At 40.0% G+C, this 72,089-nt stretch overlaps 3 protein-coding genes and 1 long non-coding RNA gene across 7 annotated transcripts in view; 3 read left to right on the top strand and 1 right to left on the bottom strand.

Moving 5' to 3' along the window:
* The first annotated feature begins 1,953 nt into the window (after positions 1–1,953).
* LOC124111746 (transmembrane emp24 domain-containing protein eca-like) lies at positions 1,954–13,758 on the top strand. 2 transcript variants are annotated; one of them, XM_046471546.2, is made up of 5 exons: positions 1,954–2,117; positions 3,690–3,805; positions 9,973–10,077; positions 10,986–11,132; positions 12,398–13,758. In XM_046471546.2, exons 1-5 carry the CDS (start codon positions 1,988–1,990, stop codon positions 12,545–12,547), a joined length of 648 nt encoding a protein of 215 aa, XP_046327502.1. In that variant the 5' UTR covers positions 1,954–1,987; the 3' UTR covers positions 12,548–13,758. The 2 variants fall into 2 exon arrangements, with proteins under 2 accessions (XP_046327502.1, XP_046327503.1); XM_046471547.2 differs by lacking the exon at positions 3,690–3,805 and adding an exon at positions 4,515–4,630.
* Positions 13,759–17,161: 3,403 nt separating this feature from the next.
* LOC124111744 (myosin regulatory light chain A, smooth adductor muscle-like) lies at positions 17,162–26,937 on the bottom strand. 2 transcript variants are annotated; one of them, XM_046471544.2, is made up of 8 exons: positions 26,799–26,937; positions 23,888–23,906; positions 21,306–21,404; positions 20,199–20,274; positions 19,796–19,897; positions 19,073–19,151; positions 18,673–18,721; positions 17,162–18,230 (listed from the first exon to the last, which is right to left on the bottom strand). In XM_046471544.2, exons 2-8 carry the CDS (start codon positions 23,897–23,899, stop codon positions 18,120–18,122), a joined length of 528 nt encoding a protein of 175 aa, XP_046327500.1. In that variant the 5' UTR covers positions 23,900–23,906; positions 26,799–26,937; the 3' UTR covers positions 17,162–18,119. The 2 variants fall into 2 exon arrangements, with proteins under 2 accessions (XP_046327500.1, XP_046327501.1); XM_046471545.2 differs by lacking the exon at positions 21,306–21,404 and adding an exon at positions 21,477–21,560.
* A 37-nt stretch (positions 26,938–26,974) lies between these two features.
* Positions 26,975–50,786, top strand: LOC124111745. The gene is made up of 5 exons (XR_006857532.2): positions 26,975–27,212; positions 27,487–27,578; positions 28,274–28,372; positions 28,957–29,016; positions 47,783–50,786. It is a non-coding gene; the product is annotated as an uncharacterized LOC124111745 (long non-coding RNA).
* An 11,896-nt stretch (positions 50,787–62,682) lies between these two features.
* Positions 62,683–72,089, top strand: part of LOC124111743 (myosin regulatory light chain, smooth muscle-like) — an 11,906-nt gene continuing 2,499 nt past the window's right edge. Inside the window, exons 1-6 of one of the 2 annotated variants that reach the window (XM_046471541.2) lie at positions 62,683–62,832; positions 66,559–66,614; positions 67,544–67,619; positions 69,842–69,943; positions 71,538–71,616; positions 71,930–71,978. In XM_046471541.2, the coding sequence (XP_046327497.1) occupies positions 66,570–66,614; positions 67,544–67,619; positions 69,842–69,943; positions 71,538–71,616; positions 71,930–71,978 (351 nt within the window). In that variant the 5' untranslated portion in view covers positions 62,683–62,832; positions 66,559–66,569. Of the gene's footprint in view, positions 62,833–66,120; positions 66,201–66,558; positions 66,615–67,543; positions 67,620–69,841; positions 69,944–71,537; positions 71,617–71,929; positions 71,979–72,089 lie in introns of those variants that run through there. The other variant, XM_046471543.2, reaches the window with a different exon arrangement.

The raw sequence follows: 72,089 nt of genomic DNA on the forward strand, positions 1-72,089 counted from the left end.
CGGGATCGGGTGGTCAGGCGCGCTGACCTGGTTGATACATGTCATCGATCCCAATTGCGTGGATCGATGCTCATGATGTCAATCACTGGATTGTCTGGTCCAGACTCGATTATTTTACAGACCGCCGTCATATAGCTGGAATATTGCCGAGTGCGGCGTTAAACAACAAACAAACAAACAAAACTACCCCTTCATGCAATTACACAGCCATCTGAGGGGATTATATTCAAAGATTAAACAAGATAATGACGAACACTTAAGAATAATACAATGAGGTTACCGTTACATATTACCGTTGTCGTCATTGTGTACGATGCATCAGTATTCGAGCACATGTATGTACGTTTTGGTTTCCGCTGCTTAATAGCAACATCAGTAACACTCAAGAAGTGTCATGGCGGAGAATTATACCTCATTATGGATGTAGCCATATGGGGAAACAAACCTGAGCCTACTACGGGGATAGCCAACCCTTTAACCACTTGGCCTCTGACCCTGTTACACCTATAGTAAGTAAGTGATTATTGTTTTACGCCGCTCAAGCAATATCACGGCGGGGGACACCAGAAATGGGCTTCACCCATGCGGGGAATCGAACCCGGTCTTCGGCGTGACGAGCGAAAGCTTTAACCGCTAGGCTACCCCAACGCCCCTGTTACATCTATAGATATTTAAACTTATTTCAAGAGAAGACAGCCCGTTCCTCTCCAAATAAAAGGCCGTGTTGGATTCTGTAAATGACAGGGATCTTTCACATGGTATATGGTGAGTGTGTGGTTATGGTTTTGCTCCGTTTCAAGCGATATTCCAGCAATATAACGGTGGACACCAGAATGGGCTCAACACACACATTGCAACCATGTAGGGAATGGAAACGGTTCCTTCAGTGACATGAGCGAACGCTTTAACCCCAAGGCTGTCCCTCCGCCCTAACGGAAAGCAGCGGCGTCTGCGGCCCTTCTTTGCTTTTCAAAATCCATTCAGTCTGTTAGGTGCAATCATAAAGAAACAAAACACAACATAGGTTAGTTATCGTCGTGGTGGATTTATTTTTTATTGCCAAATTAATTTGTAGATTTTATAAATAAACTATTTGAATCTGCAAATGAAGAGCTTAGAGCCATAAGGGCCATTGTCATGTAGAGTCTCTTTTGAGAAAAGTGATGAAAACACAAAATATCATGCATGTTAATTAACTTTTTATCTACCGATAAATTCCTAGACATTAAAGCATTCTGACAGCAGAGATATAAAATGTTGTTATAAAAAACATTCAAAAAAGGACATAAACTTACGTTTTTAATTTGTGTAAGGGTGGAAAGGGCCAATGTCTGTATTTTGGCCCTTTTTGACCCTCAGGCATTTGCATGGGATTTAACATGTGAGATTGATAAACTACTACTGAAAGTACAAACACATACTATTGAAATACTTTTAAATGATTTAAACTAATGTTGCCAACTTTGTTGTAATAGTTGAAATATAATAATAAGGTGTCCAAACTTTCAAAATCTCTCTCAGACAACCAGTCTCAACCACACACGGAAATGAGAGCTAAAATGGCAAAAATCTAGCAAAGTGACTTTGGCCCTTTTGGAACTTGACTTTGGCCCTTTTATAGATTTTTAAGTAGCTATATTTAAAAAACGCATCAATGTAAACATACAATATGTTTTCTACAGGTAGACAATAACTCATCGATGTTATTTATGCAATAATAAGCAAAAAGGGCCAAAGTGCATTTTTGCCCCTTTTAGCTCTAAGCTCTTGAAATAAGCTTTCGTTGAAGTTTCCTGAATGCCTCTATTTGTTATTTTACGAGCGCATCAATAGGCTGTGTTTGAGGGATGCTGTTTTCGCGCACCCGTTTAACCAGACTATCGTTAACAACATTAACTGTATAATCGATACTTCCGTTTCCAGAAAGCTACGTGGCAGGTGCGCGGCGCAGACTCAACCTCATTCAACTTCCGTTCCAAGTGGCAAGATGGCGTGCACGTCGTATTTTCTGGTTTCTCTTGCAACATTTTCAGTTGTTTCAGGCTTATATTTTCACATTGGTGAAACAGAAAAGAAATGTTTCATAGAAGAAATTCCGGATGAAACAATGGTTGTTGGTAAGTTTGTAAAAGGAGTCTGGTTTGAATTTGAACTCTTTCAGAAGTCGCCGGCTGTGACAGGAAGTCGTTTCCTAACTAAGGACACGTTACTATGCACAGTTCCACGTAGCCTTAAATTGCTGTCAGACAGATAACATATTGCGTATAACCATCACTGTTTTGTTTACAAATTCGGTTAAATTTAATACTTCGGTGATTATAAGTTTCGGAAAGCATAAACATGACGGACGTAGCATGGTCAGTAGCAACAGCATGCCTAGCAATGAATAGGCAACACAATATGTTCGAATAATGGATCTGGATCCACCATATGTGTTGACTAAGTACATTTTTAAATTATTACTGGTTCTGCTCAACAGATAACCGCTTAAAAATTGCACCTTTTCAAACAGTCCATCTTAATCTATCATGTTACAGACGGTTTGACAATATTGCTATGTTGATGCAATTTTATGGCTTCTATTAGTGCCGACAATAAACTATGATCTGTGCTTTCACGTACTAAATAGATTTCCAGAAACAATTTAAAGTGTTGTTTCTCTCTGTAGATAACAACAGAAATTGTTCATGACTTCAAGAGTTTGCGAAAAAAAGCATCAGAATTTGAGTTCAGTAACAAGTATAGGCATGACTAGAATCTCTTATCTCAATATGTAAAATTATAGAGATGTTAACTTAGAGAGAATTAAGTTGTGAAGACAAGAAAACATCATTGTGAGATTTTAAAAAGATGGAATTAATACTTCTGCTGGGTTTTTTAATTATAATGTTAATTTTGAATAACTTGTCATATCTAGAAATAGTGAATATGATCATGATATTTCAGAAGAAAAGTGGGGGCACGGATGGCCCAGTCGTCTAAGGTGCGGCGATTCACTGTGGTTTCAAATCCCGGTTCGCCCTGATTATGTTTCAGGGTTAGAAACTAACAGTTTTTATCCACTAGTCCTTATAATGATAACATATAGCAAAACCCTTAAAATGGGCTAATTTCTACTAGTCCTTAGGATACCTTTACTATTGGGCAGTTTGGTAAGGACTACAGGACTAGTGCCAATTTCTAACGCTGTGTTTCTAGATTTGTCAGCATCATTGCCGTGCTCGTGGGTTTCACCGAAGTGGTAAAGTTCTGAGACCTGCATCACTTCGGCTTTCCTCCCACATTAAGCTGGCACACTGTGATACAACTGGAATGATGTTAAAGCGAGGTTAACACAACTCACTCAAAAGAAAAGTAATACGGTGTATGTCTAAAATTGTAGTTCTGATCACCAAACTACCCCTTTTTGGGGCTCCTCCACTAAATTTTACACACATTTCTCATCTGTTTATCATGTTTAATTTACGTGTAAGATTTTGCCTAAATTACTTTTTGTAAAATAACCTTTATGTTTTGCTTTGAGATTATGAAAGTGATTGTATATGGACAGAATGAAACAAGTTTATGAACATATTCAAATTTATTTGAGATAACCAAAGAGAAAACGAGTGTTGAAAATTTCACACAATCAACAATATTTTCGAGCTGTGTTAATTGTGCATGTCTAATACTGCCAATTGATTTTTCAGGAAGGTACAAAGTTGAAATCTTTGATAGAAATGTAAATGACTATGTCCCGACAGTCTACGGCCTAGGGATGCATGTAGAAATTAGGGACCCGGAAGATAAAGTTGTCCTGTCAAGGGTAAGACTCTGATGTGTCGCCAGTGTCGTTCATCATGCATCATAATGTGTCTCCAACATAGCTGAGTCTGCATGGATGGGTCAGCTAGCTGTGCTCACTCCCTGATGTGCAGTGCATGTTATGATGTGTGTGTGTGATGTTGGTTCAAGGGAGAGGCAACCTGACTGGCGTTAGCATGTTGTTGAGATTTGACCTGCTTTTCATTTGGGTCAATTCATTACATTGACAATCTGATTTCTGCTAGACTGCTAACTTCTAAAGAAAACCCACAAGAGTTGGTAAAGTTATGTATCATTATTGATTTTTTTAATACAATTTTGGGTGCATTTATTACCACAATGGCTAAAATTGATATGGAAATATTTTTAAGGTTGCATAATTTTTTTAATTGTGAAAATATAAAATAGACAAAGACACTTCCACAGTAAACTTGATTAGAAATTACTGTCAGTCATAAGATCAACATGTATTGCAAACCAAATTCAGTGGAAAGAGAAATGTATTTTTTCAGGAGAGGTTACTGTGTTGCAGTGAAGTTCCAGTTTTGTGAATTTGCAATGCATTGTGGAAACTAACTTCTTGGGAAATTTATGTCTTCTTTCAAAGACCCAAGTCATAAACTCCAACATACTATGCTGTGAGGATTGCTTCTCCCATGTTCCTGTGTATAGTCTTGTGTGTGTTATGATTGTAATCCCTCTGTTTGCAGGCAAATACAAAGTTCAGGCTTTTGACCACAATGTAAAAGATTACATGCCGGTAGCGCCAGGTATTGGTATGCTAGTGGAGGTCAAGGACCCGGAGGGCAAAATAGTTCTCTCCAGGGTGAGTCCCCAGTCCTACATGATCCGAGGTGTCTTTTCTTAGTCCTGGTCCTAGAAACATTAGGTTGAGTTGCAGCACAGGCACAAGTTTGGGGAATTTACTTTAGCGAATGATGGTACTATACCAGGGGTTAATCAAAGTATTAGTAATGAGCAATAATCCAAAATTGTATGTTTCAAAAAAGAAAAGAATGGTACACACAGCGATTTTCTTCATCTGCAGGTACTTGAGGAGAATAATGTTGGGAGACAGTTGTTTTGTATTTAGACAGACTGACAGATTGAAATTAATTATTTATTTATTTTAATTATTAATACTAACTCAAATATCCAGCCTTTGCATATACATTGTGTATGTACCAGATTTGGATGTGTTAACATGTTGACAATAATTCTAATGTACCAGTGTTTACAGGAAGACGGTATCTTATGATCTTCAGCATGTTCAATGTCTTATCTGGTTTTGGGAGGTCTTGTCTTTTATCATGTCTAATAAACCATGACAACATAGAAGTATTGAAACTTATGCCTGTTGATGCAGCTATGCTAGATAGTGATGCCTTTTGTCCGTTCTCCTGTCTGGATCTCTGTCTTGACTGCAGATAGTTGGTGTTGTGGCTGTGGTTAGTCTACACAGTTTTGTGCTGGGAAATGTATGGTAGCTTGCTGTCACTAACAGAATCTAGATACTAGCACCTTCACGTCATAGCATAAAACATCTACTAATATAAAATTTATGACCAATAATTATGTCCTTGCCAATATAACCAGATTATGGACTTTATGAATGGCCAAACATACTTTAGTGGGTAAAAAGGTTTTCGTAAAAATACTTGTGTTTCCGCTAACCCAACCAACTGGTTATTTCACTTCCCGGCCTATATTTGTCAAACAAACCTTAATTGTTTGCTTGCAGCACTGACATTATTACTTGCAACACTGACTTATTTGCAACCCTGACTTTTCACGTGCAGTTATGACATTTTTACTTGCAACCCTGCCATGTTTTTATCTGTGTGGTTGGCACTACCCTAATCTGTGTCAAGGTCTTGTTACCATGGTTACCTGAAACACAAGTTTTTCATTTTAACCTAGGAGTTTTAGGCAGTGCTTGAAAAACAAGAATGCAGTTGTTAGCCTCAGCATGCACAAAATGAGGAACAGCTTTGGAAATACGAACATGATTGCGAGTAAACAACCATTAGAGTGTTGTGTACATCATGTACTGAATCAACGATGGTTTCCCAGCACAAGACTTCAGCATCCAGGATGATAACTTAATGGTCAGTGGCTTACATCTCATGATAAGCTGTCATTGAGGTAGCTGATGTTGGGTTTCCAGTGAGTTATTAAGGCAAATGCTGGTAAAGTTTCCCAAGTTGGAATGAACAAATTTGTAATTATGTTGATTAGTTTTGCTAAGGTTATTTGTATTTTTATGTCAACGGAACCAATACAGAGAAAGAAAGACGTTGATACTGAGTTTACATTTTTGCATTGAATGCGATGTTAAGAGGCCTCTAACTTTTAAAGGAAATGTGTTGCCATTTTTTGACAAAATGATAGTTTTCAGTTTGCCTGCGTAAGACGTTTAGCTTGAAGTCATTGATAACTCCCTGGCTTCAATTCATGGTAACCATGGTAACTACTCTCTTTCTGTCAGGCATTGTCAACAGATCCAGGCAATAGAGATTCAGACAGAGAACAGTAGTGGTGTTCCCCCTTCCTGACCCCCTTCCTGACCCCAAACTGCCCTCAGCAGAGTTTTGCTTACCTCTCAGATAGAGGTGCTGTGTTCTACCACGATGAATATTCATTTTGGTCCTTGCTCCACCCCTCCACTGATTCCTGTAGTGTCGGCCTTTTAATAAATACCAATGAAACATGTCGACTTCTGGAAACTGTGTCTGTGTTGCTCTGATGCAGTGGGCACACTTACTCACTCTACTGTAGAGCATTTAAAAGCACAGGTTTTCCAGTGGTCCAAGATGAGAGTTCTGTCCCTTAGCTGTCACAGGATAATGCTCCTTGGTTTCTCCAAAGACCAAAATGGTGTATGTTTTCGACCATCATCTCCTCTTCCTGCCACCTCAACTGGATGCTGTAATATAACAGTATTTCTACTTGTTGCCCAAAGAAGGTTATGGGGTGGGAGAAAGTAAATGATGCATCATTACTTACTTCTGGTCGGTGGAATAAAAACTGCTTATCTAAAAATAGTTTCATATTTTTTTATTTCTTCACATTTCAATTTTTTGGAGTCAGCTGATTTGTAAACCAAATTTGAAAAAATATCTGGCCTTACTGTCTATTGTGATCTCATTCATCATATGAATAATTGGCACTTATGTGTCACCATCTGCTGTAATGGCTGTCCACATCTGCTCTACCTCAACAATCAATAACCACATAGGCTGTTGAAAAGCACTTGTATTTAGATTTTTTGGTGATGGAAAACTGAGTTTATTTTTAACTGCTTTCAATATTTTTTCATGGAGCATATTTCCTGCATGATCAGCATGATCAGTGGTACAAAGAGGCTGTACTCTTCGTGACTTTTCACATTCAAAATTTTAAGGATTTGGGGAATTCTGTTCATTATTTTGAAACACCATGCAACCCATTGGCAATGTTGATTATGTGTCGTACTATAATGATTATGAACCAGTGTGTGAAATGTCCAGATATATTAAGATCGCCTCCATGGTCTGGTGCTAGAATGTCTGCCAACAGAAATGTTGACAACGGTTGCATTTTCTGTCTGCTTCATCCAGTTGCAATTTGTAGCAAAGCTGAAGCAATAGAAAAGTGGTACATAATTATAGCCCTCAAATGCTGCTAGTCAATGAAGACGACCATCATTGGACTTTTGCTTGTCCCAAGCTTACCATAGCATGACAAGCATGAACCTTGAAGCAGAATAGCCCTTCATGAATCAAGATTGCCACTTGTGCTAAGTTAGGATGTTCCTGGGTCTCAGAGGGTCGCGGGGGCGGTCGGGTAGCCTAGTGGTTACAGCGATCGCTCGTCACACCGAAGACCCGGGTTCGATTCCCGACATGGGTACAATGCGTGAAGCCCGCAGTGAAGCCCATTTCTGGTGTCCCCCGCCGTGATATTGCTGGAATATTGCTAAAAAGGGCGTAAAACCATACTCACTCACTCACTCACTCACTCAGAGGGTCGCTGCGGTTGTGTTTGAATCTGGGCACCCCTGAAAGTTTACCAGTTAGGTCAGTGAGGCGAACTCAGGTGTCATGCTTGATGTCATCTGTCGACATGGTTGGCGAGGTTTACCAATTTAACAACTGCCTAGTGTTGTAGTGCATGATACCTCCACACTGGTGTCACTGTTTCACTGGGGGCGGTCGGGTAGCCTAGTGGTTTAAGCGTTCGCTCGTCACGCCGAAGACCCGGGTTCGATTCCCGACATGGGTACAATGTGTGAAGCCCATTTCTGGTGTCCCCCGCCGTGATATTGCTGGAATATTGCTAAAAGCGGCGTAAAATCATACTCACTCACACACTGTTTCACTGGTCTCTTTCATTGAGTCATTAACAACCTGTGGACTACCATTGCTCCTGCATGTGTGTTTCTCATTTTCTTGTATTTTCCTTCATTTTTATTTTGCCTTTTATATTTCATGTTTTGTATTCCTGTTATTTGCATTTTGTCGAGCATGCTAAGATTTTGTTTAAATGTAGAAACATCACTGTTTACTTGACAAAGGTCCTCGTAGTTTGTCTATTCTTGTTATGGCAAAAGTTCATATGAGGGTATGTTGCATGGATCGATGCTCATGATGTCGATCACTGGATTGTCTGGTCCAGACTCGATTATTTACAAACTGCCGTCATATTGCTGAGTGCGGCGTTAAGTAACAAACAAACAAACTTGTACGATGTTATATGAATCAATCTGGGGGCGGTGTGGTAGCCTAGTGGTTAAAGTGTTCGCTTGTCACGCCAAAGGCCCGGGTTCAATTCCCCACATGGGTCCAATGTGTGAAGCCCATTTCTGGTGTCCCCTGTCGTGATTTTGATGGAATATTGCTAAAAGCGGCGTAAAGCCATACTCACTCACTCACTATAAATCAATCTAGACATTGATCATGTGGATATTAACTGCAACTTGACCTCTGACAACATCAATTGTTTCTGGTGTTCCCGGCAATGGGACAATTGCTCCTGGCGTATCAAGCTTGAATAGTGTCAAAATCAGCTTGGAAACATACTCAGGTCACAGGTCCCCAATACAAGCAGTACTCAGTTTCTCACAGACCATGGAGATTGGGTAGTCACACTGGCTGTTATTTGGACGAACAACCACCTTTTTGACAATCCGTCTGCTGTGCTTTTTGCGTTGATGTACCAGAATTGATGCTGGCACAATTGACCACTTGGTTGAACCTCAGTTACTTCACTGGTTGCCATGATGTAGCTGAAAAAAACATGGGGATGCCAGGTTAGAATATCACCCCAGCAGCCTGTGCTGGTCATAAGAGGTCATCTAATGGATCAGGGGGCGGTCGGGTACCCTAGTGGTTAAAGCGTTTGACCGTCACGCCGAAGACCCGGGTTCGATTCCCGACATGGGTACAATGTGTGAAGCCCATTTCTGGTGTCCCCCGCCGTGATATTGCTGGAATATTGCTAAAAAGGGCGTAAAACCATACTCACTCACTCACTCACTCACTCACTCACTCACTCACTCACTCAGAGGGTCGCTGCGGTGGTCAGACTCCGTTGTTTAGTGACCCGTGAAGATCCGAGGTAGAATAGGTCTTCAGCAACCCATTCTTGCCGTAAGAGGCGACTATGCTTGTCGTAAGAGGCGACTAACGGGATTGGGTGGTAAGACTTGCTGACTTGGTTGATGCATGTCATCATATCCCAAATTTGTGGATTGATGCTCATGATGTCAGTCACTGGATTGTCTGGTCCAGACTCGATTATTTACAGACCACCGTCATAGAGCTGGAATATTGCTGAGTGTGGCGTGAAACAACAGACAAATCAGTTGTTTAGTTGACTGCAGGTCATCATCCCGACAGCATGGTCGTTGTTTGCAATATCATCCACTCGATTATCTGGTCGAAGCTCGATTATTTTTTTTACCTGCCCTCTTTATGGCTGGAGTATTGCTGAGTTCATGGCGTTAGATGAGATGCACACACACACACACACACACACACATAGCTTAAAAATGGCTGAAGTTGAAAAGAAAAAAACACAATGATATGTGAAGTTAAACTTTTTGTATACCATCAGTAACCATTGATTCAGTGTGTATGTTCCCCTGGTTACATGCAAGCCTATATATCTACGTACCTTTCATTTCAGACATATGCTGCTGAGGGTCGGTTCACCTTCACCTCACACTCAGCAGGGGAGCACGTGGTTTGTCTCCACTCCAACTCTACAGCCTGGTTCTCTGCTGGACAACTGGTGAGTTCCCCATTGAGCTGATCCTTTGTGTCGGTACCATCATCCTTTCACCATTGATATTTCGTCTTTTGGTTAACAGTGGTATTACACTACATTTCTTTACCTATTTCAGAACTTGTCAAGTGTAGTCCACATCCAGCATCCACTTGTTGTACATTTATGTATGTTCTGTCAACATTATGCATTACCTTTCAAGACCCGTGAAGATCCGGTGTAGAATAGGTCTTTAGCAATCCATGCTTGCCGTAAGAGGCGACTATGCATATCGTAAGAGGCGACTAACGGAATCGGGTGGTCAGGCTGGCTGACTTGGTTGATGGATGTCATCGTATTTCATTTATGTAGATTGATGCTCATAACATCAGTCACAGGATTGTCTGGTCCAGACTCGATTATTTACAGACCGTCATCATATAGCTGGAATATTGCTGAGGACAACAAACAAACAAAACAAACATGACCTTTCAAGATGCTGAATCAGATAATGAAATCGGGAATTCAGCTGATCAAAAGATACAAGGCAGGGATGGAAAAGGCCTCAGCACTAGCCGGGCAAAAGGTTACTAGTCCATAAAGATCAGGGAACTTGGAAATGTGAATTGTCAGACAATGCCAGAAAGACTTAAGAACGTTGTGCTGAATGTCTCCCATACCATCATTATAGATTGAGTGAACTTTAAAATTCATTACGAGGAAGACTCAAAAGGTTGTGCCTAATTTATCGTGCAGTGATTATGCAGGAGGATAATATAATTTACAGTTAATGTTTCAATTAGCTTGATGTAATTTCTGCTAGACTCAGGCCTACAGGTGAGTGTCAATTTCCATGCCAGCAAGATACCATTATGTAAATGTTTATGATAGTGGGTTTTGCATCGTGAACTGTACACTGGTGTGTCTGTCTGCAGCGTGTGCACCTGGACGTGCAAGTGGGAGAGCATGCAGTCGACTACCAGCAGATCCAGGCCAAGGACAAACTAAGTGAGCTTCAGCTGCGTGTGAGGCAGCTCCTGGACCAGGTGGAGCAGATCACCAAGGAGCAGAACTATCAGAGGGTGGGTACAGCATCGCGGATGGGTGATTGGGTGATTGGGTGCAGGGAGCCTGGTCTAGTGGGTACAGCAGGGCGGTGGGGTGACAGGGTGCAGGGAGGCTGGTCTGGTGGGTTCAGCAGGGCAGGGAGGCTGGTCTAGTGGGTACAGCAGGGCGGTTGGGTGCAGGGAGGCTGGTCTAGTGGGTACAGCAGGGCGGTGGGGTGCAGGAAGGCTTGTCTAGTGGGTACAGCAGGGCAGAGGAGACCCACCTGCATGAGGAGGCTGGTCTAGTGGGTACAGCAGGGCAGTGGGGTGCAGGGAGGCTGGTCTAGTGGGTACAGCAGGGCGGTGGGGTGCAGGGAGGCTTGTCTAGTGGGTACAGCAGGGCAGGGAGGCTGGTCTAGTGGGTACAGCAGGGCGGTTGGGTGCAGGGAGGCTGGTCTAGTGGGTACAGCAGGGCAGAGGAGACCCACCTGCATGAGGAGGCTGGTCTAGTGGGTTCAGCAGGGCAGGGAGGCTGGTCTAGTGGGTACAGCAGGGCGGTGGGGTGCAGGGAGGCTGGTCTAGTGGGTACAGCAGGGCGGTGGGGTGCAGGGAGGCTGGTCTAGTGGGTACAGCAGGGCGGTGGGGTGATGGGTCTAGGGAGACTGGTCGAGTGGGGTAGCAGGGAGGCTGGTCTAGTGGGGCAGCAGGAATGCTGGACTAGTAGCATGCCTGGGATAAATTGGTTGCCAGATTTGTGGAATATTAGAAAGATAAGATGGTAACTCTTGACTATTGCTGGATGTCAAACCAGTAAGTCTGAGAAGTAATAGTTCAAGAAGCAGCATTGTCTTCCAGACAGACTTGACGAGATGAATAAATAATCCACATCTTTTTGATCTTGAAATTTGTCTTACCTTACAAACAATAATCCTTCTCTACAGTTCTTAATGCCCTTGTGTGTATTCAGATTTCATTAGCTGTACATGATATGCCGTTTCAGGGTTAGACACGTGAAGAACTTATTGTGTTTGTCCAGTGTTAGACTAACATATAGTCTCTGAAATGAACATATCGTACAGAAAAAAAACAGTTGCTCAGTTATCTTAATAAAAATATAATAAAAAGGTAGCCCAGTGATTCTCTTCATTTCCTGATACTGCAGTAATCTAGACTTGCCAAACATTATAGACTTACATGGGCTGTAGTTGATATATTTGTATCAGGGTCTGTAAGACAGACTAGTCCAGTGTGACCCCCACGTCACCCGAGTTTATCAGTCACATCGTATTGTTATGTTTCAGTACCGAGAGGAGAGGTTCCGATCTACCAGCGAGAGCACCAACCAGAGAGTACTATGGTGGTCCATTGCCCAAACACTCATCCTCCTTGTAACAGGCTTCTGGCAAATGAGACATTTAAAGAGCTTCTTTGAGGCTAAGAAGTTAGTTTAATTAATACAAATGTCATGGGCACAGTTAGTGAGAAAAGAGAATAAAAACCCACAGAACAGTAATAAAGATAATAGTTTAGCAAAGACGTTTGCGTTTTAGTGACAGTGAAAGAGCTTTGACTTTTAGCCACCAGTCTCTGACCTGAGTGCAAGAGTTACTTCCCTTAGTCCATTTCACAGTTGTCCATTCATTAAAAAGCTTCCGTTTTCCCCCAGTTATGATTATCATGATTATATCATTCCATTGTCATGACGAATGTTACTTTCACTGACTGTGTCCATAATAACTGCCTTACATTCATGGAAACGTGTTGAATGCCTGGCTGTCTGAGAGATCATCTGGAGTAATTGGTGGATGTTTGGGAATGAATGAATGTTGTTTTCTTCAAGGTTTAAGAAATATATGCACATGTTTTATTTAAATATTATGTACAGTACTTTCAGGTATTTTATTTGGATTATGTTCCTGGTAATCCGTTGAGTGTTTTCGTGTTTCGTGCTGCTTGTTCTGTCTAGCTTGGTAAATATAAATAGTAATATGGAAGTAGGTACTGTATCTGACTGTACATAAGTTGGGTAGTGGAGTGTTTGTGGGGGATCGGGAAAGTCATCATTGAATCTGTCAGTCAAAAACTGCAAACATGATATAGATGTAATCATTGTAAAAACTCTCCCCAACTGTTGTTATTTTGTTGAAAATGAATTGAAATTTCATTTTATTGTAATTATATAAAGGAGTGTTACAATTCTTTTGTGGACATTTTTTCGTATTTGCACCGTTGACTCAGGATTGACGTTTTGAACCAGCGAAGGCATGTTTAAATTGTTTGAATCAGCCCTCAATTCCCGATCATTTAGGTGAAGAAATACTTAAGCCGTCGTCATCCATGCAGAAGACTGCAACAGATCTGAATTGAAAGTTGATCATGCAAGAAGTGAAATTTTGAAAAACCCTAGTCACTGAATGAATGATACGGGAATGACATCAGCAGAATTGATATTTTCAATAGTCATAATTTACAACTAGCATGACTGAGAAATGGGGCTGCTCTTTTGGTTGGCTGCAAGAAATTACTGATTATCAATTTGTGTGATATGCTAAGCCTTGTGACCCGTCAAGACAGCATGACGCTTTATTTGTCTGTCGTATTCAGATACTAGGTCAGTGATGTAATTATCTTGGTAACTATAATAAATATGTTTTATGAAAAAGTATTACTTTGTTGTGTTTCATAACTTGTTTTACATGTTTAAGGGAAAAGTCTATCCAGGTATATACCAGATGTAAAGTGTGTATTCATTTAGGAGATAAACATAGTGTTTTCAATGTAGAGCACGGCTTCCTGTAGATTAACAGTGCTTTGGAACTGAACTGAATAGAACAGGTTCAATTTATCATTGTTAAAGCTACAGATAACCTAGCTCTATATTGAAAACAAAGTATTTTTATCGCCTAATTCACATAGGTTTTCACCTGGTACTTTCCTCCTACATCAAGCTTTATTTTTATATATATATATATATATATATATATATATATATATATATAAAGTCTAGATCAAACTAAACCAAGTCTAGCTTCCTTGATTACACAATAGCAGAAGAGGAAAGGTTCTTTTGAAGAAAACAACATTATTTTAGAGAAATGTTTTCATAGACTAAGTGTTCAAAGCAGGGTCAAACAAAACTCACTCACACATACATGTAGATTGTTATGTAAATTTTTTAAGGTGTTTTTGAAGGATTGAAATTTGAAATATAAAAAGGGTTTTGATAGAGATTTATGTGCAGATTGCTTAATTTTGAAAATGATCCTTTTGGCTCTTCAATATAAGACCTAATTTACAAGCCGTGAAGATCGGGTCCGAATAGGTCTTCAGCAACTCATGCTTGATGTAAAAGGCGACTAACAGATCGGGTGGTCAGGCTCGCTCCCTTTGATGATGCATGTCCTGTTATCCCATTTGCGTGGATCGATGCTCATGATATCAATCACCGGATTCAGACTAGACAATTTACAAACCGCAGTAATTAAGCTGGAACATTGTGTTAAACAACAAACAGACACACATCATGAGGATTCTCTGCGTGTCCTATGATAAAAACCTGTATTTTGATGGACTAAAATAAATTCTATCCTCTCCAGCAGAATTTACAATATTGGGCGAGGGTCAGACCAAGACCAAGTAGAATGGTGATCATGCAATTCTGAAGATTGGATGATGTAGATTCATTCAATTACAGGTCACACGAATATGCTTTAATACTGTTGAGTGTGGTTGTCATTTTTCCACTAAATTCTTTTGATAAGCTCTGGAAGGAGTACCTGTTTTAAATTCCCTTAGGATTTCCTGGTGGTGATTGCCCATGTACCGGAGGGTGTGTTGGGGCGTTGATCGTGCACCAGCCCACTGGTTCCTGTTACAGACCTTTGCAATGGCGTTCATATGGTCTGCGCCTTACGCGTGCCAGAAACCTATGGTCAAGGGTTCGAATCCAAAACTCGCCCTGATAGTGTTTCTAGGTTTGTCCACTCATGCACGTGCTCGCGGGTGTCACCAAAGTGGTAAACGTCTAAGACCTGCGTCACTTCAGGTTTTCCTCCCAAATTAAGCTGACACGCCGTGATATAACTGGAATACTTTTTTTAGGCAGCGTAAAGCCAAACCCACTCACTCAAAATAGTCTGTCACTGTTTCGTTTCATTATGTTGATAACTTGAGTTAGTTTCACATGATGCTGTTTACGTTATGAGACTTGTACAACATTCTGGCATTCATCATACAAATGATATGATATAGGATATGATATATTAGGTTATGATATGATATGGCATATTGTGTTGGACATCTTTGTGATTATATGTTGGTGCTGGCAAAAAGAAAGACGCCTTTACCAAGACTTCTCAGATTTAGGGTGGTTCAACTTTACGACTGTGTAGCGTTGTCTTATTGAAACCTGATTGAAAAGATTTTATTTTATATTTCAGTGTGAAAGACTCAGTTTTCTGAAGTTGAGAAAAGTGATTTTTTCACTGCAGTGAACATAGCGGAACTATTGTAATACAAGAATTACCTCCCCTTAAATTGTCTCCCTTTATCGTAAGTGCGAAGCCTGTACACAAACTGTTGACGGTATTTTTTCACATTTAACATTGGCAAGAAATAATATTGACAGATGGTCATTTATGGAGTTAATATCACTTCTTGTCGTCTTTTATTCTCTCGAAAATGTCTCGTTATAAACTGTAAATTTCTCATTTTACTCGTCAATCGAGACTGTTCGTTTCTCAAAGCGCCATTTTTGTCACTTGACCATATTGTATTCTTTCGCTTCCAATAGCGGTCTTCTAGTTTTCTGTTTATGATCATATGTAAATGTGTGTTAAAGAATTTTCGTGACCCTAAAGAATTATTGATAATTTTGTTTATATTGTTTAAGATTGTGCAAACACGGAACTACTTTTCAAGTCGCAATTACAACGGGCGGTGAACCGTCCCTATGTTTTCGGTAGGGAGAATTTACGTTTCAAGGTTTTACATTTACAAGGTAATGAAATAATTTCATTTTCCGGTAGACACCGACACAAAAAGTATATAATAAATAGGATATTTTATATATCTTGTGAAATATCATGTTTCCCTAATCTCGTGACGAGGGAAAGGGGGATATTTTCACTCGTGGTTACGCCACTCGTGAAAATATATCCTTTCCTCACGTCACACGGTGAGAGAAACAAGATATTTCACTCGACACATGAAATATCCTCTATATATTCCCGAAATTACTTTCACTGTGATTACATACTGCGATGTGTTGCAGATTAACAGCACAACGAGTCAATAGGTCCTATTTATGCCATCTGTAAATAATCGCCAAATTAGAACAGATGTGGCTTTTCTAGATCATATCTTCACACATATTAACTTTCATTCTTGAAAGGGCTAGAAAAGTATTAATTAACTGGAATTAATAAACGAGTTTACATCCACATTGCAATAAATTAATCAGTATTAAAAACAACCGACTGCCACCTCAAGTTCAGCTATGCACGGACAACATGTACAGAAACTATTTGCCTGATCTATTTTCAAAATCGTGAAATTTGGAAAAGAAAACCATAGGTTCCTGTTTGTAACTAAACAAAACGATTTTACAGAGAAAACATTAATTCCAGTCGTAATTCCAGTAATGTATGAGCCTACGAAGAACTCGCGTGATAACCGAATAACCAACTTCATGTCTTGTACCCATTCCTTGTCTCATCTGAACTTGATATAGGCTATCCATAGCTGTGTTATTTATCCAAACGAGGTATGGGAGGAACTTCACACAAGAGTTAAACAGGGATTTAGTAATGAGGGGTATCAAATTCTGGTTCAAAGGGCGATAAGTGAGTGAGGGTGTGAGCTTTGGTTAAAGCCGCTTTTTGCAGTATGGTGGGAAGTAAAGGCAAAAGCGATTCAGGTCTCAGATCAATACGACCACGGGCACGTTTCGGACAACCACGTCGTTGTTGATCATCAGATCCTGTCACGACAAAGGGGCCTTAGAACAAACTTCCAAACAGTAGTTAGACGTAGGTTTTTTTGGGGCAAAGAGGACAGAAAAAACATTGACCCTGTGCACAGAGGTGTTTATTAAATAAATAGGACACAAAAAACATTCCACATCGGGTTAAATCATGCAAAGAAGACACCGTCCATGTCTTATGGTGTAGGTTCACAGTAGATCAGGTCCGCATCCTCGCTCTACCGTGAATCAGAAGCCCGTTGCACGCCAGGACAGGGTGCAAAAGGCTTCATGTCATTTTATAGTGAGATACAACGACAGGTCCGACTTGTAACAAAAATTATACACATTTTAACAGCATATATATGACCTGGGTTTGATTCAAAGAAATCCTCATGCCCAACCCCATCATGAAATGTTCACACAGACTTGACGAGATGAAAGAGTTCGACCAAGGGAGACCCTGGGTAGACTACGGGTTCTACAGAGAGAGAGATAGAGAGACCTGGGCAGGCTGTACGAGAAGTTCCCGGGCCAACAGATTAAGAGGACAGAGTTTGACAAACCGACCACTATCCCATGGTCTCTCCCCAGGACATATCATTGTGGGGACGGACCAAGGGGGTGGTCGGCCAACAGACTCAATCCCCGTAGCGTGTTTCTGAAGGCATCTGTAAGCGCACCAAATTGGGCAGGTGGTCTGCACCTTGGTGCTGTCTTGTTTTTAGCTGAAGTGACTTTGAGCGCTCCTATCCAGAGTCCGGGAGTGGTGATGGTAGTTGAACCCTGCCGCCATTGGCTTATTATCATCCAATCAGAAAATGGAATGCTGTACACTCTTTGGCCCGAGAGCTTCCGGTGAAAGGTTTTAGAATCTAATATAATCTATACGCATCCCCCTTTGCCTAAGACCCCGGGATCATTTTGTGGCTTCCGCTTGGGTGGATTAGTGTGATTCGTGCCCCTGGGGCAGTGCTATCACAGATAGGGTCCCCGGGGGCTATGGGGAGGGTCAGAGGCTAAGAAGTGTGGGTTGATGTCAGACTAGATGTTCATCTAGACTAGGCTGCTGCCATTTCCTCCTCGTCTTGTTTACCCTTGATTTTAGATACAAATTCATTGTAGTCGAACAAGCCTTTTTCAATGGGGGATTCCTTCCATGTCTGCTTGATCTGAACACGAAGAATGAACATTGATTTACCACTGAGACAATGTTGGTGCAGTGCTGAGGCCTACAACATAGCCGGTACTGTTTATACATATCCAGTAACCAATGTGAAGTTGTGAAAGCTGTTTCTGTTTAACAGCTGAATTGCATCTTCTAAATCGAGTTTACTTACATAGAGTGGTGCTTTTACAACCAATAGTTGTAGGTCCAAGAGATGTTCAAATGCCATATTGACATATCCTCAATTCGCTTTAAAATGACTTATTTTCTGACAAGAACCTTAAACGGCTGATTTGTAATTCAATCAGGAAACCAGGAATAGCTTATCGACAAAGATGGTACAAATTTGGTCCTTAAAATGTTAATTCCTATCACCTTATTCGTTTCTTAAATACGACTTCCAGATACATGACGGAGACTGCATGTTGTGTCTTTTTTCTACTCACCTCATCTGCGGTAAAATTGTCACCCATATTTTGTAATAAATCCTTGACGCTGAAAAAATAATAGGAAGGCTTTGAAATATCGAAGTATGATACATATTCAGGTATTGCTTGATTTCACATGTTTGTGTCTTGTGATCATTCTACAAACAGCCAGTCAGTGGCCTATGCCAGAAGCAAGATTCTGGAAATAAATTTAATTCGACCTATAAAGAGCAGTTATAAATTAGTTTTAACTCTTGTGACCATAAATTAAGTTCGAGACAACCGTGAATACGACACGTCCGATTTAAATAGTGATACACAAACATGTACTATACGTTTGCCGGGACTGAACAGTGAGTTCGATAAAACCGGGTTCGACAAATCCGAATTCGAGACAACGAGGTTCGACTGTACTTACTATTCTTCAGGAAGTTTTCCCTTGCCAGCATCATCGAACATGGCGAATGCATTCCTGATGGTATCTTCGGGATCTGTGCCTGTTAACAGAATAAGATAACTGTTATCTTGGAAGGCTTTTACCTTGTAGCAGAGACCATTTTTATGTGGTCCGCAGCTTCTGTGTCTCCATGGCAACAGTTTCCTGCAAACCATTATGGTTTTTCACTGGGTGTATATCATATCACCATGACACTAGTTCCTCACATACCAATATGCTTTCAAGCTGTTTCAAATGACTATTGCATTATTCCATACATGTCAGTGTAGTTTTCAACCTGGTTCTCTGTTGCCATGGAAATGGTTCCTTTCATTGGATGGTGGAGGTGATATATTAGTATTTGCTTATTTGTTACCATGACAACAACCACTTGCATTGAGGCTTCGTTCTCGGGTTCCGTTACTTTGCAATATACAGCACTATTGTACTCTTGCCATGATAGAATTTGAGAGAGCGAGAGAGAGAGAGAGAGAGAGTGAAATAGAAATTGAGAGAGCGATTGAGATATATTGTGAGATTGAGAGAGAGAGAGTGAAATAGAAATTAAGAGAGAGAGAGATATTGTGAGATTGAGATAGATTGAGGGAGAGAGAGAAATTGAGCGAGAGATTGAGCGATTCACCGCTTTCATGGTGGTGAAATCAATCGTGAAACGTATACTCCTTCTTTAACGTTTCCACTTACCGCTCAACTTTTCACCGAACAAGTTTAAAAACATCGTGAAGTTAAGTGGTCCCGGTGCCTCGGCCAACATTTCCTTGAGCTCTGCATCTGGGGGTATTCTTCCTGAAACACCACATCGTCATCATCTTAATGGTCAACTCTCGGCCTCATTGTATTCAGACATTCGTTAATTAGACATTCGTTAATAAGACTAGTCCAGAGAACAAGTGGATACCTTATTTCTCTAGTCCTCAGAGTGTGTAGCTAGGCCTGCTTGCACTAGACAGAAATGTTTACTATGTTCACATCAGGTTAATTCAGTTCCATTTTATAGCAAAATTGAACCTTTGAGAACTGGTTCAGACTTATAGCCCTGACAGGAGTTATAAACGAAACTACTGACGATGCGTGATTCAGTACTCACCAAAGTTACCGTACATATCCTTAAGATCTTCAATATCGATTACACCATCTCTGTTTTGGTCGATCATTGTGAAAGCCTAAAGAACACGGAGGGAATGTTAACAAACGAACGAAAGAGGTCTGCCATTTCATACACAACTGAACACTTAAACACACGAAACCGAATGAGCACATTATATACATATAACAGTGAATAAACACAAAATATCCAGTGAATATATCAAAATATCCAAAACTATTGATCACAATCATATTTTAAAATTAATATGAAATATAACAACTTGAAATATTACTTGAATTATATTTATTAAAAATATATATAATATCAGTTCCAAGTAATTCAAAGCATTCGTATATATTATTGTTAGATAATATATTGTTTAGATATATAGGTGGATAACGTTGTATTATTGAAAGAGGTGCTTAATTTGTTAGTTATAGACAGATCATAAATCATCCATGATGATTGGTCAGAGTAAGTTGAAAGAGGAATCTTATTGGTTGATGGCGGTGCACGCTGGAATTCCATCCGATGGTGGGAAAATTCAATCAATAAGGGAGATAACTCGGGTCATCTTGGCAGGCATGAGAACAGTTTGTTGGTAGGCGTGCGATAGGTTAAACATGGTCATCTTTGTAGTTGAAATAGGTCGTTTAGCATGCTTTTGGTCCAGGGGGTGTTGAGTTTTATTTTTGAACACCGGTGAGTATTGTTTGTGCATGGATAGATACTTGAAGCTTAGGGAACAACCAGTTGTTGGACGTCGCAGCAAATATATGTTTTGGTAATTCATAGACATGGCAGCAGACACCATTGTTGTGCAATTGAAGTTCTCTTCACTGGTTCTTTCAAAGATACGTTACATGCTTGAAAATGTCATTAATTCATCGGCATTGTCAAAATATTATAATAGCCATAACGGCTGATTTTAACATTTCTTTCACTTTGTATCCATGCATTTCAGCCGGTTAAAAGAGATTGTTAGTCATAAGTACGTAACGAGAGGACATTGTTGTTAATTTGTTATGGTTGTATAGTCATGCGCCATAATTCTTCATGTCACCGGATATGACGTCATGTGATACGTCTCGTTTTCTGATTGGTCACCTCTTTGAACTCCTGAACCTGACTCTGACGAAACATCGCAAAAACGTTGGATGTTGCACGCTGAGCGCGCTTGGGTTCATCCCTTTTACTTTTAATTGCCTGAAATACAAGAAAATGTTACGTGATCAGTTCATATGTTCCTTGAGCACAAGTTTGACAAGACGACCCTACCTCTTTCATTTCTTGCATAGTTTTCTTAGACATTTTTGCAAAGACGTTTGAGGCCTGTCTTTCCCCGCGGCCTTTCTTCGCTGCCTGTGAAACGAATAAAAAGTGAGACACAGTTAATAACGATAGAAAAGTCTCTATTATTTGAAAATGCCACTTACTTATAGATGTTTTCGTTTAAATAAAAAAATGTCATACTACTCTACAATTTTTTAAAACCTTTAAAAAAATTATTTTACCATTTATTCACAGCACAAAAATGCACAGTTCACGTGTTTCCGTTTTATACGGAACACAAACATGGATATAGGAATTTATACAAAATCAAACAAACTATTCACAAACAAAACTGCATTCCTTTCTACTGAGAACACTCTAAGTGGCATTCAACAACTTTTATCACAACAAAATCTAACCATTAAATAATACTGTTTCAAACGGTTATTTTAGATATACGTTTCAGTGGCATTTTCAATCCCTCCATAATAAGAGACAGGACCATCGGAGATTCGTATGCCAGAGTATCCAAGCTTGCTATATCGACATGCTGAATCAACACTCGATATTGAGAAATCTATTATGTCGAAATAACTTTCTTTGTTTGTCGTTTAACGCCGAGCATTCAAGCTATATGAAGTAGGCATGTTTTATTCGAGACCGGACCAAACCAGTGATTGATGTGACGAGCAACGCCCCACCGTTTGGGTACGTTAACACGCAATCAACCAGCATAACCACCCGATCCATTTTGTTGTCTCTTTAAAAAAATGCTCCAATAACTTGCAATGCTGAGGTCATCAACCGTAAGTGAATATATTTTGTCAACACGAACGCAACAAAATAGTTTCATATCTTACTTATTTGCATGAATTATCGACACAAATATATTAAGAGTCGCATGTTAGAATGTCGCATGACTTTCGTCTCATCTTTTATTTACATATATTCTCCTCCATTGACAATTTATATTTTGTTGAATCTCCACTTAAAAATTGAATAGTTGGGCATTCACTTTATTTTAAAATATCACGAATTGAATTTGGTTTTCAAATGAGGCTTGATGTCAAGGGAGGAGACTGCGATTTAGCAAAGCCGGTTTTCTGGCGTACGAAAGGTAATTACGTCAACATCACCGGTAGGCAAACTCCTCAACATTCACACGAGCACTCGGCTACGGTGCGACTACCCTCCACGACCAACCTAGACGGGGGCACTACAAAAAACCTTAAAAGCTGCAACAAAAGCAAATTTAATAAACAGCCAAAATTAAATCTACAAACAATAACAATAGCACCACAGTGATGTCTAGAGACTACCAAAAACAACACACCGCTAATGGAATGTCTTCTGTACAAAACATGTGCGGCTATGATTCATAGTGCCTCATTCGTAAAAAAATTAATTAATTTTACATTTCAGAAATGATCTACTCCTAAACCATCAAATCTTTATTAAACTCCAAACAAGCGTTTCCATACTGATCCAATTTGAAAGCTGATAATCATGATATTGATATTAATTATGACCATAGGTATTATTAACGAGTGACAATATTTAGAAAAACATGTTCAGAATGAGGCACTATTTCCTAATATAAAATTTACACACACAAGACCCAGAGCAAATCTAACTTTAATCAAATATTTTATATCAAATTTTAGAAAATACAAACAGAGTAAGGAAAGGAAATAGTATAGGAAAGAACAATGAGAGACAGATCTAGAGAGACAGATCTAGAGAGACAAAAGAGAAGACAATGGTCTGTTTGCTCTGGACCAGAAATCACTCAACCAATGCACATGTTGCTGTCACACCAGTATATGCACCTAATAGTTTCCATAGTGACACAAACATAAACCTCGATACGGTCAAGATATAAAAACATTTAAGATTGAAAATCGCGATCGAAACATAAAATGAATTAGACAATGTGTTACATTTATAGAACATTGAAAAGAATCCATATTTAATATACATGTAATGAGACAAATAATTCATCGATTACATTAATTACATATATGACATTATTAGTATCATTCTGTTAAAAAACGCTTTTGTGTAAAGCAACTTATAAAAGGACAGAAAATTCATCTAATAGTCCATTTAAATCGATGTCTATTGTTTAGAATGATTGCCAATACAGCATTTCAGTCATGTTGGAAAAGTCATCATTTTCAGAAGCTGTTGATATATATGTCTAATAAAGGCACACTTTATTTCTCATCTATCGGTTGCCACAATACAACCAAGGCAAACGGTAACTTCTATCACGTGACTTCTCTACGTTACTGTAGGTAAAACGGATCTACTTTCATAGTTCACGATGTCGATACACGAGTACCTGCAACTCACTCCGCCGTAGCGAAAGTAGTCTCAGGTGTCACGCATGCGCAAAACGTTACCATCACACTTACCTCTTCTGCCATTTTGATTCTGAAATGAACAAGAAATGAACAACATTATTCAGAGGTATTCAAAAGAAACTGATTTAGCATTGTGCAATATACATGAAATAGACGCATGTACTTTATTATTAAAAGGAAAAACTAATTCTAGAATAATCTTTTTTTTCAAGTGATATATATATCAGTTCCTACTTTTTGGATACAGTCACATATAAGTGTTTCAGGGGTTGCTTGATGTTTTATACGATGATATTCGCAGTAATACACATCAGCACATTTTTTCGTCCGCCTACATACATAACTGTTGGCAGTAAGCGATAAGGTAGGTAATATTGGCAAGGCGCCAACTCGTCTACACCGGCGGTACCATCTGAGTCTTCGATCAAAGGAACATTCCTTGCACGTTGCCATAGTAACGAAGAGAGCACATCCAGAATTCTCAAAAGATCCCATATATCTGTCCCGACCTGTGCTCATCCTTCAGTGAATGCCGCTTCACTTAGACGATGTGTAGACAAGAAATACATTTATGTTGTTCGTTACAATAAACTTAACAATGTAATCAAACTTGTTTCGATCCATATGTAAATCTTCTTTCCGTTCGTGATCGCGTCAGTATCCATTTAGAAAAGAAAATAAAATTTTCAAATAAGTAAGAATTAAATGTCTAACTTTTCAAGTTACTCTTATGAGACAAGTATTGTACACTAGTATGCACTTCCGATTCACCTGGCAAGTGTTTAATCGTATCTTAAAACAAAACTTTAATTATTTAAAACTGGGGAAATATTGATCATCCTTTTCCTGTACGTACAACTTTACCACAATCTTGTTCAATTCATACCATACCATACCATTATATTACATTACATTTGTTTTCAAACTACATTGTTAGAATGTCCCTACTTTGTATCTGGAATATATCTATATGTTCTCTATTCACAATGCACACATTTGTAAAATATTGCCACTGTTTCTTCATGGGACGTCACACAATACTTATCTTATCCTATCCTATATTATCCCCTTTTGTCTCATAATACTGACCTTGTATGGGATCATTATGAGTAGATATGTTTTTTGTTCACGTTCCATCCCGAAGGCTTACAAGGTGAAAAGGTTGCCAAAGGTCAAAAGAACTATACGGGCTACGCACCGACACAAATGCCAAAACTATGCAAAAGATGTAGAAACTAGGTTAAAAGAAATACACCTGTTTCAGGACTGTTGGCATATATTATTGTAAACTTTAAATAAAGTGTTTATAATTATCGTCTTCATTTATTACCAGAAACATATTTATTCCAGGTCTTCAGTGAGTGTAACACATGATGTGATTTGACCTATGTTGACAATTTAGTCAAGCACGTTAATCAAGTATAAAGCATCCCATGGCATAATGACTGATGCAGTGAATCGCACTGTCCCCTCCCCCTCCCTCTCAGGAACCCGTACCAGATTCAGCCATCGTACTTTGAGATCCCCGACCTCTACAAATACAGACGGTACTTCCAAGAAAACGTCTATAATTGGCACGGGGAAACCTAATACCCCCCTCACCACAGCTTCCTACGGTGCACGCGCCTCCACCACCTCTCGGCTTCAGCGAAACAGATAGCAACCAGTGAGGCCCCTTTAGGGTTGAGTGATTGAGCGTGTGTTATTGATGGTGTCAGTTACAGTTAAAATGGCAGTTACACGCAGGTTATTTTATAAAACGGTTTTCGTTTCAAAGTTGAAAACAGTTTCAACTGAATGTTGTTTCTTGGATTGGCCTTTTTTCAAATAATCCTCATGAGTGCCCCAGATGTTTCTGAAGACGATGGTAGACCTATGCTCTTTTCCATCTTGTTACCTTTACTACCAAGCGAATGAACCATCTGGATTGAATAGCAACACACACACTACCTCCGAACATTGCCCTCTCTCTAGATGGACATGGAATTTTTTCAGATACCAATAAAGAGATTATAGACTGTGGCACCAAATGTATATGCACCCCATCCCCCAATTCCCCATGCGTCTTTTTGATAAACGGAAATTGTTCTAGGGATATGATATTCCATGTAACCTTGAAATATTAATCATGTATGTTATCTGTATAATGTTAAAGATTCACAATTTTGAAATTGACAATAAAAAGTAACAACAGCTGAAATCGACAATGCTTGTTCATTTCACGGCTGAAATGTACGTTGATGTTGAAACAGGAGGAGTGACTGTTATTTCACTTCAGCCTCGCTGAGTAGTGACGAAGACGCCACTGCCAACATATGTCATATTTTTTTTCAGGCAACAAACGGCTGAGTAATCACCTTTTTTAACAAGACAAACAGAATATACTATCATTATAAACAAAATACTATTTTGGCTCAAGATATCAAACAAATATCCTCCTAGTCACAAGATATCAAACAAAAATCCTCCCAGACATTTCAAGGTCTAGTTGCCAATTTCACCGTATGCCCTGTCAGTCAGGACAAAGACAACATCGACGTGAAATTGACAAGGTAGTAAAGGAGAGCACGCGAGAGGCATAATTTACGATGGTACTACTGTTTATGTTACCGTGTTAATTAATACCACCTGGCAAAGTAGCGAAAGTCATAACACAATCCTTGCGCTCCTTGATACCCGATGACAGACGCGAAGCTACTGGGGTATAACGCCGGTATGCGTTAGAAGAAATGCATATGACACATGTACATTGTTAAGAACAATTACCCTAACTGTGTCAGCTGCAAAGCAGGAATAACCTAGCATATCGCAGCAACGGATCATTTAATCTAATGGGATAAAATCAAATAATAGTACATATCTATTAAACTCTTTTTTATAAAAAATCGTAAATTTTCGCAGAACATTCCCAGGGATGGCAAAATGAACTTGAAACCATATAAACAATTTTAAATGTACTTACCTTTAATTTGGTTCCGAAGACTGGTCTAAGATCTAAATACCGGTAGCGGACACTCGACTGGGCTGAGCACAGGGCGCTACGAAAGTGATTTCACCAGACTCCGTTATTATGCATACCTCAAGCCGATGACGTCACGGCCTCGATTCTCCATATCGGGAAGGCTGCCCTTTAGCCACGCAGGGTGAGGCTCGCTCGAGAGGGGGGCGAGGCAAGAAAGGCACTACCAATCGAAAAGTCGTGAAAAATCTCCCATTACATTCACAAAACGCGTCGCGAAACTATTTATGCCACGGTCGTACGGATGTTGTTAAATGTCATAATCTCTGTCAACTCATTAAGATAAGACTGTGTCCGGAATCTCTAATTCTTCCTTTGGAAATAACTATGATGAGATGAATTGAAGATTTCACACGGGTTAGTGTATTTCCACTTTTACACTATTTTTGTTTTTTATGATTAATATCAATATCATTTTTTTTTCAATTTAAAGCACGAATCGGTACATGTAATTTTTTTCCTTACTTCCTGATTGTTTTGCCATACCTTCTGTTGGAACGTAACGAGATTTTGATAAGTGTTTCTCAGGGTGTGTATTTTTATATCAACTAGACGCTTACAAACTAAGTACATTTAGTCTGATAGTTATTGCAGACGTCTGTTGAACTTGATGATATAACGCCTGTTCCAGCATTCCAGGAGTCAACGCTTTAGGTGTCGATTTCTTGGCATGATGCCATCTACCTGCCACCTTGGTACTTTAGTGGTAACAAGGACGTACAGGTATTGTCCATCATTGCATGACCAATTACTTATTTTGACACTTCTGTGTTATGTGGTGTGTTGATGTTTGACACACGCAGAGGTGTGTTGCCTCACAGTATGGTACCTTACCGTTACTTCACGACCTGCAACGTGACTGAACATCTGTCTCTCTTCAGCAAAACAACTATCTTAATTACATATTCGGGTAATATAATACGTAAGTGTCTGTTAGAGACCATCATTCTCTTGCAGTATGCCTGTAACGCCTCATGGCAGAGAGAAAGACGTTATGACGTCATGACGTTATGACGACGTGTACTGTATAGTTTTGCAACACTTATGTCAACTGGGTATATATACTAATTTGCTATCTAAACAAATAATGCACTACTTTACAAGATGACGCGCCTGTCGTGATAGTTCTGATTGTCATCCGATCCAATAGATAAATTGATATTTATATAAAACAAACTATATATCGTATGTAGATAACCTATATTTATATGAACTTGTATGAAGAACAACATGCTTTCCGGAATTGGGTATAGCTTTCATCAGCCTTGAACACATGCTTCTAGCTGCTGCCACTGTAATGTAACGTCAAAACGCCATTTGTAATGTTACGCTTGATAAGGTCACGCGTCATGCACGAGTGTGACGTCACCATGCTACACGATGCTGTGTTATGATGTCAATATATATTATCTCTTCAGAGCCGTCCAAATTGCTTTGGTATCGATCAACTAACCCAATAACCGACCCGTTGTATCCTGATTTGACGTGATCAATCCAGCTATAAGTTGGTATTAAAAGTAAGATTTCTGATGTGTTATCACAAACGTTTGCTTATCCATGATAAACGATGTAAGTATTAACATAATATTCATGTTGTAATGTAAACAGTGTTAATGAAGTGCAGACTCCTTTTCTTAAAGAAATATAAATGGTTTAGATCTGATGCATTGCTGTGCATTCATCATGTGCCGTTGTTACAGAAGGACATTCTATTAAATATGCAGGCGTTAACAGTTTATGTATTCTGAATCTTTGTTTTCTGTTCAAATATCTGTTGCTGTTTTCCACAGTTTCTATTTTCGAGACACATACAAACATTTGCTTCCAGGGTACCGACGCCATGAATCATAAAATTATCTTTACGTTGCTAAATTCGGAATCTACTTTTTTAACCAGCATTTTGTCTATTGGATCACTATCAAACAGTGTTGACTACCATCCAGACTGCAGCCTCTCTCACTACGGGTCCAAGATGCCGGTGCAATAGCATTAATCAGAGTTCAACAGCAACTCATGAATTAAGCGCTTCCCTGCACGCAAGGTATTGCCATGTCCTCCACAGTAGAAATGCTGAGACTAAGTCTGATTATGTTTCTTGCAGATGTGTTAGATCAACAACTGTGATGACATAGTCTACATACCACCTCCTGCTGCAAACTAGGTATTTTATGTTGTGTTTTGTAAATGCAAGCTATTCTCGATGAGTGAAGGGTTCCTGCTTCTGGAATATGGCTGCTTCAACGTACATACAAACATACCTGGTTGCCCCTGGTTGTGGTAGGCTGTGGTGTTAGTTGCATGTACGAGAACTTAGTGTAGCCAGCAATAGCCCAAAGAAAAGCACAACCCGGTATTTTAAGAAAATTTCGGTTTGGCTGTACAACACCCAGTTTCCCCAGAACTGAGAGTCAAATTATGGTTTTCAGAAGATGCTTTCCATGTATGCTAGCCAATATTCTACCCTAGACGATACAGTTTTATAGTTCTGGGTTTATGTCAGTGTTAATGTATGCAACCTCAACCCCTGGGTGTGCCTGTCTGTTTCGCGATCCATGTTTTACATACATTTGAGCATGATTACTGAGGGTGAGGTTTTACTGCATGGTTTGGCGTCTCAAAACTGTATAACTGTACCGCTAATATTGTGTACTTGCAAAGTGATTTCACTATAAGAATGCATGTTCTTACACATTTTGCATGTTGTTTAAGGAACGATTCCTTCTTACATATAGCCGTATAAACGGTTATACTAAATGAGTTTCACCTTTAATATGTTCTTGTGTGAAATGCATTTAATCTTTGACTGATAAACGGTGCTATACGACGATAGATAAGTTTTGCCGTATTGCACCAGCTCATATTTTTATTCTTAGACTCCTTGTCGAGAATCTCTCATATTTAACATGTTTATGCGTGAATTTGCTATTTTCTACCAGTGTGTCTTACGTTCGTGTTTCTCCTTGATAACAAATCCAGATTTACTTTAAAAAACTTATAATAAAATAAAACCGCGCAAACTGATAATCACCATGAGCATGTAGTATTAATAACCGTACTAATATATTAAAATTAACCATAATGTCCATCTCGTTCACCAAAACACCAAGATGGCGGAACAACTTCCTCCATTAAAACGTCACTTCCCAAACGCCAGAACGAGGCTGGGCTTATATAGATTATGGGTTAGTCATGGCGTGCGCAGCCCGGCTTGTAATGCTGATATTTAGCCCCGTAGTGCCTGGCATAGCCAAATACAGTCAAGACAGGGACGGCGAGGGAACATCCCTTCCCCTGTTAATAATATCCCCCTGCCCGCTCCGTGAAACGCTAAACTTTGCAGATGTGCCGAGCACTGGTCTCCTCCATTCATCTAAGGCGATAGCATGCACAGCTGTCTGAGATAACATGTTATATAATGATGAGGTTGCAGCAACCACTGGATGGGGAAGAAAAGTCGTGTTACAGTTTCCACTTTTTTTGCAACTATCCAAGTATACATTAGTTAAAGTTGGAATTTGAAATGCTTTGAAAGTGTCTAGCTGTGAGCGGTGAGGCGATAACAGGTCACCTGCGTAAGAAACAGATAATCTTTGAAGAGACGGTTTGTTACTGAGACGTCTGTATATACATTTGTAACAAAGGTACCTTATATTCTGATATATAGCCCTATATCATACTAATTTGATCCTGTATAGTATTACAAATTGACATATATTCTTTGCGTGAAGAAAGACACATTCACCTTGTCCAAGATAAGAAAAGATATATTTATTGTAAGAAACATTTCATTACGGAACAGAGGCAATTTTGTAGACATAAACTGCCATAAACGTACATGTAGCATTTTGAGAGTATTTACAGAAGACATTTAAGAAAAGAATATAAGTTATGTACATACATACACATACACACACACATATTGACCTCAACAATCAAGCCATATAAGGCAGCATACCGTTAATGCTTGAATAGACGCCCGGGGGTAAGTTATTTCGGAGACATTTTACACCCAGCCTTTTTTGTCAAGGCAGTCGTCTATTTTTTAATTAAGGTAATAACTTTAACCTTCAATGAAGATTCGACGTCTAATTTGAATAAAACGTGTGTGGCTTGCATTGGGTATGATCACAGACAGACAGATAGACAGACAGGGAGGCAGACTTTATTTTGAGTCAAGCCATATTTGGCCTCTGGCCATGTACACAAAATACATATGATCATTGGCGTAATGGACATAATTATAATTACAATACTTTGTTATTTGTACAGAATAAAGTTTAGAACTTCGTCTACGATAAACAATAAAAATATAACTTAATTGCTGTTTCTTAATTTTAAAGACTACAGACATGTTTGGCTAAATTTCTTTCACAATCAATATTATCAGATGTAAATAACTGAACAAATTTGAATACTGATGGGTTTACAAAATAATTTTCTTACGAAACAAACATCTCAATTTTCTGTAGAAAAACAAATTAGTACAAAGTAAAATTTATCTTCACATCGTTGATATTACATTTTAAACATTTTCTCTCCCCTCGGAGAATCCTATTACTGCCATGTGGTGATAATCTTAATCTAGTCAATGCGACTCTATAATTATAGATTAAATTTAATACGTTACTAATATACTTTTCTATTCCAAAGATGGGCTTAAACTGTGTGCATAAAAGATATGATGATTCTCTTAATTCCTGATGTCATAGTGTTATATAATTATCTTCTGGACGCAGTCTCAGTAATTTACAAAAGGAAGAAACATTTACGTTAAAAGGTGAGATACACACATGGTAAAAGCTTTCGTTTCAAAATCACTTAATTTATCTATGTTTTGACCCGGCGCCTATTCAGTGCAGGCGTTTATTCATTTTGCGAGTCTGTCAGAGCCGTCGTGTATTAAAGGCCGGCGTCTATGCAAGGATTTACGGCACGTGAAACTAAAACACGAGGTAACTGTTTATTAATTTGGCACTTTCAGGGATCCTCGTTTCATTAATGGTCTCCACATGCACACTTTAACTCTATCAAGAATATATACACAGTAAAATACGTTAATATTAATGAAAAACATTTACAACAAAAGCCCCCATCTGTTTATCATATTTCAGTCATTCTAAAGTTGCATGGTTTATTGCCTCACGACTCCATTCTGTATATCCTTCATTTCCCTGACCCCCAGAGGCAGTGGGCAGGGAGCACATCTGATAATTGAGTCGATGGTCAGTTCAGCGGTCACTAGGGTTACCCATCATCATCTGGAGGTCATTATCAGCCTCGTTTATGGGCAGCAGCTGTCTGCACCCCTACATACATCACGGGGAAATGGCTGTTCTTGTATCTAGGAACAACAAAGAAAGTCAGTTTTGGCACATACGGACTTTACATATGATCCAAAACTATTACATACGTGCGCCCTGCAGCTGTTTATATGTTCCATTTAGCGAAAGGTTTGTATCTAAATGTTTGCATAATGTACACGTTATTAATAAGTAAACCATTAAAACAGCGCTAAATTCTCAATGGTACCCATAGTTAACTAAAAACGTTGAATGCCCCTTTAATAAACAAACGTGTATTGTAGAAAACAAATATATCTGACACATCTACACTAAATCTAAGAAATATTGTGATAGATCCCCAAAGATCCCCAAAGCATAAAGAGCGATGCATGTTTTGGTTATTTAATATATCTTTACGAATCCCACAATCGCTGAGATAAGTCACGGACTGATAACATTGAAGCCTTTTGACATACACGGGAGTATTATAAATACTTTGTTAAACTGAATCACGGACTTAGATGTTGAAATGAAAGTAAAGTTTAATCGTCTATCCTCTCTTGTACGTAATAACCATGCAGAAAGCAAAGTGATATGTTGCGGAAGCTAAAACCCGTTCGGTCAAAGCAGTTGTAATTCCTTGCAATAAATATAGGCTTTTCAACATGTGTTGACAATAATCTCTCCTTCGCGAGGTTCTTCTCAATTAACTGACATGTTCCCTGCACAAGTAAACAGACTACAATCCGTAAGCGCATCAGGGTTTTGTTGGTTGGCTAGGTTGAGGAACAAATATGTTTGTAGGCGTCACGCCAACACGTCTCGCTCTTTCACGTAAATGCACAGGGATGAGACGTATGTTTACAAGTTTGGACGAAAGAACTCGTGGTTTAAGAACCAATTATCTCTGCTCATTACCGGATACTTCAAACCAAAGTGCTGCTGTCGAGTGTTGTCTTACTCCACACCGTAAGCGTATGGTGCCCCGGTGGTACTGTCAGATTCACCCTATCAAAGTAGGTCAAAACTTCAAACGCCGTTCTTGTGAATATAATAATATGAAGTGTTTAGTGATCCCACCTCAGCCTGAAAGTTGGGTGATTTAATGCCTGTTGTTTATGTAAATGACATAAAACTAAAATACAAATGATGAAAATAAGATTTTAGTCGGTGTACAGATGCATAGAATAGAATTCTATTGTACAAAAACGCCCATTTGGGACCTGGTACAAAAATAGAGTATTTATATTGTACAGAGATGAGAACAGGATATATATACATAACATAAATGCATGAAAACATGACGGAAATGGAAATACAGGTCATAGAACCTTATCACATGTATGATTTTTACACGTTTTTAAAGTTATTGGCAACGTTCATCGGGGTATATTTGGGAGATAAAGGTATCTGATTATGCTTTGTGCACAGATTTGTGGCAGATACAGACTTATCCACTTAGGGCCCTTATGTTGGTCTCAGCTGAAACATGTCCTGGCAACAAAACTTGACCATTCTTTTGGAGGGTTCATGATGCATATGCGGGTTCTTAGCTGGAATTTATTTATTTGAAATTCTGCTGCGCAGTGTATAAGAAGGACAAATCGTGTCGTGTCACTCGCCTAATTTATACATGTGTGTGACTCGTGTGGACAACAGACAAAGGAAGTGTGTTGGTTACATCATACCGATCTAGAATAAGAAAATCTCCACCTGTCATTCCTTGAACCTAACCTGTCATACTTTATTTTGCAATCCTAACCGTCAGTTCAAACGTTAAGAGCGATTGTTTCACCCATGGTCCATTAAATATCAGTAGATAGAGATTTTGAAGAAATTATTTACTTATATATTTGTATTAAATATCGGACACAAAAACACGGTATAGATAACGTAAAAGATAAATGATTAAAATCAAACAATGATTGAATTTCCAGATGGCATCGATTTCACAGCATAAAATAAAACGTCTTTCAAATTTTTCACAGATATTACTTCGTGAATCCTGATCAGAAGTTTGTGCCTCTGGTCTGTATATACAATGATATAACCAAACAATCCTTACTTTCTCTGGTCGACCATTGACAGTCTTGGGTGGTGCAGGTTCACACTCAAACACATGTTCCCTTCTCTGGGCGACCATTGTCAGGCTTGGGTGATGCGGGCTCACACACAAACAAAGTTCCTGTCTCTGGTCGACCATTGACAGGCTTGGGTGGTGCGGACTAACACCCAAACAAAAGTTCCTGTCTCTGGTCGACCATTGGGTCGTGCGGGTTCACAAACAAACAAATGTTCCCGTCTCTGGTCGACCATTGGGTGGTGCGGGTTCACACACAAACAAATGTTCCTGTCTCTGGTCGACCATTTGGTGGTGCGGGCTCACACACAAACAAATGTTCCTGTCTCTGGTCGACCATTGGGTCGTGCGGGTTCACAAACAAACAAATGTTTCCGTCTCTGGTCGACCATTGGGTGGTGCAGGTTCACACACAAACAAATGTTCCTGTCTCTGGTCGACCATTTGGTGGTGCGGGCTCACACACAAACAAATGTTCCTGTCTCTGGTCGACCATTGGGTCGTGCGGGTTCACAAACAAACAAATGTTCCCGTCTCTGGTCGACCATTGGGTGGTGCGGGTTCACAAACAAACAAATGTTCCTGTCTCTGGTCGACCATTTGGTGGTGCGGGCTCACACACAAACAAATGTTCCTGTCTCTGGTCGACCATTTGGTCGTGCGGGTTCACACTCAAACAAATGTTCCCGTCTCTGGTCGACCATTGGGTGGTGTGGGTTCACACACAAACAAATGTTCCTGTCTCTGGTCGACCATTGGGTGGTGCGGGCTCACAGACAAACAAATGTTCCTGTCTCTGGTCGACCATTGGGTGGTGCGGGTTCACACTCAAACAAATGTTTCTGCCTCTGGTCGACCGTTGGATGGCGCGAATTCACACTCAAACAAATTTTCCCGTCTCTGGTCAACCGCTGACTGGCTTGTGTGGAGTGGATTTACAAATGTTCCTTCCCGCCAATACCGGTGGAGTAGCCGTGTAGTTAAGGCGTTGCTCGTCGCGTCGTGGACCTGGGTTAGATTCACTAAGTGGGTATAATGTGTTCACTTGCATCGCGACCATACATAAATCAACATTATTGTATATAGATAAGAGGCTTATGCAACATAACAACCAGACGAAGCCACTTACCTCAGGGTGCGATTGGTGCCCAGCTGGGGTGCATCAATGCAGGGATAGCGGTGGGGTAGCCTAGTTTTGTTTGTTTGTTGTTTTTCGCCACACTCAGCAATATTCCAGCTATATGACGGCGGTCTGTAAAAAAACGAGTCTAGACCAGACAATCCAGTGACTGACATCATGAGCATCAACCACGCAATTGGGATACGATGACAGGCATCACCCACGTCAGCAAGCCTGATCACTCGATCCCGTTAGTCGCCTCTTACAAGCATAGTCGCCTTTTACGGTAAGCAGGTGTTGCTTTATCCTGATCTTCCCGGGTCGGTTGCCTTGTAGTTAAAAGTACGGTTAAAGTCCTCCCTTCCTCCCCTACACACTACAACCACCATACCATCCCACCCCACACCCCAGCCAACCCTATGATAATGCTGTGCTAAGGTTTGCTGCTTGCTCGATACCAAAAAGAAAAGTAAAAGACAAATATATCATGTGCTGTGCGTGCAGTGTCGGGCCTCATGAAGGCAATAAATACATACCTTTTTTATACAAATTGTTTAAATGGCGGTTGCTACCGGTAGGACAGCGCATGCTCACCTCTTGCGAAACACCTGGTGTCATCACGGATTTTCAGTGATCCATTCATATTATTTTCACGGTTATTTTGCCCTTCAGCGGTGAAAAGTATATGAATGGATAACCGAAAGTGAGTGATGCAACCAGGTGTTCGCGATAAGGGTAAGCATGTCCTGTTTTATCGGTAGCACACGCAAATCACTATAAAGGAGTAGTGAGTGAGTGAGTATGGTTTTACGCCGCTTTTAGAAATATTCTAGCAATATCACGGCGGGGGACACCAAAAATGGGCTCCACACATTGTACCCATGTCGGGAATCGAACCCGGGTCTTCGGCGTGACTAGCGAACGCTTTAACCGCTAGGCTACCCGACCGCCCCCTATAAAAGAGTAAGTGTATGTTTGTTGCATAGCGTCGCACAGTAGTACACCCGTCATACGACTGCGGCTTTTGAAGAATCGAGTCTGGACCAGACAATCCAGTGCCATCATTTGTTAATTTTGAATTACGTCTGTTACGTACAAGTAACGAGAAACTCATGAGAAACATCTTTTAGCAGGGGAGAGGGATGGGTGGGGGGATTTAGACACGATCTGAGGCTCCAGGATTTGCTGTGAAGAGTTGCGTCCCTTGTAGGATCTGCTTATCGGGGGATCGAATCTTCGACTGATTATGATCCTCGGTTTATCTGCACCACATCTCTACCCCTAGACTAAAATTTAGTCTCTGAAAACTTATATTACACAATATCCTTCTTGACTCTAAAAATAAAAAACAATTCCCTATGCTGATTTGTGGAATAGAGCTAGCTTTAGCTGGCTAGACTTGCTTTTGTATGCATTTCTAGATTTTGATTTTTTATAAAATTAATATATTCCACGGTCATGGTGCAGGACTCCTATACCCCTTCCAGTGGATGATGTGAAAGTTCAAAGTATCCAAGATCCAAGACTTGGACAACTTGGGCGAAATCAGCAGACATGGTTGTGATTTTGGCAAGAATTCAGGGCAAATCATGGATTCGAACCCACAACCTTGTATCTAATGGACGCACGTCTGCACACCGAATAGTGGAGCCTTAGATCAACATCCATCCCATGCTGCACCTACACCATCACAAAATGTGTCAGTTAAACTTTAATGATGTGATATCGTTTACCTGTGTCAGCTGAATCCCCCCCCCCCCCCCCCCCCCCCCCCCCCCCACACACACACACACACACCACACACGCCATGATATTGCTGGAAAAATGCTAAAATCTCCCTCACTCCTACGCTTACAAAGCGCCCATACACAGCGGTCAACTCAATTATTATACAAAGCTAATTGATGCTTTAAAAACATCAAATGGGAAGTTCTGAAGATTTCCATCGTACTAAACATCGTTAACGCTACACCATGTATCTGCATCATCTGTACTAAACCAAATCGTTAAACCTTGTCCTAAAAATACACCCCGCAGACTGTATAATTACAGTCACACCCCGGGGCTACAAGTTGGTAAACTAACAACAGGCTGATCTGCATGCGTTTGAAAACTCAAGGTCACGTTTAATGTCACGGTCAAGGTCACCTTTATCTTCATTCAAATACAGAATGTATAACGTGTCAGAAGTTTACAATCGTTAATAAACAACTAGAACTGCCGATTAAATGGATATGGCTAATGTGTTTGGATTATATTTACGGTTAACATTAACTTACCGCTAAGAAGATGCTAAGAAGACAGTAACAGTAAAAGTATATGCAGGTATTATACCTGCGTAGACATTAAACAGAAACGCTTTGTGTTTACCAGGTGTATAAACAGCATGGCGGTTGTATTATTTCGAGTGATCTATTCTTTTTCTCCGATCAGTTCCATTTAATATCATGATATCAACACAATTATTGCATTGCGTGTAATGACATATGTGAACTACTCTTTCAAGGTCATTCGTTTTCAGAAGACAGTACTGCATCCATAAGGATATTTAAATCAAGAAGCGTGAGAAATATGTACATAAGCTGTTACAGCATACCCAGCCCTATTTTACTGTCAAGGCAAGACAGGAAACACTTTAGACCGCTAAACGTGGTATATTTGTAATATTGGAAAAAAGTGTAATTGAACGGAGACTTCAAATGAAGAATTCACATTTCTTCCTATTTTTGCACTCATTAAGATGACTTAAAGGCGGACAGGAGACCAACCCTTTAAACATTTCGAGAGAAAAAGAAGACAAAATGTCATTATCTACCCAACATGTACTTGTAAGTATATTTGCACTGTAGAAACTGCCACAACAATCACAATGGTGTCTGCGCACTGGGAGTGGTAAGCACCAGAATAAACAATCACAATGGTGTCTGCACACTGGTAGTGGTAGGCACCAGAATAAACTCTCACAATGGTGTCTGCACACTGGGAGTGGTAGGCACCAGAATAAACAATCACAATGGTGTCTGCACACTGGGAGTGGTAGGCACCAGAATAAACTCTCACAATGGTGTCTGCACACTGGGAGTGGTAGGCACCAGAATAAACTCTCACAATGGTGTCTGCACACTCGGAGTGGTAGGCACCAGAATAAACTTTCACAATGGTGTTCCTGGAGACTTCACCAGTGTCCCTCGAACGCTGTTCCTCATGATCAACCAGGTAACATGAACATACTCCCAGTTGCCGAAAAGGGTGTAACCAGTGTATATGTTTTTGGACAGTATATACCTCGTTTACTGGTGTAAGGGTCACGAGTGGCCCAGTCGTCTGACGCACTGCAATTCGCTGTGCAGAGTTGCGTTCCTTGGGGACGCCAGAAACAGGGTTCGAAACCTGGATTATGCTTTTAGGTTTGTCAAACCAAACCCGTTCTCTTGGGTTTCACCAAAGTGGTAAACGTCTCAGAACTGGCACGCCGCGAAATAACTGGAATACTGTTCAAAGCGGCGTTAAATCCAAATCACTCACTCATTCTACTGTTATGATGTGTAGATTGAGTGTCAATCAGAGTGTCATGTTTACTGAACTGACAGTCGGCTGTAAAGGTTTCCATTGACCCCTTCAATATAATAACATTAGACAAAATTTAACAAACAAAGTCTTATTTATATTTCAAAGACTAAATGTTAGTGTACACCGATACACGTATCTGTCATTAGCGTATGGGAGATTAACGTTGTGAAAATAAAGCAATGTGACCTACGGTCAAGAGCTATCCCATTCATATTTCAACCCCTTGGTGGCATTTTAAAGCGTTTTAGTACATCTGAAACGAAGAAAGCCTAAACTCAACTTGCCTCTGCTATCGGTTTGATATATATCGGTTTGTAGAAGTACCTGAAAAAAACCTCTGCATTAGATAAAGAGAGTTAATATATCTATAATGAATTTGTGGTATAATCTCGTTGGCACACGCTGGTCGGTATTGCTGACTTGGCGTTTTCCTGACATACTGTTTCTGCATAGCAAAAGATAGTGGTGTATAAATATATAAAGTAGCAGTTTCTTATTACATTTTATTTAAAAAGACATGAACTGCATGTGACCCTCATAATTAACTGACACAAGGAAAAAGCATTGGTTGCGTATTTCGAATGTACGGAAAATATATGCTTGCGAAAAATATTTACTTTGTCTAAGAGGCCCTGTTGTTTCCGTTTGGCACATATGTTAGTCAGTGAGTGAGTCCTGCATTACGCTGCAGTCATAGCTCTCAATTCTTGAATATGCTCCAAGACTGATCTATTTCGGAAGTTCTTCAGCGCAGCGTTTATCTGTTCAGAGAGGCGTTTGGATCAAGCTTGTTTCAAGTTTGTTTCAAACGTCGTCTCACCCCACAGTTTCTTACATATATGTGGGGTTGTGGGGTAGCCTAGTGGTTAAAGAGTTCGCTTGGCACGCCGGGTTCGATTCCCCACATGGGTACATAGTGTGATGCCCATTTCTGGTGCCCCCTGCCGTAATGTTGCAGGAATATAGGCGGCGTAAAGCAATACCCACTCATTCCCTCACTGTTTCATGTGTTTTAGAAAACTGAAAAGTGTAAAATCAATGTAAGCGCTTATTGAAGAGGTTAAGGGGTATCTAGCTGATCATTAAGTAACCGAGCCTAAACTAGACAAACCAGTGGTCGATATCATGAGCAAACACCCATACCGCCGATGTATGCTGACATACAAGGTCACACACTGTAGTTATCCCAATCACCAGTGAGTCCGTTATTTGTGGTAACAGCCATTGGATTATCTCGACCCCGATACATTAGTCATAAGTATAGAGCTATAATATTTCTGTAAATGCCTTCGCTCACCCACTCCCATACGTGGTAAATGGTAATATACACCTTAATAACACGAACGCTGTTCAAATGGGCTAAAAGCACTTCGTCACTGACAACTGAAGGAACTACACCTCTGTACCATTTAGACTCTAGCAACCCCCTCTCTGCTGACAACACGCCTGTGCATCTTGTGATGAGTACTACTGACACCACGCTTGTGTATCTATTATCAGCACTGCTGAGTGAGTGAGTATGGTTTGACGCCGCCTTTAGCAATATTCCAGCAATATCACGGCGGGGGACACCAGAAATGGGCTTCAGACATTCTAGCTATGTGAAGAAGCGAACCCGGGTCTGTCTAAATACCACTGTAAAGTCATTGTAGGGTATTGTGGTAATTAACAATACTTAAAAGTCATAGTAGGGTATTGTGGTAATTAACAACCCTTAAAAATCATAGTAGGGTTTTGCCATAATTTACAACACTTAAAAGTCATAGCAGGGTATGTGGTAATGTACAACACTTAAAAGTCATAGTAGGGTATTGTGGTAATTTACAACACTTAAAAGTCATAGTAGGGTATTGCCATAAATTACAAAACTTAAAAGTCATAGTAGGGTATTGTGATAATGTACAACACTTAAGAGTCATAGCAGGGTATTGTGGTAATTTACAAGACTTAAAAGTCATAGTAGGGTATTGTCGTAATTTACATCACTGTAAAATCATGGTAGGGTATTATAGTAATTTCCACTACCATAAAGTCATACTAGGTTAATGTCGTAATTAATATCACTGTAAAGTCATACTAGGTTAATTGCGTAATTTACATCACTGTGAAAGTCATAGTAGGGTATTGTCGTAATTTACTTCACTGTAAAATCATGGTAGGGTATTGTAGTAATTTCCACCACTAAGAGGTCATATTTGGTTAATGTCGTAATTTACATCACTGTAAAGTCATACTAGGGTAATGTCGTAATTTACATCACTGTAAAAGTCATAGAAGGGTATTGTCGTAAATTACATTACTGTAAAATCATGATAGGGTATTGTAGTAATGTCCACCACTGTAAAGTCATAGTAGTGTATTGTCGTAATTTACACCACTGTAAAGTCTTATTGAAGGGCATTGTCATAGTTTATACCACTGTAAAGTCATAGTAGTGTATTGTCGTAATTTACATCACTGTAAAGTCCTATTGAAGGGCATTGTCGTAATTTCCACCACTGTATAGTCATAGTAGTGTATTGTCGTAATTTACACCACTGTAAAGTCTTATTGAAGGGCATTGTCATAATTTACATCACTGTAAAGTCATAGTAGGGTATTGTCGTAATTTACACCACTGTAAAGTCTTATTGAAGGGCATTGTCATAATTTACATCACTGTAAAGTCATAGTAGGGTATTGTCGTAATTTACACCACTGTAAAGTCTTATTGAAGGGCATTGTCATAATTTACATCACTGTAAAGTCATAGTAGGGTATTATCGTCAACTCATGGTATGTTATTGCAGCAATTTACACCACTGTAAAGTCATGGTATGTTATTGTCTTAACTTCCACCACTTTATAGTCATAGTAGGGTATTGTCATAATTCATACCACCGTAAAGTCATAGCAGGGTATTATCGCATTTTACACCACTGTAAAGTAAGAGTAGGCTATTGTCGTGATTTAAACTACTGTAAGGTCATGGTAGAGAATTTGGTAAAACCACTGAAATGTCATCCTATAGTATCGCACAAAAGAACGACCTTAAAATCCTTGACGGTTGTTGAACGGTAAATTAGAAAATAGGTGTTCAAATAGGCATTCATCACCTGGCGAACATCGAGCAAAAAGCCCTTTACCTACTCCCAACATACTGTTATTTCAACAGGCTGTACATCCTCTTCACAATCTCGACCTATATCAGTCTGTTATCTTTTCCCCCCAAAAGTTAATATTTTCTTGTTCTCTTCTTTCCACTGACGACTAGTGCGCTAAGCTTCTCTCAAATAACCTCGTCTGTAAACAAACACACCTCTTGACTCGAGAAAGACCCATATGTTTTGTCCAGGGAAGTTCATCGTCCCTTGCCAATGTTCAGCTTATACTTTCATAGAAGTAGGGTCTTTAGAAAGGGTCACATTCCTAATATACTAGAAATGTTATAACTTAAAACTTCAGTATCCTTGAAAGGCACATGACTCTTTGCTCTATGAAGATAATACTTCTTTCCAGTAGCACGTTTCATGCGCCTTTCTTCTGGACAAGTATTGGAACTACTATATTCGAGAAAGGGTCATAATATGTTGTTTTGGAAATGTTTATACTTGCATACTCCAGAAAGGTCGATAACTCCTTCTCAAGAAACGACGTAAACTCCCATACTCCCGAAAGGTCGATAACCCCTTCTCAAGAAACGACGTAAACTTCCATACTCCAGAAAGGTCGATAACTCCTTCTCAAGAAACGACGTAAACTTCTATACTTCAGAAAGGTCGATAACTCCTTCTCAAGAAACGACGTAAACTTCTATACTTCAGAAAGGTCGATAACTCCTTCTCAAGAAATGACGTAAACTTCTATACTTCAGAAAGGTCGATAACTCCTTCTCAAGAAAAGACGTAAACTTCCATACTCCAGAAAGGTCGATAACCCCTTCTCTAGAAACAAAGTATGATACTTTCTTATTGTCGAAATGTAGATACATCTCGACAAAAATAATTCTCACATAACAAATATTAATGAGAGAATAACCTTCAAGCTTGGAGGTATTACGGACGATCTGTTCCGAGTCTATCATGGTGTCAGTGAGTGAGTGAGTTGCGGTTTAACGCCGCTTTTAACAGTCTTACAGTTATATCACGGAGTGTCATCTCAATATGGGAGGAAAGCCCGAAGTGATGCAGGTCATAGACGTTTATCACTCGGGTATGATGCTGACAAACCTAAAAGCATAATCGGGACGTACCGGGATTCGAACACACAATCATAGGTTTCTGGCGTCCCCAAAGGAGACGACAGGGCCACCCGTGATGATGACGTCATATCAACTGACCAAACAACATTGGAAATTGTATAATTAATTTACAAATATCTGAAAGTTATTGCAGTTGATCTTTCTACCCTTATTGCTGTTAATAGAGTCAGTTTCCTTACATTTGGAATTTGGAAACGTCATTCTTTTTCACCCTAGAAAGGTGCTTCCTTCTAAAGAAAACTTTATGTTATATTTTCTAAGATGAGTTCTTCCTTACTCTTTGAGAGTGTTTTGTCACTATGAATCTTTATCTAAATTTGAAACAGATGAGACGGTCTCACTGGCCTCCTTAATATCTAGTTCAGGTGGGTAAATCGGTTGAAGGGAATTGACAGCTTGATGGTTATTGAACACGAGCGTATCCTGCCCCAACGATGGCACCTCTCACAAATACATGCAAAAGCAAGTCAATTGTTCACCTTAAACATACACGGGAACATGTGGTTCATGTCAAAATAGGGAATTGCATCGGACATACATTGTGTCACTGATGCGTTAAAGTGGGAAATGTCAACCACACGTCTACCATAAAACGTTTTGAAAGCTCGAGCCCTTGTTGTAACCTTGATTAAACACCTTTGAGTAAGAGTCGTGTGACGCTTTTTGAAGTCTTGAAATCAGTGGAAGGGAATTGCCTGTTTGATGGTTACAGAACGATATTAGATCATCAATATACCTGAAGTTTGTGTTAAATTTCTTGGTTAAATTACCATGTTTGACTTTGCCAATCCGAGCGGAAATTCCGATTCATATGCACAAATAAACAGATCAACAAGAAAGGTCGCGCAATTGCTGCCCATGGGGATGCCTACGTCTTACCTAAATGTCCTACCCCAAAATTGTACATAGACCTTATCAATGAGGAAGTCCAACATTTCAAATACTGCTTTCTCGGTAAACTTCAGATGGCATTTTCTTTCATTTTGGACGAATTGTCCGCAACCTCTGAAGATTGATATCTAAGTAAACCTACCTTCACCACGTTTTGTAACACAGGCCCCATGGATCAAGGATTGAAGTTTGTTATGTGGCATGGTGACGTGCAAAGGTGAAATATCAAATGTTTTGACGGAATTGAACTTGGTTCTTTTCTAAGTTTGCAAGATTTCAAGCATATTCTTGGAGATTTTGAGAATCCACGTGGTGTTAATTCGACTCGTCTCAAATACTTTCTGAGAATATAAAGAAAGTCCTTCCTTGGTAGTTTTAAGGATTACGGGAAGTCTTTGAGACAGGGATCGCTGGATCTCTCAATATATTTTCTCTGTACAGATTTTTATGGAGATTTGGATTTGGAAAAGAGGAATGGACAGGTCTTCAGGTTTCAGATTCAAAAATTAAAAGTCGTTAGTACTGATGCATGGTTTGGCCAGATTTCATGCTGGCCTTGTATGGCATTATTTGACATGGCACTTATACCAAGTTCTTTGATCAAACAACTAATGTAGTGATGCTTACATATAATAGTTATGTTATTTGAGGCCTTGTCATTGGGAACAACCAGAAACGTTTAATATAGGGCAGTCAGACTTTGGGTGTCAGCTGTTGGGACAGAATGGGTTTGCTCCAATTCTGTTTCCTTTTTTGTTTGTGGACTCTTCCAATGACAACATCACGCACTGACGTAACCGACACGGAAAAAACATCCAACAGGTTCGTCCTTTCTTTTGGCCCATTTGTTGGCATATGCTTCGACAGCATTCTTAATAATTTTAAAGCTGTGAACCCAACTGGTAGGAGACTGCTCACACTATTTTGGTCCATTTTGAAAATCATGACATTAAAGGAAAACGTGAAAGAAATGGTTGCGGTTTTGTTGCGATATCACATTCCCTAGATATAATTACAATAACGATTAACAATCCGTAACTGGCGTTTTATTACTAACCTCCTGTTTGGGTAATAAACCACCAGCTGTTCTCAGTCCTATTCCACCATTGAGTGCTTGTCAGTAAACATCTGAAGCCATTTTCAGTGTTATTACAAGGTGGCACAAGTTAATAACTGGACACATTGATAAAATGGATGATCAGACAGAAAAAAGACGTAATGCATTAACAAAATCGAGGCAGAAGCAGGAAGACTAGACGTCGGTCCGATGGTCACGATCGTTTAAATTGCACAAAGCGTCAAACACCGGGAACGTGTTGGAGCCCCATTTTGGGGAATCCCCTCAGCGGCGGAATTTTTCGTTTTGAGGATGATTTCGCCTGTCGTTTATTATCGCCTGTTTTACGCTGTTTCTGTTTTTCAAATTTAATTTTGGTAAAGTATTTGTGATTAAGTATGCCCCAAAGTATTAAAATGTGCAAAGTTGCTATGTTGACTTTACTTGTCCTTAAATCAGCCACCTAATTCATGCTTGGCCCGGCGACCAGGATTAAATACGTCATGAAATTAATGCGAATGTAATACCTTTGAAAATTCAGACGCTTATCAGTTAACAAGACTGTAGATTTGAATCCATGATATAGTATACTATAATAGCAATTCCCTTTGAAAAAGGGCAGTTACTCAAACGGACAGGCCGATGCATTGCCGCGAAAGGCAAGTAGAAGCAATTTTGCGTATGTGTTGTTTCGCCACTGTATAAGAAACAGATTTCAGTTGGAACTATATTGGCTACTGTCACTGTCCGACTGACACATCACTTACCATGTGACCTAATATATATTAATGCGCACATTCCATGAAAACTCGCAATGTTTCGGCAATGTTTGTGAGAGATGGAAAGCGATTTTCAAGCACAGACTTGAAGAATGACATTATAGGATAAAGAGGTTATCACGCCAAGGCTCGCTAAATACAATGTTTATTCCTAATACAGGATATTTACCATCCCAAACACACTCGCGTGATAACCTCTATATATTGCTTTACGAAGCACGCTTGACATGTTGGTTTGTTGTTTAACTACACATACAGCAATATTCCGGTTATATGACGGCGGTCTGTACATAATCAAGCCTGGACCAGACACTCCAGTGATTAACATCATTAGCATCGATCTACGCAATTGGCATACGATGACAAACATCAACCATATTACCGAGCCAGACCACTATTACCGAGCCAGACCACTCAATACCCTTAAGTACCCGTGAAGATTCCGGGGTAGAATAGGTCTTCAGCAACCCATGCTTGCCGTAAAAGGCAACTATGCTTGTCGTAAAAGGCGACTAACGGGATCGGTCTCGCTGACTTGGTTGATGCATGTCATCGATCCCAATTGCGTAGATCGATGATCATGATGTCAATCACTGGATTGTCTGGTACAGACTCGATTATTTTACAGACCGCCGTCATATAGCTGCAATATTGCTGAGTGCGGCGTTAAACAACAAACAAACAAACAAACAAACAAACAAACAAAAAAACAATACCGTTAGTCGCGTCTTTACACATGCATGGGTGCATGTAATCGAAATTTAATGAAACAATAGAAGAAAGTTGAAGATAACTGTATCTAGTCCTCAGTTACAGTATTTATCGGAAGCTTAGTGATATTGTTTCAGGTATGTACGTGCTGTAGACCTGACGTGACAATAACCCCTAAAATCTCCAGATGGAAATGCGTCACTTTATTCATGCGAGCAAGAGAACCTGGCATTAAATTCATGTATTTATTTATTACATGATTTACAGAGCTAGCAACAAACGTATACCATTAGCATCACTGTATGTATCAGCACGGATCTAAACGATGTGCGGAAAGTATTGTCAGTTGCCTTGGAGACAAACAAATATAAGCGACAAAACCCTTTCGATGTTCATTAGACTAACATCTAGTCTCTGAAATGAACACATCTTATATAAAAAAACAGTTGTTCAGTTATCTTAATAAAAATATAATAAAAAGGAGCCCAGTGACTCTCTTCATTTTCATTTCTGATACTGCAGTGATCTAGACTTGCCAAACATTATAGACTTGCATGGGCTGTATTTGATATATATTTGTATCAGGGTCTGTAAGACAGACTAGCTGTTCATGAGAAATATCTGCTTAAACCAGAGTCGACTGTACAATTCTGCTGGGAGCACCGTCGAAACTGGCAGTATCGGGTTACCAGATCACCGAGTGCAGGGAAATCTGGTGTGTCCTGTATGGCATCGTAACGTGCGGGGTGCACCTAGAGACTGTGCACCTGTGCATTGTGCACTGTGCACCTGGGTTCTGGTGTCAGCAGGTCCCAGGTTAGACTAAACAAACACAGAATTCGATGGCCACGCGGGTGTGAGATTTAATGTCACTTTAATGTGGAAAACTTATAGTGATGGTAACCGCTGTGGTGAGGCCAAGATGGACAGGTATGGTGCTGATAAACCAAGGGTCATAACTGGAGTGATGTTTGGATTTGAAACCACGACGGGCGGCTTCTGACGCAACTAAGGGACGTAACTCCGCATAGGGTATCGTGGTGCCGAGTTCAAAGTAATATGCCATTGTTTTGTTCCTATTATACATTTATAATTGTAGCGGTTTTATGTTTTTTGTACTTCGGTGTTTTATTAATTTGTTGTTTTTTTAATATGTGATTTGAGCAGATGTGTAGAAATATGTGTTTATATTTTCAGAATGTCACAGCTTCGTCCAGCTTTTTCAAGTCTGAAGCAGTGGGTTAGCCTTGTGTCACACCTTAGCCCCCGTGTGAAGCCCACTTCTGGAGTCACCGGCCGTGGTATTGCGCTGGAAGAGATGTGAAAGCGGCGTAAAACCATATTCATTCATTCTTAACACCGTGCTCTTTCTGGTAGGATAAGGTTGTTGTTACGGAGAACCTAATTATGCTTATCTCCCCAATCGAAGATTCTCGTGATCAATGAGTTTGTACTTGACTTGGAATGAAAAAGCACACAGAAGCGCGATGTCTGCTTCCACGTGTTGACAGAACACTTTATCATTTTCCTATTACAGTAAACTACGGTTATAGCGAACACGCTTATAACGAACTGACCGATATAACGAACTTAATTTTTAGTCCCGGCCATTTGTTGCATATATGCTGTATATCTGCTTATAACGAACTACGGTTATAACGAACCAAAATTAGCGGTCCCTTTGAGTTCGTCATAACCGTAGTTTACTGTATGTCCTTCCAATTAATGTCAGACATTACGGTTTTAGACACTTATACATTTATATGTAACCGTCCCTGTGTTGGCCAAGGACATGCATGAATATAACAGTAACGCATAAGCATAATAGTTGATTGATGGTGTATTTCCACGGAACTAGATAATATAGGTCTGTGGTATTTATGATAAAGACTGTCAGTGAATGGGGCTTAAGCAACTTGTAACAGTATTTCAGTTATATCATAGCATGTCAGCTTAAGTTGGAATTACGTTCTAGGTGACGGAGGTCGTGAACGTTGCTATGTTGCTGGTAGACCATGATCCTAATCGAGGCTAGTTTAGTATTCGAACCCTTGACAAACGAACTCGTCACGGTGGAGGGATGAGGCACCCACGGCATCTAGTACCACTGGACTACCCGTGGCCCGGATGATAGTGAGTGAATGTTGTGTTACGTCACCAGTGTTCCAGCTCTATCGCGGTCGCCTGTACATGATTGGGCCTGGACCAAGCAAACCGGTGACTGAAGACATGAGCAAAGGTCCACGCCATCGTCCGCACTCTGAAACACAGAGTAACCTAACCTAACCAACCGATCCCGCTGGCTGAAATTGTTTTTAAAAATGTAAAGAACAATCTGATAGAAGACGCGTTTCTTGAAGTTGCCAAGGTCCGACATTATTCAGTTTGTCCCTCAACCGAATGAATTGTGAAATGAAGTAAAATTCAATTTCTTTTAAGTTGCTGAAACGTACATCCTTAAAAGACGTATGTACACATAGCGAAATTACGTCTCGAAAAACTGCATCGTTTCTCTTTGTGCACTTGTAGTGACAAAGTTATCATTTATAGTCAAGTCAGAAGTACTTTGTTAACAGAAACATGCGCAAGAAACGCATATAAACTGCAAACATACACAATAATATAATCTGCGCAAAAGGGGTCAAGGTCGGGGGACAAGTTTAGGGTCATGTACACTTCAAGTACAAATGTACGTCCTTCAAGGGATCCTCTCTCACATGCCGCCTTTACGCAATGGCCGCCGGGACCCGTGCACTCTTCGACGGGTTTCGCCATCTTGCTTTGTGATGAAAGACTATAAAGATGAACGTCATAGACCATCTCACAGATGGTTTCTCGAAATTATGCTTAAACGTTTCCCATCCGAAGTCATATTCAGTTGCCATGGCAACCGTGTAGGAAAAGACTATTTTTGCCCATTTCTCTGCAATGCCAACAATACGGTGGAATGTGTTTGGGAGGGTCTCGCAAATACTTGTTCACTTTTTTGTCTACTTGCACGTTTCACCATGCTACAGCACTTTGACGTAGAAAACGCCGACTTGCATGCATTGAAACTTGAATGCAGAAAAAAATGTCAAAATCTGACGTGATTTAAAACTAACAGTATTTTCAAACTCGTTTCTGGTTTACAATGACGTCAAGTTTCATCATTTGAGCACTGATGGTTCTGCATAAGATATTTTACGGATTCCATGTGAAATGGTGGTATTATTTAAGAACCGACTTTCACTTTGTTTGAGTTCATTGGAGTATGAACCTTCATAGAGTGGGGGCCCAACGGTATGAACGTCGGCGCTAATTACCACAAATTAGGAGCAAATCAAATCTTTAGCTGGACGATTTTTGTTTTTTAAAAAGATTGCGAAGTCGTTCCCATCTACCTTTCATGCTAAGGCATCATGACAAAGTATCTATTATCAGCGAAGAGCTTCAGAATGATAACAATTTTAAAGGAGGATCCTTGTCAAAATCACCCCTCTAGTTTCACTAACTACTCATCTACAATGAACTATGAGAAACCTTACAGGTCTTTTGGAAATGACAAATTTCTAAGTTTCGGAGATGTTTCTAAAATAGAATTGTTTTGAAATATATGTCATGGTCACGTGACTGCCAACTAGTCCCATTGCATTTATAGTGTACATGGTTCAGACTATAACATGGCCAAGTACAGAGGTATGGCTTGTGAAGACCATTTGGCATGTATATATATTTATATCGCAACATACGAGTTCCAGCCAAACTGCTTTGAGCCTTAGATGAAATGGATCCTCGTTAACATTTATCATTATATATAAAAGATAGCAAAGAACAACGAAGAACAAAGCGTGGTTTATTTCACGATACAACATTGTTCTAGCATGACGTCATTTCTGGAGCAACTTGATGACGTCTTAAATTGGACGACGTTACTTTTGAGAATGTGTCCAGTGATATTTTCCCCATAGATGTAGCTGGACAAAGCAGATAAACGCAATGGCCGAACGATCGTGTCCAAAAGCGGGAGAGATATGACAACCGGTATTGGAAGAAAAAGTACATTTGAGAACATCGGGGAAATACCAAACCTAAGCCCCCTGTTCATAAAATGGATTTGTCCGACATTGTCGGGGTCGGACTGTATTCAGGGAGTCATAATTATTTTAAAAAACGGGTAAATGTATAAAGCTTGTACATTTTATCGACATCCTTAAAGAGGCTGGATATAATGTTGATATCTCATATAAGAAATAAACGACTCCCACTCGTTTTTTATTTCTTAAATATTTCCAGGTCAAGGGAAATGAGATTGAAGCGATCAGTTCACTCAAGTATCATTTTCAACCGACGATGATGACATCAGACGTTAGTCATGGTGGTTCAAGGTCGACTCATAGCAATGATAGGCTACTTACTAACCTAATAAGTTGAAATATTTAGATTGTAACGTATGTATCTTGAAATTTCAATTTAGTATCTTGAAATTTCAAGAAACAAAAAAAAACAAATAGCCCTTTAAGGTTTCCGTAGATATCATTCATTGTACAAATATAACACTCGGCCGATGCTGTCTTGCTGATAGTCGACCTTTCGATTTTGCTATTGTCTTTCAGGGTGCCTTCAGCAACTGTATATTTGTTTGTTTGGCAGCTTGTTCATTTACCGTTATTATTTTTATTATGCGTTTGTTTAACGTCGCACTCAGCAACAAATTACCTATATGACGGGAGTCTGTCAAAAATCGAATGTGGACAAGACAATCCAGTGATCGATATTATGAACAACGATCCACGCCGTCGGGGCACGGTGACACGCAATGAACCAAGTCACCGAAACTGACCACCCGATCTATTTGGTCGCCCTTACGACCACCAGCATCATCATAAAAGTTTCATTCTCTACCATTGACCACTCATGTCATTCCGGAACAAGCGTTTTTTGAGGTTACGGAGAGAATCGTTCCGAATGGTTCCCTGAATATCCCTGCCAAGATATCGAAATTCAGTTAATGCAAAATGTCCGAACTACGACAATAATGTCCTTTTATTTAGTAAAGCACACATGGCAATACAAGAGTTCCAGTGAAATTCGTTTATGACGAACACACCAAATAACGAACTGACAGATACAACTAACTTGTTTTTGGTTTGCTGGATATATGCAGTATATATGCCTACAACGAACTACGGTTATAACGAACTAAATTAGTAGTCCCTTTGACTTCGTTATAAACGTAGTTTACTGTATCTCTTCACACATGCCCTCCAGTGCTTATTACCTGTACCTTTCGTCCCAATCCAGAATAACACACAATAACCCGAGTTCAAGAAATTGGTTGATTAGTGTGAACTCTTGTTAAGGATCCACATGTGCAATGTCCGCCTTTACCGGCAGCTAGACATGCAGCGGGTAAGTATCCCATCTCCCCAGTGAGACAGACAAGACATGAAATAGACGGATGACCTCGACCAGTGATAAATCACCAGGCATCCGTGAAATAGCGGACGTCCATCTGCCCTGCATGCACAAACATACAGTGAGGTGTTTGCTTCTCTTGGAGGGGGTTCCGTCTAGTTGCTCAAAGTGCATGTAAGCTATTACCAATTCTACATATAACAAAAGCGACAAAACCCTTTCCATATCCAACAGAAATCGCTGCATTATGTAGAGTCGACTGAAATATTCCAACTATATCATTAGCATGTGTTTATGAATCACTTTCAAATAGTAATGATACCAGGTGTTCGCGAAAAGGTGAGCGTATCCTGCCCCACCGGTGGCACCCGTCACAAACACATGCAAAGGCATGTTCACCTGAAAAAAACACGGGACCATATGGTACAAGTCAAAATAGGATGCGTCAAATTTGGAAATGTCATCCACATGTCTACCATAAAATTGATGCCTTAAATGTTGTAACCTTGATCAAACAACTTCTGAGCAAGAGTCGTATGACGCTCTTTGAAATCTTGGTTCAAATAGCATGCTTCATTGTTTCTCAAAAGTGTGAAATGCAAACACCAAAGGCTGAAGCTGCATGAATATTGCTCGACATGAGTAAAGATGACTATTGGAAAGTTGAAGTCATCCCTCTTATCAAGTCTATGTGACGTGTGGCCCGTGAATTGTTCAGTGGTCAAAGGCGACTCGGTGCAGAGTTGTATCCCTTTGCTGCTTGGAGTGAGTGAGTGACTATGGTTTTACGCCGCTTTTAGCAATATTCCAGCAATATCACGGCGGGGGACACCAGAAATGGGCTTCACACATTGTACCCATGTCGTGAATCGAACCCGGGTCTCTTCGGCGTGACGAGCGAACGCTTTAACCACTAGGCTACCCGACCGCCCCCCTGCTGCTTGGATCGGCTGGCCTGTCAACACCATTAAGGTGATCGTGGGTTGGAACGAAGTTTTCAACGTCTGCGACCCGTGTCACCTTTGGTTCCACATGACTAAAAACCGGCCTTGAGCCCAACTCGCAAAGATTAAAGCTCGTACGTGTAGGTATGGTTACATATAACAGACAGCGGTGTGGAATCAACTCACTCACACACACAGATTCACAGCAGTTTGTGAACACAGGATCAAAACAAATAAAACTTGCCCAGGAGGCGACGTGATCATCATAGTATCATTACTTAAAATGATTAGGCTTTACTATGGTTGCGTTATTTGAAATCGACATTATTTTCACACGTGCCAGGGAGCTCAATGCTGCTGGTATCGATAGTGACATCACATATGAACATAATTCACTTTTTCTATACCTGTCAAAAATACCATCATATTAGAAAGACTATGTATTTCTACACACATGGGTATGATCTAAAAACGATATTACATGGCAGTAGTTCAGTCAGCAGTTCTGCAAACATGACTAGTCTTAAATCAGTTCACGATTTCATTGTCAAAAGCAAAAGATTCGAGTAGCTTAATTTTATGCATTTAGTAATGGAAAACTGCTATATCTTATTTCACAGACACCACTTGTATTGGCTTCATATATTTCATTTGTGCATTTAGTATGTTTATGTTTAGCACTATGTTACATATAATCTGATATATAACCAGCTGTTGTAGAGGTATTACCTGGAGAGGTATTTACATAAGCAAGTTTTGCTTGTTTACCGATCCAGATTTCTTTTGAAATAAAAATATGTTTAAACCACATATGAACTATGACCTGCACATATTGATGTAATCGTTGCACACCAAAGCAACATGCCTACGCTTGTTGATTGTTGAAAATATACCATACGAGGTATAAACACGAAAGGTCGTCATCTGCTTGGTACATGTATAAGACTGTGTCCCAATCAATAGGTTTTGCAATCTCTCTTTACTAGTATACAGTACACAAGTGTATAAACATTTCTAAGAAAAATAGTTTACGACGTGAGTGTGTAGACATAATTATTCCGTGAGACAGAAGAGGTCACGATGAAAGTGTAAAACATAATCAGTATAAGATATCTCATGAAAATCAACCAAGGCATACATATCAAATGAGAGAAATAGTTCATGTGAGAGTGTGGTTACATACCCAATGAGAGAAATAGTTCACATATAAGTCTGTATACATCCCAATGAGAGAAATAGTTCATATGTGAGTCTGTATCCATTCAAAATAAGAGAAATAGTTCACGTGTCTGTATACATACCAAATGAGAGAAATAGTTCATATTTGAGTCTGTATACATCCACAGTGAGGGAAATAGTTCATATGTGAGTCTGTTCACATACCCAGTGAGAGAAATAGTTCATATGTGAGTCTGTATACATCCACAGTGATGGAAATAGTTCATATGTGAGTCTGCATACATACCCAGTGAGAGAAATAGTTCATATGTGAGTTTGTTTACATACCCAATGAGAGAAATAGTTCACATGTGAGTCTATTTACATACCCAGAGAGATAAATAGTTCACATGTGAGTCTATTTATATACCCAGAGAGGGAGAGAGAGAGAGAGAGAGAGAGAGAGAGAGAGAGAGAGAGAGAGAGAAAGAGTTCATATGTGAGTCTGTTTACATTCCCAGAGTGAGAAATAGTTCATATGTGAGTCTGTTTACATACCCAGAGAGATAAATAATTCACATGTGAGTCTATTTACATACCCAGAGAGAGAGAGAGAGAGAGAGAGAAAGAGAGAAAGAGTTCATATGTGAGTCTGTTTACATAGCCAATGAGAGAAATAGTTCACAGGTGAGTCTGTTTACATACCCAGAGAGAGAGAGAGAGAGAAATAGTTCATATGTGAGTCTGTTTACATTGCCAACGAGAGAAAAAGTTCACACGTGAGTCTATTTACATACCCAGAGAGAGAGAGAGAGAGAGAGAGAGAGAGAGAGAGAGAGAGAGAGAGAGAGAGAGAGAGAGAGAGAGAGAGAGAGAAAGGGTTCATATGTGAGTCTGTTTACATTCCTGGAGTGAGAAATAGTTCATATGTGAGTCTGTTTTACATACCCAGAGAGATAAATAGTTCACATGTGAGTCTTTTTACATACCCAGAGAGAGAGAGAGAGGGGGAGAGAGAGAGAAATAGTTCATATGTGAGTCTGTTTACATACCCAGTGAGAGCAATAGTTCACACGTGAGTCTATTTACATACCCAGAGAGAGAGAGGGAGAGAGAGAGAGAGAGAGAGAAATAGTTCATATGTGAGTCTATTTACATAGCCAATGAGAGATATAGTTCACAGGTGAGTCTGTTTACATACCCAGAGAGAGAGAGAGAGAGAGAGAAATAGTTCATATGTGAGTCTGTTTACATACCAAATGAGAGAAATAGTTCACACGTGAGACTATTTACATACCCAGAGAGAGAGAGAGAGAGAGAGAGAGAGAGAGAGAGAGAGAGAGAGAGAGAGAGAGAGAGAGAGAGAGAAAGAGTTCATATGTGAGTCTGTTTACATTCCCAGAGAGAGAAGAAATACAAGTATATGTGAGTTTGTAGGCGAGTCCCTATACACATATTCAGTGAAACATATACATGTAGATCAGACCGGAGGAATAAGTGGCACAGCTGCCCCAGCAATCCCACGGGTACCAAACATGAGACATGCGCCGCACAAAATCTGAGGTACACACACTGTTGTACTTTCTAATGTATACACCCCATATGGCACAAGTGCACAAATTATTCTATGGACTTTGTGTAAAGTGTGGGCCTCCACACCTTCTCGATAAATAGCCTTTCTTTCACTACACGGACACTTTATACAGTGTGGACATCCATACAAGCCAGACACCTAGCTTTCTATCACAACCCGGACACTTAATATATTGTGGACATCCATACCAGCCAGACACCTAGCCTTCTATCACAACCCGGACACTTAATATAGTGTGGACATCCATACCAGCCAGACACCTAGCCTTCTGTCACTACCCGGACACTTAATATAGTGTGGACATCCATACCAGCCAGACACCTAGCCTTCTATCACAACCCGGACACTTTATATGGTGTGGACATCCATGCCAGCCAGAAACCTAGCTTTCCATCACAACCCGGACACTTTATATAGTGTGGACATCCATACAAGCCAGACACCTAGCCTTCTATCACAACCCGGACACTTTATATAGTGTGGACATCCATACAAGCCAGACACCTAGCCTTCTATCACAACCCGGACACTTTGTATAGTGTGGACATCCATACCAGCCAGACACCTAGCCTTCTGTCACAACCCGGACACTTTATATAGTGTGGACATCCATACCAGCCAGACACCTAGCCTTCTGTCACAACCCGGACACTTTATATAGTGTGGACATCCATACCAGCCAGACACCTAGCCTTCTGTCACAACCCGGACACTTTATATAGTGTGGACATCCATACAAGCCAGACACCTAGCCTTCTGTCACAACCCGGACACTTTATACAGTGTGGACATCCATACAAGCCAGACACCTAGCCTTCTATCACAACCCGGACACTTTGTATAGTGTGGACATCCATACCAGCCAGACACCTAGCCTACTTTCACTACCCGGACACTTTATATAGTGTGGACATCCATACAAGCCAGACACCTAGCCTTCTGTCACAACCCGGACACTTTATATAGTGTGGACATCCATACCAGCCAGACACCTAGCCTTCTGTAACAACCCGGACACTTTATATAGTGTGGACATCCATACCAGCCAGACACCTAGCCTTCTGTCACAACCCGGACACTTTATATAGTGTGGACATCCATACCAGCCAGACACCTAGCCTTCTGTCACAACCCGGACACTTTATATAGTGTGGACATCCATACAAGCCAGACACCTAGCCTTCTGTAACAACCCGGACACTTTATACAGTGTGGACATCCATACCAGCCAGACACCTAGCCTTCTGTCACAACCCGGACACTTTATACAGTGTGGACATCCATACAAGCCAGACACCTAGCCTTCTATCACAACCCGGACACTTTGTATAGTGTGGACATCCATACCAGCCAGACACCTAGCCTACTTTCACTACCCGGACACTTTATATAGTGTGGACATCCATACAAGCCAGACACCTAGCCTTCTGTCACAACCCGGACACTTTATATAGTGTGGACATCCATACCAGCCAGACACCTAGCCTTCTGTCACAACCTGGACACTTTATATAGTGTGGACATCCATACCAGCCAGACACCTCGCCTTCTGTCACAACCCGGACACTTTATATAGTGTGGACATCCATACCAGCCAGACACCTAGCCTTCTATCACAACCCGGACATTTTATATAGTGTGGACATCCATACCAGCCAGACATCTAGCCTTCTATCACAACCCGGACACTTAATATAGTGTGGACATCCATACAAGACAGACACCTAGCCTTCTATCACAACCCGGACACTTTATATAGTGTGGACATCCATACAAGCCAGACACCTAGCCTTCTATCACAACCCGGACACTTAATATAGTGTGGACATCCATACCAGCCAGACACCTAGCCTTCTATCACAACCCGGACACTTTATATAGTGTGGACATCCATACCAGCCAGACACCAACCCTTCTATCACAACCCGGACACTTTATATAGTGTGGACATCCATACAAGCCAGACACCTAGCCTTCTGTAACAACCCGGACACTTTATACAGTGTGGACATCCATACCAGCCAGACACCTAGCCTTCTGTCACAACCCGGACACTTTATACAGTGTGGACATCCATACAAGCCAGACACCTAGCCTTCTATCACAACCCGGACACTTTATATAGTGTGGACATCCATACAAGCCAGACACCTAGCCTTCTATCACAACCCGGACACTTTGTATAGTGTGGACATCCATACCAGCCAGACACCTAGCCTTCTGTAACAACCCGGACACTTTATACAGTGTGGACATCCATACCAGCCAGACACCTAGCCTTCTGTCACAACCCGGACACTTTATACAGTGTGGACATCCATACAAGCCAGACACCTAGCCTTCTATCACAACCCGGACACTTTGTATAGTGTGGACATCCATACCAGCCAGACACCTAGCCTACTTTCACTACCCGGACACTTTATATAGTGTGGACATCCATACAAGCCAGACACCTAGCCTTCTGTCACAACCCGGACACTTTATATAGTGTGGACATCCATACCAGCCAGACACCTAGCCTTCTGTCACAACCTGGACACTTTATATAGTGTGGACATCCATACCAGCCAGACACCTCGCCTTCTGTCACAACCCGGACACTTTATATAGTGTGGACATCCATACCAGCCAGACACCTAGCCTTCTATCACAACCCGGACATTTTATATAGTGTGGACATCCATACCAGCCAGACATCTAGCCTTCTATCACAACCCGGACACTCAATATAGTGTGGACATCCATACAAGCCAGACACCTAGCCTTCTTTCACAACCCAGACACTTTATATAGTGTGGACATCCATACCAGCCAGACACCTAGCCTTCTGTCACAACCCGGACACTTTATATAGTGTGGACATCCATACCAGCCAGACACCTAGCCTTCTGTCACAACCCGGACACTTTATATAGTGTGGACATCCATACCAGCCAGACACCTAGCCTTCTGTCACAACCCGGACACTTTATATAGTGTGGACATCCATAGCACCCAAATAAATAATCGAGTCTTTAAATAATCGAGTCTGGACCAAACAATCCAGTGATTAACATCATGAGTATCGACCCACGCAATTGGGATCGATGACATGCATCAACCAAGTCAGCAAGCCTGACCTCCCGATCCCGTTAGTCGCCTCTAACGACAAGCATAGTCGCCTTTTACGGCAAGCATTGTTTGCTGAAGACCTTTTCTACCCCGGATCTTCACGGGTCACAAACGTTTGGTGGACACCTTATTCTCATGTAGTCGGATCCCCGTCCTGTGACGACACGGGTAGAGAATAGGTCTTCATCAACCCATGCATGTCATAAGAGGCGGCTAACGGGATCGGGTGGTCAGGCTTGCTGACTTGGTTGATGTATGTCATCGTAACCTAATTACGTGGATCGATGCTCATGACATCAATCACCGGATTGTCTGGTCCAGACTCAACTATTTTCAGACCGCCGGCATATAACTGCCCAATTGCTGAGTGCGGCGTTGAACAACAAACAAATCACAAACAAATCTAACCGAGCCCAGGAGGTGCAGCTCGTACAACTGACACAACATGTCGTCATCTCACATCGCACCCTGTTATGTCGACAACAATAGTGAGAATCAAAGACGCGTTGATCCACTTAGCAGCGTGAGGAGGGGGTATTAGACGAACGCTCTGAAAATCGCTCTGAAATCAATGATTTTCATCGAATATAATAACCCCATGTATATTGAAAAGGAGCCCCAGTGAGGTGGGAGATTCACACCAGAGGTAAAGCTAGACTTGCTTCATTTACAGATTTTACATTACAGAAAGGGCTGGGCGGGGGGAAATTAATATGGTTCGGGGACTGAGAAACATTTAGTGAACCATCGTTCGTTTCATCGATTTCTAACACTTGTCACATATTCTAGACGCTCTTCTTTTAATTTTCATCCAAAAGCTATCAATGAGTGTGTGAATGAATGTTGCGTTACGCCGCTTCCAACACTATTCCAGCAACATTGAGGCGCTCTGTCAATTATTAAGACAGACACATCAATGATTGATACATTAGTAACGTCCCACGTTGTCGGGGAACGATGACCCGCTTTCATTCAAGTCTCACATTTAACCATCCGATCATCACTTAGCAGGTTGTTACAACAACCACGGGGTGCTGAAAGTCAGACCCGGAACTCATGCAGGACATAATTCTATTGGAGACACACACAGAAACATAGCAGTTAGCAATTTGAAAAGAAGACACAATACAACTTTAGATTTGAAAAATGAACATTGTGTCCGAAGCGTTTCTCGATTATTTTATATTAATTGATCAGTTAAAAGGTTGAAACCGGATTAGTAGCAAAACCAAACCTAGAAGGATCAACTATGTTCTGACCAAAGTCATTACAGTTATCATACATCGTTAACAAGGCGCTGAAAACGAAGCACTAATCACTAATGAAGGTGGCGTCTGCAGCCTGGCTTCGCATCTGTAGATGTACAACCCAAACTCGTTTTCTCTGACCTTCACAGATATTTAAAGGAGAAATGAGTTCTCCTTGCCGTGTACTGTTGCCGTCTCCCGCAAAAAATTACGGGCGGCGAAATGAAGCTACCCTAATGATTGCTTCAGTAAATCTACACAAACGGCTTCTCATTCCCAGAATCATACAGTATAGCATAAAATAACAAATTGGTCGTGCCAGAAACCAATTCTATACGAGTCGCGGCGCGTATGAAATGTGGGGAGCATTCAGCTCAGACATAACGCCCCCTTGTTCATTTCGTCAGAAAACAGGCAACATTAAAGATTATATTTAGAAAGTATGATGGAATGAATTTACCAGTGGTTTTTTTCGTTACTCAAAACGGCATCGATACATCGGTAATAATTATTACGACGGAAATAACCCCCAGAAAACATATAAATCAAGCCACGCTTTCTGATCCTTGTACCTCTAAAATCCTCAAATTTTGGATGTTAAGATCTGAACGTGTTACGAAAACATGTCCACCTTTGTCTCCTGTACATGCCTGTATAAGGCTACATTGGTTACTACAAAGTAATTGCCAATGTTTACAGGAAAAGTTATTAATACAATTGTTTTCAGTTTAAAATGGGTTAAAACGGGCACCAATATTGACATTATTCCCCGGTGGTTATCATTTACATGAAATTCGGTTATATCGAACACCAGTATTTAAGTATTTAAGGCGTGAAATTCGGTTATATTGAACACACTTTTAAAGTAATTTCTCGGTAGTTATAATGTAGTGAGATCCGGTAGTGTCGAACACCACTATTTAAGTAATTCCTCGGTAATTAGTACAGACGTGAACTTCGGTTATGTCGAACACCAATATTTGAGTTATTCCTCGGTAGTTAGTACAGACGTGAAATTCGGTTATATCGAACACACTTTTAAAGTTATTCCTCGGTAATTAGTACAGACGTGAACTTCGGTTATGTCGAACACCAATATTTGAGTTATTCCTCGGTAGTTAGTACAGACATGAAATTTGGTTATATCGAACACCACTGTTAAAGTTATTCCTCGGTAGATAGTACAGACGTGAAATTCGGTTATATCGAACACCAATATTTGAGTTATTCCTCGGTAGTAATCAGGTATGTGTAATGCGGTTACATCGAACACTGCTATTTAGGTTATTACGCGGTAGTAAACATGTACGTGAAATTTGGTTATATCGAACACCAATATTTAAGTAATTTCTCGGTGATTATCATGTATGTGAAATTCGGTTTTATCGAATACCACTGTTTAAGTTATTTCGCGGTTGTTATCATTTATGTGAAATTGGGTTATACCGAACATCACAGTTTAAGTTTTGCCTCGGGAGTTAGTACAGGTGTGAAATTCGGTTACATCGAACGCCAATATTTTAGTTAGTTCGCGGTAGTTATCATGTTTGTGAAATTCGGTGATATCGCCCGTTTATGTTTGTAGTTTGTCAGCACTATTACTTCGGGCTTTTCCACCGCATTCAGCTGACACGTCGTGGTATTACTGGAATACTGTCAAAAGTGGCGATAAACCCAACTCACTAACTCACTCACTCGTTTAAAAACTGGCCATTACGAACATCAATCCCATGTCTCGAATTCGATTGTTCAAGTGCATTCGGTTATATAGTGGACCTGATCTCCAATAACGAATAAAGAGTGAGTGAATGTTCTTTTGCGCCATAGTAAGCAATTAAGCATAATTAATAATTCAGCTATCAATACGTTCCAGTTGTAGTAAAAACATAATTCCAAAGCCTAACATACAATTTCCTGGCACCATACATAATCCAAACACCACATTTCACATACAGTTTATAAACACAGATATATATATAGCATTATATTTCTAATGCGAAAGTTAATACAAGGTTTACACACAAATGCCAAAAAGTAGATTAACTAGTAACAAGAAACACAACATAAGCATTCTTTCAAAAGCTCTCAGATTTAGGCACCGACTTAAACCCCAAATATCTCTACCTCATCGAAGCTTACTCAGGACTTTCTTCGGGATAATTTGACAACCATATGTTCATGTATCATAATGTGTTATGTTCATCCCACACGTTTTGCTCGCGTATAACATCATACACAAAGTCTTTCTATACTTTAAGCACTATCGGGGCTAAGTAACCACGTCCATCTGCCCTGAAAAGGCATTTCTGCCATAATTGCTGTCTATTTGCATCCCTTTTTCAATAACACACAGTCATGGGTCACATAACACGTTTTCTACCTGCAGACCGTTTCTGGAAGTAACGTGATACCCCCTTTACCAACCCCCACTGCTTGGCACCGTCCTGTTTCTGCTACTTCTAACTATACTAATCAACTTCACTCTCTTTGCATAACAATTATTAAAATGTAATCGAAAGGCTGCCGCAAGTTCCACATGACTGCGCGCATCCCCTGAGTGTGGACATGTGCACCACGGGGGTCTAATGCACTTTGGACAACCAGATTCCTGCCATTCGTGATGTCCCTGCAAGTTAGGCAGCCTATGGGTTTTTTCTGTGACGGTATGCGCGCATGTCCCGTATATAAGAGCCGAGACAGAGTAGATAGTCAGTCTCTCTCACTGCGGATACTGTTGCCTCGTCTATAGGACAAGCTTCCCCCCTTAGCATCTTGAGAATCGGAAAGCGGCAGGTAAAAATTGTCATTCAACCTCAACCCTTGTTTGAAAACTCAAACCCTAAACCCCTGTGTGAAACTCCAAACCCATTTTCCCTACATTATTAATCCAATTTACCATTCTCATACCTTTCATGCAATTTTTGCAGAATCAGCATCCAAGTGGAGATCTTGAATGAGAACTGATTTGTCATTTAACTGACATTTGTTCTTCATCTTTGAAAGTCAATATCACCTTGGTTGTGTTTCGTTGTTGTTATTTTTTTCAAAAATTCAAAAAGCCCGCAAAATGAAGTTTCTGAAGATTTGCCCGGTTTGACCTTCAACATTTCATTTAACCTTCAACCACACCCTAATACTCGCACTTTCTAAAAAAAAAGTCATTAGTTATTTTCTTTATTGCTTTACATTTTCATTGAAAACAATTCTTCACTCGATAAGCAAACTTTATAAAGAACTCGATTTAAAAGAAACCTTACTTTGTTTCTTCCTGACACCGGTCTTTTAACGACTCATGGTTCTAAACTTTAAGACAATTTAATCTGATACGTCTGATACTATCTCTTTCTTTAATTAAACTTTAACTTCCAAAAGGGTTTCGAAAGCTTGAAATCCAATAACCATCACTTTAACTAACACGAGACTTCAACAACTTCAACAACTCACTCCTAAATGTCTCCTAAAGTTTCTGACTTGTTTCTATAATATCGTGTATATGAACAGTACTTTGCTGCTTGTCGGTGGAGGCAAACACGAGCCAGTCGTTAAGGGAAAAATAATTTAACACACGCGGTGAGATAGCAGCAGGGTGTTTAATCAGCTCCAAACAGACGGCGGCTTCATTTATGGAGCTCTAGGTTCTGGCACCATGGCATAAACGTTATCGAAGAACCACTCGCGTGTTTAAGCCTTATAATGTAATAAATGAATTACCCAGTTCACAGTTAATCATCTGAGTTTGTTTATAAGATTTCGAAACAAAAGCATTGTACAGTTTGTATAATGATATTGAACCGCGTGGCGGTTGTTTGATATAGATATTTAGGTGTATTTTGTTCCAAGAACTTTGCGAAATAAAATAGTTAGAAATAAAAGAATGAGTTGGATATTTCTCAGATATAATTCAATTTGTTTAAGGTATAAGAACTGAATTAGATTTGTAGGTGTTAATTTTATCTAACACAATTTGTAACATTTTTCATAGTAACATAGTTTTTATAAACACTTTGTTATCAGTGCTAAATAGAAATGTATGTTCCTAATTATTAGGAAAAGCGTATAAGAGAATAAAATTATACATGTAGCAATTTTGTACAGATGTTACTTAAATCAACCAAACTGTTAAAAGGGCGTTTCAACTAAAGGGATTATCTCAACCTAGCTGAGGTTAAGAAAACGTATTCCGCAGATAGGAATAAGCCAACCAATGGTTACCGTAACCAAGGAATACAAAACTTCATCATGGAAACGGAGTAACTTCATTTGTCAGCACATTTGTAACCAAAACCTGTCTACTCGACAATTCTTGCACCCTTACATTATCGCAATGTCAGGAGAATTAATTACTTTCTAGCAAACGGTGCACCAGTTCCACGGTCGGTTGTTGCATCGAGGCCGTTGTCTCACGGCAGTGTAACTCTATCCCCCGGGGGCGTTGTGCATGGGGAGGCCATATGAGGAAGGGGGACGAGGGACCCTTATCTGTGACTTGGCTCGATTTCAAGATTCTGCCTACCATAATATGGGACTCTCGTGCTCTCTGCATGCGAGATGTGAGAAGCCTGCTGTAGGTCGTTAAATAAATAATCATCGGGATCAGTGGTGTTGGTCATTAGCGTAAACCAATGATCGGGTTGTACAAACAGTAATTATTTTGTATGCGTTTAAAACAAGCATTGACTTTTTGAGACTGGTCTTTATATATCAGAAATAGTGAAAGATAAAGGTGTTTGCGGTCTAAGGGAGACAACTTGTGAATAATTATTCGCGACGAAAATGTGATACTTCAGTTATAGAAAGAATCAGTGCATAGAATCACACCAAATACCTTCGGTCAAACATAAGGGTATTAGAAAAACAACTAAGACAGTAATGTAATCTTATTAAGATTAGCCCCATGAAATCTCTGCTTGAAAAGCGATAAAAAGCATTGGTAATTGGTAACGGTGAGACAGATAATTAGCTTGATTCAAATGAGCTCAACGTACGCCACCTGGTGTTTGTGTAGGGTGTCTGTTTTCAGGACGTTATTGGTATGTTTTGTAAGGCGTCAAGTCTATGTAAACGTGCTAGGTTTATAAAAATGTCTTCAGCTGCCAACATTTCAAGTCAGTCTGTTATATGTACTGTTGTATAAGAAATAACTTTAATCTAAGAACTATTAAAGAGCGTAGTAAAGCCGCCCGTGGACCCACCACCACGTTCAAATATTTTACCGATATCAACACCAATTTTTTTTTTTAAAAAGTGATGCTATGGGTGTTTAACGGGTTTTGTTGATATTTGAACCCGAGCAAGTCTTCGAGCCAAGCTGCCTTTCCTTTGAGAAGTATTTAAACACTTCTTAAAGATAGAGAACGTTTTCATACTTACTAAAATGTCAGGCAAAGTATACACTTGAAAATTGGATATGACCAATAAATTGCAAATGTTAATAAAACGTTACTAGGGCTGAAAGCAGGTGCCGAAACATAGCAGTCTTAAACACAGCAATGATACACCTATCAAATACGTCACCATCGAATAACCACTTCGTGTTTGTTTCGTTTTAAGCCACAGTCAAACATTGGTGTATACGTTCTCTTGGCTGGGAGTTGAGCTTAACAATCACCCCGGTACTACCTCCGCAGTTGATCATATCATAAGTATTAAACCTTTTTATGTTAAAAGTGATAGAAAGAAAGAAAAAAACAGTCGTCAGATGTATGTACATGATGTTCCTATTATGTATATATACTTCTAATACTTTGCCACTTCCACTTGACGTAAATAACACTCATCTCTCTCCGTCTTTATTGTGTTACACGTTTTTGGTGAACCCAAATTACGATACTACACTAAAAAGGGTTATTATAACTTACTAGTTTTTGAAACGAATGTCTAAATGTCATACGCATCTTTCCATACAGTTCACCCTTCTTTTGACGAACCAACCTAACCCAATAGGTCTTGTATGTGCGCTTCTCGTGGTCGCTTCCGTAATCCCCACCTGTAAAAGGTCCCGTTGCCATATCTAAATATGCACGTGCAGCGTCTATGACGTGGGGCACGCGTGCGTGATCTTGCTGTGCGCATGCGCATGCTGGAACAGGTATTTCGTGAAGTATATTACTTGCTTTGAGGGAGCTGTGTCTTGCGGTTGTGAATTGACGGCACCTCGAACGGTAATAGAGTAATTCCGTTTTAAAATCAGAAACTACCGTTTGTGTTTACAGTTATTTCGGTAAATTTACATTTTCTCAAAAATGTTTAGAGCTGACTTATTTTAATTTTGAAGGAATTGTTCCATTTTTTCCTGAAATCATTCATTTCAATGTACAAAGCATGCAAAGATGGAATAAACATGGAAAGATATGCGCCTCTTGCAACATTTTGTGTTTATTAATAAAGTAAATGTTACTGTGTCGACGAACCCTTTTGAATTGCAGCTTTGCTTCAGGCTGTTGCCTTTTATGGGCGCTTAGCTTAGTTGGCAAGACAGTCGGTGAGAATGTTATTGACAGATTTCAACATCTCTTTCAGACTCAACCAAAATGGCAAAGTTTTTCAAGCCCAACCAGATGCAGGAGTTCAAAGAAGTGAGTCAAAAGTGGATTCAAATATATACTGAATTATCTACGACTCCGTTTCTATGGATACAACGCCAACTTGTGTTGTAGTTCTATTCCTTGTCGGATTTACGTTTGGATGTAATATCGTGCATCTCTGGAATAGCAGCCATGGATTCCTCTGGATTACACATATACCCCTTCATATGGAATACAAATATAGTTTCAGGATAATTTACATATTGATATAAAAACGTCTACTTTTGCGTTTAAAATAGTAGCGTATGAGAACATGGGCTTCTACTTGTTTGGGGTTTCTATTGGACGTAGACATTCACACAGACATAGATCTATTTTCAGTAATGTAAGGCCACAGGTCATAATGCATTTCAATAGGTTGGGTTTTTTCCAAGCCTGCTGGTATATTAGCAGTTGGTACAATATGTTTCAAAAGTTCAGCATTTTTCTACAGGTTTAAACTATTATGTTTATGCCTCAATTTTAATGATATATTTCCAAGGTTAAAAAGATACGAATACTTTTAAAATTGTTTTCACTTTTATATCATTTGGGTTATGAAATATTAAACTGAACTCCACAAGTACTTACCTTTATAATCCGGCAACTCCGCTATCCGTACACTCCTTGTTTGGGACGCTTATATACAAAAGGGTATTATGCTGTTCCCGTGACATGCCGGGATTTAACTGCCCTTATAGAAGGTGTTTCGCTGACCAGTCTTTTCTTCAAAATTATTTGTTTTCAGACTCAACATAAAAGGCCAATATAATAGGCATATGTCACAATTAAATATGAGAATTTGATCCCGTTTACTTATCATGAGGTTTGTACTGTATCACCAGTACAAAATATCTGTAAGCGAACCATAATTTTATCATTTGTCTAACGAATTTACCTTATACCTGGACACACAGCTTTAATATGTATTTACTGTCCAGGCTTTTACGCTGATCGACGCCAACAGGGACGGCGTCATCTGCATCAATGACCTCAAGGAAATCTACTCCAGCTTGGGTGAGTTTCACCTTCTATTTGAGGTCACTGTGAATTTTTTGTATTTGTGAGGGAATAGTTACACGTTTTAAGAATATGTTTCGAGTGATACTTGAATGTTGTTGCGTCTCTTATACTTACTTGTGATGTGTGATTATAGCTACGTCCAGTCTGAGAGATTTTATATGTGAACACATGTGGATTGTGAGCGACAATTATGCTTACTGATACATGTACGATTAGCCACTACATAAGATAAATTATATAAGTTTCCACTTCATCAAATATACTTTTCTTTTTAATGCCGACGAGTTTCACACAACAGCATATTTTTAATTACGAGTATGCTAACCCTGAACTTTCAATTTTGATAGACGGAAAAATACATTTCACAAATTCCCGTTTCTTCATATTCCAAATGTGTATGAAACATCGTTCTAATACCTTTAAACACTTTATCTGACACAGTACGATTAACATTGTAGGTGCGATAACTCCAATTCCCGTACTTAATGCACTATTTCTTGACCAGTATTTGTTCAGGGAAGTAAAGGCACTTCCGCTGTTGTAAATGAAAGCTAGGTAAACCAAATATATTTTGCCGTCCTAACTCAATAATGTACTGTCACATTTTCTCCAGCTAAATTACGTTTTACATGGATTGCACGTGCAACACATTCATATGAAACGTACAACCAGTAGTATATTTATCGGGATACAAATACTCTATACGATCACATGACGATGCTATACTGGGCATGATTCTGATGACGATGCTCTGTTGGACACGATCCTGTAGTCGTCTTCAAAAAAGGATACCGTTAAAATGGGTTTTGTCTTTTCGTCTCAGCCTATTACAACTGATCACAATGTGACATGAAGGGAGTAATAAGTTTATCTTTGCGAGGACTGTGAACCCTGCAACGCTACTGGTAAATCTCTATTTAATATCTTATCTTACAAATTCGTAAAATTGTGCCACAGGTCTGTTCAAATAAAAGCCTTAGACTAGTACATCCATCAAGTGTCATACAAAATATATACATCATTACATTGTTACCGCAGACAATCGCAGCGCATATTCACAAACTAACATTTCTCAAAAGCCAATCATAGTTTTGAAAATCACATTTCAGGAGATATTGAAGGGACCCATTGTGGGATGCGTTCTATAGCTCTAGGCCAAAATGTAACTGTACTCATATCTCCCTAATCAACTTAAATATTTATTTATTACATGCATCCATTATATACTGTTCAGAGCTGATTGAGACATGGTTAAATAAAAACGATGAATATCAAAGTTTGATACCTGTTAAAGAATCTACATGATGCCTCACCACTTTGTGAATGTAATATTCGAATCTAAAAGTTAAATCAGCCTAACAGGAGTTGACTGCATCCGTGGTCTAGTGGATAGAGTGTCTGTTGGAGAATACAAGGTCTGGTCCGCTCGCATCTTACCAAAATATGTTCAAAGAAGGTACCTGTTGTTATCCTGCCTTGCGCTCAGCATTAAGGGGATAAAACACGGTCTTGTCGGCTCGTAATAATTGTACTGTGTCTGAGTAGTGTATCCATGTTAAACTGCGGCATGGTGTCTCATTCGCCTAGCTGAAGAAAACCGATATTAGTTCGGCCTACTATAGCACCCCCCCCCCCCCCCACCCCCCACCCCACCCCACCCACACCCCCTCACACACACACACACGTAGATGAACCTCGCTATATCAGTGCAATAATGTTTAACGCGACGTGAAACCCCATTTGACCTAACCTGACCTTTCTTAAACAATAAACCTTAATTGAAATGTCGATTTATGTCAGTGAGACCCATTTGTGAGTTATTATTATTTATTAAGTATTGCGTCCAATATTTTAGCCAAAAATACTTTTTTACCGTCTTTCCTAATACTACTGTTTGTTAAAATAAAAGCGTACCTGTTGAACTTAATTGTGAAGCATCATCACTGTCCGACCCTAAGAGTCTGTCCGATTAAATTGATTTTGTTTCATATTATATTTTTCGCTGCGAAATTCGGCATTCTAAAAGTTCTTTTCCATTCCGCAGCTCACGTTTTTATGTTTTTATGCTTTTACGACCATTAAAGCGCCATCAATCTCGTTAGTTAGTTATTTTCCCAATTCTAGGCCACTCAAACACACTCTTACCTACCTTCCCATGTATTTTAAACGTGATTAGAAGCAAGGTCGCCTGATGTTATTTGTTATTGTGTTATCAGGCAGAATCCCCCCAGACAGCGAGCTGGAGTCCATGCTTAAGGAGTCATCTGGTCCACTTAACTTCACAAGCTTCCTTAACCTGTTCGGCGAGAAGATGGGAGGTGAGTCTTGTTTACAAAAAAAGTCAATAACACATGCGATACTTTTGTTTTTCCATCATATTTGTGACTTTTGTAAACACGTAACTGAAATTAAAGATTTAAATATGTAATAGTTTTAATTTCATAACTTAAATTTATACACTTTCAAAATTTCAAATCCAACTTCGAACTGTTAATTTTTACGTTTTTTACAGGATTTATCGTGAAATACCTTGTTCATTTGTGACTTGTATACACCCTATAACAATTAAAACACTCAAGCGGCACCAAAGGTACCATGATCTGTCTTGACATTCATTTGTTGTACGCACAATAACAAGAATGATCAACTCTAAAGCCACGTGATTCATATTATTGTTATTGTTCAGTTATCATTCCATTTCTATGACCACAATTACCGTTCCCTTTGAATATAGTAAGTTGTACGTCTATTAGTATGTGAACACTGGATTGTCATGTACGGCGTTAGACGTTCATAATATCAATCACCTGTTCGTCTGGTCCAGACTCGATTATTTATATCCCGCCGTCATATTGCTCGACAACAATAATACAATTGAGTATCACACTACAATCACTACAACCACACTACAATCACTACAACCACACTACAATCACTACAACCACACTACAAAAGTGTGATTGTCCCGCGGTCAGTAAGACATCGGCGTTGTTGTGCAGGATACTGGCGCAGCCCAGTCGTTAAAGAGCTTGCGAATCTCGTGTGAAGCCCCGGTTCGGCTCCACCAAGTCATTCGTCACCACTCGCCCCTTTCCGTAACCGCTATTCGGCTTGTCCCGGAATAACACGAGTTGGTCACGAATGCCACCAAGTCAGAAGTCCTCAGCGTCCTCTCCGGTGAATCAGTGGTTTCAGTTCATTGTGCTATAAAGAGCTGAATCCCTCAGTTATCGGGATCCGCTGTTGATCTCATCCCGGAATTGCCCCGCTTCTACACACGTTGTTGTCAATACCAGTCCTTTCATGACCTGCGTGACTTTGGGCTTTCCATCCACATTAAGCTGACACGCTATGAATGAAATACTGTTGTATACGGCGTACGTCACAACTCGCTCACCCCCACGCACTTTCCCGCAGTATTCATTTCTCAAAGCCGGAGGAGTAAATCACGCATTCGCAACGTCAGTATAACGTCATCCCAGATGCTCCTTACGTATTGTTTGTTTGCTTGTTGTTTAACGCCTCACTCAGCAATATTCCAGCTGTAAAATAATCGAGTCTGGACCAGACAATCCAGTGATTGACATCATGAGCATCGAACCACGTTATTGCAATACGTTGACATGCACCAACCAAGTTAGCGAGCTCGACCAATCGATCAAGTTAATCATCTCTTACGACAAGCATGGTATTGCTGTGTAGGGCGGTGGAATGTGCTCCTGCATGACGCCTACATCAGGGTTCGATTCCGCACATGGGAACAAAGTGTACTTTCCGGTGTCCCCCGCCGTGGTATTGATGGAATATTGTTTAAAGAGTCGTAAAATCCCACTCACTCACTCACCATTGTTTTGGCAATGAGGAACTCGCCAAATGATCCTCCTTGACTATAACCCTAGTTCTTCCTTGCAGGAACTGACGGAGAGGAAACCATCAAGAACGCTTTCGCTATGTTCGACGATGAGGGCAAGGGAACGCTGGCAGAGGAATAGTAAGTAACGCCGGCGACATCAACGTCCGAAATGTATACATGTTCCTCACCCAGTGATACACATTTCACATTTTGATATTTATAAGAATTTAAAACCCTTTACATCGGACATGTGATCTCGGAGATGTCAATTCGTTATTACAAAACATGGCCATTCCACATCTCCTTGTTGTTTTTCTAAGTTTTCTTTCCTACATATATTTCCACACCCAATTCTAAAATCATCTATGTCAAGTAAGCAGATTTATGATATTCTAATGTTTAATATTCACATAGTGGAATTGAGCTTCATAATTTGTTTACTTTCTTTCAGCATCAAGGACTTGTTAGCAAACACTGGTGATAACTTTACCGCCGATGAAGTGAGTATCTGAACATGAACGAAACCTTCAGACAGAACAATGTCCGGTAGCACTGGTTCCGACTCTTGTGAATTGCAAAGTTAAAATTCTTCTTAATATAAAAACTTTATT

This window comes from Haliotis rufescens, unplaced genomic scaffold, assembly GCF_023055435.1.
Source record: "Haliotis rufescens isolate VD_foot unplaced genomic scaffold, xgHalRufe1.0.p SCAF_12, whole genome shotgun sequence".
NCBI lineage: Eukaryota > Metazoa > Mollusca > Gastropoda > Lepetellida > Haliotidae > Haliotis > Haliotis rufescens.

Bases quoted from the DNA above. Each gene is read 5' to 3' on its own strand.
- LOC124111746 (XM_046471546.2), top strand. From the start codon at position 1,988: ATGGCGTGCACGTCGTATTTTCTGGTTTCTCTTGCAACATTTTCAGTT. The intron at 2,118-3,689 runs GTAAGTTTGTAA...TTGATTTTTCAG, and splicing joins GGATGAAACAATGGTTGTTG to GAAGGTACAAAGTTGAAATC. The intron at 3,806-9,972 runs GTAAGACTCTGA...CTTTCATTTCAG, and splicing joins ATAAAGTTGTCCTGTCAAGG to ACATATGCTGCTGAGGGTCG.
- LOC124111744 (XM_046471544.2), bottom strand. The intron at 20,275-21,305 runs GTGACCAATCAG...CGTGTTCTTTAG, and splicing joins AGGTTCAGGAGTTCAAAGAG to GCTTTCACAATGATCGACCA. The intron at 18,231-18,672 runs GTGAGTAGAAAA...CTTCGTGTTCAG, and splicing joins ACAATTTTACCGCAGATGAG to ATCAAGCAGACATGGAAGGA.